Below are 71,610 nucleotides of genomic sequence, written 5' to 3' on the forward strand. Positions count from 1 at the left end.
CTATTTTTATAGATCAAGTGGTCTCATGGTCAGTGCTATCAAGAGGAGGGGACTGAAGAAGGTCACCATGCCATGAGTGACCAGAATTGCAGTGACTTGTGAGAACTGTGCAGCTGAACACAGAGAAAACAGGGGCATTGTTAAGACCATTTCTTTGTGGGACATTCCTTTGTGTTTACTTCTTCACGACACTTTTAAAGGCCATTCACAGAATGCTGGAAGGAGAATGGGAAATGCCTTGTCTTGGGCTTCCTGTTGTCAGAGGAAAGTAATCCAATATCCTTCTGCACAGGTGCTGGAGAGGGCCCAAAATTCACTTTATTCCAGCGTGGGGCCTTCAGGCACCTCATGGGGACACAGGGCTGGCACGTCACTCCCTCTGCCCATGGGCACCATGCCTGGTCCTCTAGCTCACATTTTATTTTTAATTCAGCTAGTCAGGGATGGAGAGAGGAAGAGGCGGGTGCTGCCCTGGGTTGAAGTCTAAAGAGCATTGTTTTCTCATTATGAGCATTGTGTAGCCATTGTGGATAATTATAATCTTACATCTCAATTCTTTTTTTTATTTTATTTAAAACCACACAAAGGCATTGAAGCCAGAAACTTCTTGGTGACAACCCAGGAGGTGTCTGTTCTTCTTCCTGACTGTATTTTATCTTATGGGGATGTGAGGGTATTGCTGTGGAAATGCCAGATATTCAAACCTCATTATACTTCTGTTTGCAAAACAGATCTTAATCACTCACCATCCTAAACAATTACCCTGGCAGGCAAATTCTGGAAAAATTAACAGCCAAAGAGGATGAAAAATCTTTTCTTTTGCTTTGTTGAAACAGCAAAATCTGCATGCAAATTCACTTAATCAGGCAAAACACCCTGCTAACACAGCCCTATTCCCAAGGAGGCACTTTTCCAATTTTTTAAAGTGGAGCTACTTCTGTTTCCTAAACCTCGTTCCAAACATAGTTATAATAAAAAGTTGAATGCTTTTCTGCAACCTGTGCCAGCATATGGAGCTTTGATATGAAGCAAGGAGACACAATCCATCCTTGCCCTCATGGCCCTCCTTGTGTAACCCACACAAGTGGGAAGTGCAAATCTCTACTGGTCCTGGGTGATCAGGACTCCAGACTCAGCACAAAATCATCTTGGCATTAAAGGATTAGCAAGGCAACACTGGTGATTTCTGATGCCTTCTTGTCCAAACAAAAAAAAAATCTCATGCACTTTGACTGGCGCTCCTGAGTGATTCCCACTTCCAAAACTGATAGTGTTGTTGTGGCAAGACTGACATGGATCTACTGGGGGAATAAAAGTAGGATGTTTTAGAATCATCTTGGTTTCCTGGGGACTCCAGCCATGGTATTTATGTCCTGGAATGAGACTGAATTCCCGGTGGTCTCCATTATCCCTTGGGGCTCTGCTACATCAACCACAGGTCTCTTAATTGTCATTTAAGTCTGTACATAAAAGAAAACAACTTTCAAGAGGTTCAGGGGGTATTGCTTTTGTGGCAGTCATTTGACTAAGTGACGAATATTACTTGAACAATTGCTTACTTTGGAGATTAATCTCTGTTGCTGTTTCCCTCTCTGTAGAGGGGAGTCATTCCTCGACTCTGGAGAACTGGCTCCTAAAAAGCTTCAAGTGAATGGTCTGTGTGCTGCTGCTCCAAGCCAGTGCTTGGGCATCACATAATTCCTGAGATTACAATGGAGTTCCAGTCCAGGTCACCTCAGCCGGCCTCTCTGAAAGGGCCGTCAGTGCGCACATTACTGCTTAAAGATGGTCCACAGGAGCCCCTGAGTGCAGAGCTGGGTCTGTCTGCTCACAGCCACTCCCCAAAGGTTCAGCCAGAGCCTGCTGAGCCTCCAGCAGCATCCCCTTTCTGGAGTGCGCCTGACAGCTCCCTGGGGAGCCCCCTCTGCTCTCCCGCAGCGCTCACCCCCTGGGAAGTGTGTGGGGGTGCCCAGTGCCCCGCGGCCACCCGAGGGGAGGGCACCACGGTGCTCTCACCACCCCGAGCCCCACCCAGGCAGCGGGACTCTGCAATAAATCAGGTATATCTAATAAAGCTTCTGCTATATCTGAAAACGAGGAGTACAGAACCCTCGTAGGTCCATGAGATACAATGTGAGTAAATTAGTTGGGTTAGTTTTGGTTTCGTGCCATTTTAAGATTGATGGTGGGATGACACAGAGGGGCAGTGATGTCACTCGCCTTGCCTTGCCAAGCCAAGAGTTCAGCACGGCACTGTCTTCAAGGAATTAGGAATTTTCTAAGAGATTGCTGCTCTCCTTTAAGGGCTGTAATTTTCTAAAAATGCCAAAAGATAAATATGCATTACCAATGGCGTAATTCCATGTTTCATGCCTCAGCTCCCGGTGGCCAAAAGATGTTTATTTATTTAGTGAAAGTTTAGAACTGAATGGGAAGCAGAGGGCAGGTGTGAGCGCTCCAAGCATAGAGCCAGCACCTCTGCAGCTGCTGAAGGCTTCGGGAGGAGGCCGGCACAGGGAGCTGGGCACAGGGAGCTGGGGGTAGGGAGGTAGGTACGGAGAGCTGGGCATAGGGAGCTGGGCACAGGGAAAGGGCACAGGATGCTGGGCATAGGGAGGTGGGCACAGGGATCTGGGCATAGGGAGCTGGGCACAGGGAGCTGGGCGCAGGTACCTCCTCGCCCTGCTCTGAGCCCCGGGTGGTGCTCAGGGCAGCGATTTAATGCTAATTTGAGCTAATGGCCGTGATTCCCAAAGTATTCAGTGTTATTGTGTACACCTTTTCAATCGTCTCCTTCCTTAAATACACAGGCTGCGGTTTACGTTGGCTCCCGGCTAATCCCGCCGCCCCTGGAGGGGCAGGATGGTGTTGGGAGGAGGCTGGGCAAGGACCAGGAGCCAGACCCGGACCGGCTCAGCCCTCACATCCCTCCACTCTCCCCTGCACCCTGATCTCCTCCCCGCTTCGGTCGAGATTCTGTTCCCTTTAACAGGTTGTAAAGTGAGGGTTTATGTGAAAGAGCAACATTAAGGTCCGCAAAAATGATTTCTTCCCAGAAAGCAATTAATTCTCTGGTTATCCAGGAACATCTGCTTTAGAAGCCTTTGCAATGCCGTTAGTCATTCAGGATTGTAGTTTGATTTGCTTATTTCATTAGAAAGACGTAATTGTAAAACTGCACTATGAAAAAAACCCCAAACACAAAATAAACCCAATTTAGGATCATGAGGTGCTCCATTTGGATTTGGAATCTTGCTCTAGATACATTACACAGGACCAGAAGGACCAAGGTATCGAGGCCTTAAAGGCAAATACACAGGTGAGGAGATGCCTGTTGAGATCTTTCCCACTTGCCTAAAGGCAAATGAATCTTATCTGAGGTAACCAAGCGTCCCCGTGCTCAGGCTCTCCCAGTGCCGCTGGCTGGGGAATCCAGCAGCATTCCCGGGACAGACCCAGCTCTGCGCTGCCCACCACGGCCTGCCATGGATGGACCTCTTCGACACTGATCTAAAGGGATATTCTGGGCTGCTCTGCCCTTACGGAATTGGCTTTCATCAAAACTTCACAATAACCCTGATACGTTTAACCTGCTCTTAATCGATGCAGGGCAACTGCAGCGGGGTGCGATGCTGGACAGTGTCTGCATTGCCCGCTCCCACAAAGCCCCCGGCAAGTGAGCAGCAGCCACCCCGAGACACTGTGCTCCCCCAGCCCGGGACTCTTCTCTTCCCCTTCATTCAGCAGGTCTGGGAGGGGAACAGCTCCCTCCTTCCCTCCAAAGCTGTGCCAGTGCTGAGCTGCCAACCACCAGCCTTGTCCTGGCCCCACAGCCTCAATCCCCAGACCCTCTCAGCTGAACCCCTGCCCGAAAGGCTTCAGCTGCCACAAGTTTTCCAAGGTTAGAAAAATGATGAAGGAAAGAGGAATCTCCTCAGAGCTGCTGAATGTATCTTAAATCTGCAAAGGCCGCTTTGATGTTAGACAGAGCGAGCTCTGTAAGGGCAATCTCTGCTCCCATTCTGGAGAAAAGGAAGTTTCATTGTTTTGGCCACAGGCGATGCCAGCACCGACACAAACATTTAGTGCGCACAATGACAAATACTCTGTATCTGAGCACATTCATACTTCAAGAGTCACCAAGAGGGATTTAAGCACATCTGAGTGCTCAGAAGGAATGAGAAGGACGGAAAATTGTGCTTAAAACTTTGCAGTCTTGCCTTAACAATAATCGTTGACAATTAAAAGCATCAACCTCCAAGGAGTCCCTGCCAGGTATTGTATGCGAGTCCCCTTGCTGCAGGATTGTAGTAAAAAAAAATGTCCCTTTATGTCTAGTGAATGGTGCCAGTGAGAGCAGAAGAATGGGGCACCGCACTGTGCAGTCACGGGGACATCAATCTCAGGAGCAAGTAAACCATGGTCCATCTTGGAGTAAGCTAAAAATAATGCACATTGGGACAGCCAGAGCTAAAGCTGTAAATAAAGGCTTGAAGTCCGAAGGGAACTCTGGGGCTGAAAATGGGACTTATGTGAGCCCTGAGGGGGAAGGCGCCGGGGGGAGGCAGCTGCTGGCTGTGGGAGATGTCTGCTTAACAGCCCGCATTCCTGCGCTCTGCCAGCTTCCCCTTATCTCCCGATCTTAATGGTAACCACAGCCACCTATTTGCCCCTGAACTGGGCTGGCAGAGGACGAGAAAAGGCCTTTCAGGTGCACAGGCTCCTGCGGCGCTGCCAATTCTTAATTACTATATGAGGCATTTCGCAATATTTTGTGTGCTCGGTTCCTTTTTGTTTGTTTGTTTGTTTGTTTGTTTGTTTAAAAAAGCTCCCCACGCTAGCATCTTGTCAATATGTGAGAATTTCAGCCCAGATTTTCCACAATTCATTTTTTCTAACCCAAAGCTTTGCTCTTTCAGAGAAGGAGAAGATGATTTGTGAAGCTTCGTGCTTTTAAGAGGCAGTCCCGGACAAAAGTGCTCTCCATCACGGCCTGAGCTGGGAATTAGCTCTAGAAACACGAAGAGCAACTTCCCTAAAACCTGGGAAGTGAAGGGCATACATAGCAGTACAATATTTAGCGAGAAGAGGAAAATAGACACTTTGGTCCCCATGCAGGAGGGCTGGGATGGAGAGGCTGAGCCAGGGAACGACAGGGAGACAGCCCGGTGTGTTCCAGGTGGTCCAGGGGCTCCTGGGCTGGGCGGAACAAAATGAGTCCCTCTCGAAAGGGCAGCAGCTGAAAGTCCGTTTATTTAGTCATGTTCAGAGTGAGTGTGATGGTAAGAAGTGGAATCTTCCTTACAGCAACATCGCAACACCCAGAGAAAGGTATTTGGAAGAATTTCACTATTTTGACACTATCCCATAAAAAGTGGCGCTGCCAGCACATCTTGCCGTGTGAGGACCCGGAGTCAGAGAGCCGACGAACTGAGTAGTTCTAACGAAGACAGAAGTGGACGCAGCAGTTTGAAATAAGGTGTAAAATAAACGTGGGCCGGAACCCGTGCTAAAGGTCTGCTCACAATTGCAAGCGCCAGGTAATAAGCGACTCTGCTGTTTTGCCGTGATTGGTGCCATGAGGGACCTTTCTCGCTGTCTCACAGGGCACAAACACTAACGATGTTAATCAAGTGCTAACGTGCAGCCCATCTTTTCTGTGTCCCTCACAAAAGCCATTGACTTCTCCTCATTAACAGCTAGTAAGAGGGGCTGGATGGCCCTGCAAGTGACCTGGAGCAGTGATTGATACTTCAGGATTTCTCTTTACAGTATTTCTCTAATCCTTACACAATTCGTTACCTCCGAAAAGGCTTTTCTTTCATGGGAACAAACACTCTTCAACTGGTTTCCCACGTTAGACTTACGTTAGTGTTTAATCTTTGCGGGTAAATGGAATTCACCCTCTTAAAGCAGCAGATACAATTTAAACTGAGAGTTTTTACTAAAGGAAAATATTCCCTGTGAAAATTTGTAGATCCATTTTTTCACTGGGGTGATGGTGTAGCAACTCCCGCAGCACTGGGCAACATTTATTTGTTGAAATTTCTAAATATATTTAGGGCCAATCTTAAAATAATGAATCCGCCCTGGGAGGTAAGTAGGTGGAAGCCTGCAGGGAAGCCTGGCCACCCTTCTCCGATCCGGAGGTGGGCGTTGAGCTAAATTAAGGAGGAAATGTGGCTTAGCCTGAAGTTACAAGAAATCATTTCGAAGCCACCAGAGTAACACTCTTTTCACAGGCAGCGTTTGGCTCAGGGGACACGCGCTCCCTGCAAACATTCCTTGAGACTGGGGACAGCAGGGGACAGCAGTGACGGACAGGAGACAGCAGGGGACAGCAGGGTCAACAGCGACAGGCAGCGGACAGCAGCGACGGACAGGGGAGAGTAGCGACCGGCAGGAGCTGGTATCAGCGAGCAGGGGGCAGCAGGAACAGCAGGGGACAGCTGGGACAGTCAGGGAACTTCAGCAACGGGGAGGGGCCAGCAGCAGCCAGCAGTGACGGACAGGAGACAGCAGGGGACAGCAGAGGGCAGGGGACAGCAGAGGGCAGGGGACAGCAGTGACGGACAGGGGACAGCAGAGGGCAGGGGACAGCAGGGGACAGCAGAGGGCAGGGGACAGCAGGGAACAGTGGCGGTGGGCAGGGGACAGCAGTGACCAGCAGGGGACAGCAGGGAACAACGGCGGGCAGCAGGGGACAGCAGAGGGCAGCAGGGGACAGCAGAGGGTAGCCAGTCATTCGGCTTGCCAGGTTTCTTTCCACGGATTTCGTGTGCAACAGTTGGAATTCACGCCATTTCCTTCCCTCATTTCCCACTAAGTGCTCCAGGGCCCACGGAGAGCTCAGCTCTCCTGGGTTGCCCATCCAGAAACCTGCCTCTGAACTCTGAAAAACAATCGGCAATTTAGAAACTGATCGTTTATTGCCGGTTCCCCGGTGCGCTCAGGGGCCCGGTCTGAGCCAGCAGCACATCGCGATTCTGTCGCGACCCGCGTCAGGGGGGCTCAGGAGATGCCACACAGCCCGCAGCCCAGTGGGTGCCCTGGTGAACACCAGCAAAGTGTAACAACGATTTACACGGGCCGCGTCTGCTTTGCCTTCACAACAGCCGCCCTTAGAGCAGAAGGTGTCTGGATCCACACGTTCATCAAAGCCAGGGATACCGGGTGGGCTACAAGACTCATCTTCAACAAGCTCCATGTCCCGAGCATCCAGGTGTGCCAGGTGTGCTTCTGGAACATGGAGTGGCAACGGCGGGCACAGAGCGCAAGGAGCCTGTGCCTGTCACCCAGCCCCAGGGGCTGGCACCAGAGCGTTCACTGTGTTTGTTATATAGGTCAAGTAATCTTTGAACATCTCACATCAGACCTTCCCATGCAGGAGACTTTATTTATAGGTATAGACACAGATACAGAGATACAGACTGGTTTCCACGGGGGAGTGGTTGTTTCTCATTAGACCCTTGGACCCAATTTCCTTTGGGATGTGTCATCTTAAAGTGTCGCCCAGAGACTGATGGATTATATCCAAATAGAAGGTGACAAGCACTATACAAGCAAGTTTAAAAAATGAACCAAGTAAGTTCATGTTTCAAAGAAAAAATTCTCCTCCCAGAGCTCATAATTTATTAAATCCTGAAATCATGAGCTGAATATTTATAGTTTACTTTTGTTCCTCTTTCTGGAGCTCTCTAGACAGACATTTTGTTCAGCTGGCCTAAAAAATTAGATCTGCATTCAAAACAAAGAAATCTGAAGTGCACTCCCAGATTTCTTTCCTCCTAGAAGATATTAAGAGTTTACTCATAGTTTTTCTCAGCTAATGAGCCTTCTGGCCTTTAGTGAGTTTGGGCATGGTTTTTGACAACATTGTCTAAAGCACAGCTCAAACTGTCATGCTGGAGCCATGGGTGGTTTAAATTGCAGTGATAGAAAGAACAACTATTTATAAATTATCATCTAAACTGGCATTTGTCTAAGAAACAGGCTTATTTGTTTAAAAATCTCTTTCAGGAGTTTTTTCCCACATCACATAGATTTTTTCCCAAATCACGTTACAGAAACAGATCACCTACAATCATAAGCATATCTGGGCTTATTATTAGAGGCTGCTTATTCAAATTCTGCTTAAAAAATGAACTGAAATGAAATTATGGTAAGATATCTACAGCAATCCTCTTGTCTTTGTGCTATCTTAAAGTTCAAATGCTGGCAAATCCTCTCCAAAGTCAGCTTGTGTCCAGAGCTGGGCAGCAGCTTTATTCCTTCCATCTCAGTGAAATCCCCACTGAAGAATGAAACAGATAATATTGAATCCATGGGCTTTATATTTACATTCAAAATGAATGGGTATATACCTCCACATGAAACTAGATGAACCACATGCTAATTCTGAAAATGTTTTTAAGCCCTGAGTTGAGGGTTTCTCCTGTGGCCCTGGAGCACATGGGGTGAGACACCCACAGCCTCAGCTCTGCAAGGGTAACAGTTTTAATAAAACTGATTTGTTATGGGGGAAAAGGCCAAATCAGTAGGAAATAATCTTCTCAGCATGGGCTAGTCTGTGGACCAGGTCCTACAGATGTTCTTTAACAGTAAGTACTTTTGTGCATTTAGTTGCATGTTGAAGCCTCCTGGTGGAAGCTGTAAAGTTAAAAACAGAAGCACTTTGCATAAAGGCATCTGCGCAGGAGGAAAAACAGTGGCAAAAGTGCAGTTTGGGAATTCTAGTGCAAACATAAAAAAAAGTTGTTTTATTCACACAGACAGAAGGTCAGAGCCCTGGCTGGAGCTGTGTGGTGTATCTCAGGGGACACAACATCAGAGAGGGCATCATCCCTGAAGGCAGAGTGAGAGACAAGCAATGCAGGATCCTGGCTCTTGAGTGATATCCAGTGGCCAGTTTCCTCATTGCCTTCATGTTTGTTTGGAAGGGCTTACTGCTATGTGGTAGATGAGAGCCATCCACAGCTCAGTCTTCCAGCTGGATGTGTGAGAAGTATAGAAGTACAGAGGCCCAACAATATACATGTAAGAATTGCATTCCTTCTCTGGAACAATGATACCTCCAGTGGCAGGGTGGAGACACACTTATTGTGTGTCTTCTTTTATTTTCTCTCCCCTGTTGAGATGGAAGTTACTGACTTTGAAAGGCTTTTCTCTGCTTAAATATTATTTTCAAGTTAGAAGAGAGCTCTATCCACTTAGCATAGAGCGGCAAACTTCTACCCCCAACTTTTATACAAGGGAATGGGAATTGCCCAGAAACATGGAGGATCCACACTTATGCTTCAGGGTAACTGGATTTTCCTTCCAGCTCTGAAAGGATCATTTGGCCACGGGTTATTCAGCAGGGAGGCAGCAAGTGGCTTGCCATGGGCTTCCTGGAGCATATGCAATTATACAATAGGGCAGCACTGTGCAATTACACAGCCCCTGCCATTCAAAAGCACTCATTAAATCACTTGCACAACATCCTTGCTGATAAAGTACACATGCTAATCATGTCTGAGCATCACAGGCTGAGACACAGAAGATCCAGGGACTTGCTCAGGGTCACACTTGGAGGATCAATAGGAATCACTGTTGTCTTCCCTCTCATTACCCAACGCCAGTTCTTACATGCAACATCCTCCAGATTTTAAATACAGATGACTGATGCCATCTTTCTATTTTGGAAGGAATCCATGTGTCAAATCTGAGTGTAAAAATACCATATTTTGATAAAAATATGTGCCATAAAAGGTAATCATGCTAGTAGAGCTCGCAAATTCATAGCCCTTTAAGTCCTGAAGCATCTCAAAGAGCTCTTCTCTGAGTATTCATGTGATTTTCACTTTACCACCTCTCAAGTGGAGCATAACATTCCCTTAATAGCACAGAGCAATACATGGCATAGAAAGTGAGGAACCATATCCAAGGATGGGGATGAGGATGAAAAGGGATTGAAACCCAGAAATAGGGTAGTGTTTCAACAAAGAGCTGATCGAGAATTCCAGTTTATTTTCTCAGCTTATCTGAGACATTATTATGAAAATCTGCCTGATTTTCTGCCTATCACAGAGCAGAGAATTTCGGCCACAATTTTTTACACCAGGGGAGTAAAAAGCTTTGGTTTTAATTTTAAAGAAGCAGATCAGCATTTTTACTGGAAATGCATGGAGCCATTAATGCAAATAGATGGAGCTGTGGACTCAGGAAGTCCATAAGCTACTGTCTTAGGACTGTGCACCAGGGAAGAGCAGCTCTCCACTTGCCTCACTGCCGGAGGTGCCATCAGCCTCCTTGGCCCTATTCTTGCAGGCTCAGAAGCGTCCAGATGCTGGTAATGAATCCATTAGTTTCTTTAATCCCTTTATTTTTGTTTCTCCTGTATTCACAATGAGATTCTTCACCATTTCAGTCTCCTTTGAATGCTGAGGTGCATTTTTTCTCAGGTGCAAGCCTTCCCTGCCCAAAGGGCTACAGTGGCTCCACAGTGGGTGGCAGCCCCGTGGCAGTGCCACAGGGACAGATGGATGGATGGATGGATGGATGGATGGATGGATGGATGGATGGATGGATGGATGGATGGAGTGGATGCTCCTGATCTGCTTGTACCATGTTCACTGTCAGCACTGCCTTGTGTGGTGTGTATGGGTGAAGGACATGAACACTGATAGAATGGGGGATAAGGCGAGGTGAGAGAGAACATCTGGAGGGAACACCTAAAGGTCCAGCTGCTCTGCAGCTGCCAGCCTTATTGAGTTCAGGCTATTGTTACCAAAGCTATTTGAGACAGATAATGTGAGTTCAAAGCTGGTTCAAAAGCAGTGCAGAGCCAACTCCTGCTGTCAGTGGCTACACACTAAGGAGCCATTTACTGTAAGCTATGTGACCTACACCATGGAAAGCAAAGACACTGCATTTCAAAGAGTCTGTCCCTGCCTGAGAACTCGTGGGGAACACTAACAGAATCTCTGCCATCCATTCGCTTCTCCCCTTTGCTGTCCTTTCCCAACACTGTCTTCCTGACCTTTCTGATCAGCAACCTCTTGAACAGACAGGCTTTAAGGGTGGAGAGGAGCTGCCTACAGAGACAGAGACCTTTGCCCTTGTACCTGCTCCTTCCATGGCTGTTCCTGCCACCCAAAGGTCTGATTCAGATAACTGCTTGGTGTGTTCCCTGCTCCAGGAGCACAGCAGAGGAGGAGGCATTGCTGTTCCCATCTCCTTCCCACACAGGCTTTGTGCAAATGGGGAGTTTCTTTTCTATTTTTTATTTCAGTGTCCTCCTGTGAATGCCACTGGGAGTAGAAATTCAGGAAGCCAAGTTATAAATGTTTGGATGTTCAGATCCTGTTAATCAAGGCTGGAGTTTCTTAATGAAGGAAATTAAGAGCAGCACTTTCATTTCGTTTTCAATTTTTGTGCAGAGAAGAGGGCTCCAGAAATTAGGTGATAATTTTATTAAATTATTATCCATTGAAATACACCCAGATTAGTGTGATAACTCAGCTAATGGCATCTGTAATTATTTGATTACACATGCTGAACTATGTATCTATGAATATTAAAAATATTAGACATTAGTATAAAGCCAAGGAATAATCTGTCATGAATTCAAATAAAACAGCTATAAAAACATATATGTGCAGTATTAATCCCTCAAAAATGAAAACCAGCAGCACATCCCTTCCCAACTCTAACTAAATGTGATGCTTCTAGGCTATTTAGAGAAACATATTGCTATTTAGAACAGATTAATTAGCTTTTTTCCCCCAAAATATTTTGACATCTGTATACTGACACATACATTCTCCTCCATCCTCAGTTCCAGCATCCCTAGAGCTGCCATGACACAACATGAGCCAAGACACTGAGCCTGCTCCAGACAAGACATTTCTTATCACCTTTGTATTTTTACAACCTGTTTCCACTGATTCACAAGTGAGGACTCGACACAGTGATCTTTAGATGACAGAAATAAATACAAACACAGTTTTTGAAAGGGATACATGATGATAATTCTCCCCAAAATAAAGTATTTTACAGAAAACGTGATGTGCCATGTGAACTAAAACAATTCAGTTTTGAAAAAAATAACCAAACCAAAACAACAAAACAACAAACAAGGTGGCAGCAGGAAAGCACAGATTCAGAGAAAGAATAATAAGAATTCAGGAGAAGCAGGGAAATGTATCAAATAGCTGATCACATTGCTGTGCTTTGTGACAACTGTAGGGGTATAGGAAAACCCCAAATCTAAAATACATAACAAGACCCAACTGCTGCCCCTGAAAACACATCACAGGTACCTTCTACTCAGCCAGAACTGACTGTACTCACTGCAAACAGAAATGTACCAAACTTGTCCTGCTATGAGTGGGCAAATGTAGTTCTTCAAACTTCTGACAGAGCTCAGCCAGCAAAAGAAACCCAACCTTGCAAATTATGATATAGCCCAGAAATTCCCAGAGTGAGCAGCTTCTCCAGATTCTCCAGGCTTTTGGGCATCCAGTGTCCAGCACCCACCTTCTGGTTTGCCCAGGGGTCCTTTAATACAGATAAATAACTGCCTGGATGGCAGCAGTGCCCATCCATGGGCTGGCAGAGCACACACTGACACAGCCTGCTAAAGCCACCGTGCACCTAGTGGGGGCACAGGGAATTAAGAATTATTTTGAGCTGAGTTTTAGCATGCCTTGGTTCTACAAGTACAACTGGGCTTATTCATGATTTTGCCACATTGTCTGAGCAGATATTTTCTCCTTGGAGAAAGCCAATGCCTAAAAAATGCTCCTTCCCTTCCCTTATTCCCTCCTCTTTCCTCCCAAGAAGACAATCAAAGGATTTTGACAGCTAATATTTCACCTGCACAAGAGAAGAATGACTTAAATGACAATATTTAGCTGCTGTTGCTCAATGACTTTATATTGATTCATATTTGCTTTGTCATCATTACGTGTCTCAGCATCTCAGGGAAAAATCTGCCTGAGGAGGAACTTTTGGTCTAAATCCTCATTTGGCTGACACTGCCCTCAGATTCCTGCAATTAAATGGAGTGAGCTGGAACAGCAAAAGTAGGCAGAGACAACTCAAAATGCTTCAAGCTGCAAGGCCAAAACCAGAACTTCAGATCTGGAGTAAATGGCAAAATAAATAGAGGAAAAAAGTTTAGGATTTTTGAAAGCTTATCCCATTTCCATTTTATTGGATTTTAGGGTCTGTTTCTGGCTGTTCCCAAGAGTAAAATACAGGAAGAGTTACAGAACATTTGTTGACAACAACTGACTATAGCAATGGGGGGAGAAAAATATGCTTTGGAGTGAGAGCTCCAGCATCCTCATAAATCTGCACTGGAATAGACTCTGGCCATTGTATTTCTGAGGCCGTTACAACAGAGCACAGCATGGTGGTTGCTCTCACCATGGCAACCCAGAAAACTGCCCCATCAGAGAACACTTCCACTCTGCAACACCCATCTCTCCCTGTCCTTGCTTCTTGAAGGAAATTGGTCTATTCAGCACTTGAAGTAGCACTCGAAGCCCAAGCCCTGATTCCAGTGCCACTTGAAGTCTCCTGTGCTCCATTGAACAGCAGCACGTGGAACATGAGTAACAGCTCTCTTGTGCTGCAGAGAGCTACTGAAAAGTGGGGTCAAACCTGGGAGAGAGTGTTTTCAATTTCCTCAATACACATCAACTTTTTGGAGCCCAGTACTCCCTCTGTATGGTGAGTATTGCAGAGGTTAATGACCTGAGATGAAGTTCTGGTTGTGTTCTTCACAACATTGCCCTCCACCACTGTACCACTACTCTCAGCCTTGAAGGAGGGGGTCAGATCATGGCCTGAGCCCTGTGGAAGTGATTTTAGACTGGGCTGCACTGGGGGAGCTGGTACTGGGGCTCACACTGCCCTGCCCCCTCTGCTGCCCTGGCTGAGGCTTCTGGCACACACCAGATGAGCAAGCAGAGGTGGGAATGTCTGATGGCATCTGCTAATCCAGAACTTGTATTCTTTAGTATTTTCATCATGTTTTACTTTAAACATTTTATTAACACTTCATGGCAAAAAACCTGTTCTTATGTGATCTGCCTGTTGAGAGAAGTTATTTCAGTAAGCACTTATGGGGTCAATAGGACATCACCTTTATTGTCCCTGAGCTAGAAAACCAGTCAGTGCAGAAGGGAAACCACAATACATCATCCACTGAGACTGAATGACTCTATTGCCAACTCTACATGTGCTGTTTGTTCAGGACAAATTGTTAAGAAGATTTTAAAGAACTGACACTACCAGGATCCCTGAAGAGCAGGTATTAATTCCACACTTCTTATTGAATAGAAGTGTGTTGTCTCCTTTATACAGGTGGAGAACTGAGCAGAGAACCTAAAGGACCCACTTTGGAAAGTACTGTGCATCATACTCCTACACAAACTAAATGAAGGCTTCTCTGGCCAGGATCCCAAGAGATTACTGGTATTAAAACTGCTCTTGAATCCTCCAGTAGCTGACCTGCAGAACTGCAAACATTTTATTTGGTACCTGAAATACTTTTAACTCGAGCAGTTAATCATTACATGCATTAAAACATGGCAGTAGGTGGTTTGATTTTCTTTTCTCCTCAACTGATTAGAAGGGTGTGGAGAAGGGATGCATTTTGGAAATAAATAATTTGGTCAAGAACTGAAAGGATACTGAAGCTGGTGTCTGAGATCCATTGTTTATCCTCTGTTCACATTGTGTATGGCCAAACTTCGCGAACGAAGATTTGGGAAGGACTCTCCCCAGGTGGGGGTGTGCCCTTCGAGCCTGCGCAGTGGATTTTAGGTGAGGCACAGCATGCGCAGAACTGGCCCCACCGTTTAAGTCCCGAGGTCCATCTGCCACGGCCGAGCGAGCTTGGACAGTGACAGTGAAGTCCTCAGGACTGTCACAGCACCCGGTACTAACCGGGGTTGACCCTGCTGAGCATCCGAGATCTGACGGGATCAGATGGGCAGGGAGGCATTGAACTGCCTGGTACGGTCTCCACTGAGACTCAAACTCACGACCTTGTGATCAGAGTCCGGAGTGCTCACCATTACACCACGGGATTACTGCCTACCTTTATGCACAATATGCTCACTTGCTCTTCTAAAAAAAGTTCAAATTCAGTTGTCCTTGAGCAAGTAACATATCCAGTCACTTCAGTGGGGATTCTTCTGAGTCTCAAAGGTTGGATCAGGGAGCTGGACTTCATGGCTCACTCAGACACCTAATCCTGCAAAATTTTTTTCCTACAGAGCTCTGGGGACACAGCTGAATGAGACCCTCCTGCACTCTTATTTGTTTGTATTTAGTCCAGGGTAAGTACTGTCAGGGAGTAGCAGATGAAGGGAGGACACCTGTTCTCATTTGCAACAGTATCAGGTCCAAAAGGATGATGCCCTCCAAAGCTAACTCCAGCAGCATAAATGGAGTGTTCTCACTGTACCCACCAAGGCAAGTAGTAAACTAGTGCTCTACTCACAGCCCTGTTTCTTGATTTGAGAAGCAGTGGGTTATGTGACATTACTGTATGGAGATAATGCTGACAGCCCAGACGTGGAGCCATTGGAACAAGTCTTTCTGCCTAGAAACAAACCAACCAACCCATCTCAGCACAGGGTTAAGTGAAGAAACACTCTAGGAGCACATATTGGACAAGAAATCCTTTAATCCTATTTCCTTACTTTTCTACTTCCCATGACTCCAAACCAGGAGAATGTGACCACAGTGAACCCTCAGAAGTTGATGATCAGCCTTTGTCAATCACTTTCTGTCTCAGTCTGATCAAGTGTTTCCAGTGAGGGTGCTCTACCTTCATACTTCTCAGTGGGGCACAGCAGTAACAATCCAACAGACATAAAAGCGTATCTGAGAGCATCACTAACAGGTTAAACTGTCTTGATTATTGATATAAAACAGTCAGTGTGCAGCTTTTCTTTGTGAAACACAATTCTCAGAGATAACCTGCTGCTTGCTTGCTCAGCCATATTATTTCAGACTTACTTGGGAAGAAAAATATTGTCTGAGAAGCATTACAATTTGCAGCTGAGTAATCTCCTTCCCTGCTGACCTGTGTTTCGGAGGACGGCATACCGAGAGTCTGAGCCCAAAGGACAAAATGCTAAAGAGAAATGAAAATATTGTCACTCAGACCTGGTTTTTTCCTTTTGGTGAAATGAATACCTGCTCCCTTCAGTTCCTCCTCTTGAAATACGACAAAAGTTCTCTTACACAAGTATTGATGTTCAGCCACAGCAAAGGGAAAACATTCCCATGTCTACATTCAGCCATCTACACAAGCAAATAATTTAAAATGTTAGTGTTTACCATGAATGGATTGTATTATCAACAAACTTGTCTCTCTCCCCATTTCAGATTTTCATATTTAAAAATGTTTTCCTTTATTTATCATTAAATTCAACTCCCAGTAAGAGTCTGCATTAGGGAATAAAACAAGTCTTCAGAGCCTTCTACAATTAGCATATTCTCATCATGCTCCAGTAATTATCTCCCCTGAGACTTCAGTTGGGATGCCACACTGCTCTCATCACTACAGTGTTCTCATGGGGGAAATTAAGAGGCAAAACACCACGATTGCTCAGATGCCACATTCACCAGGAGCATGCCATTGACCTCCCAGTCTTATTGCTCTTGACTTTAGCCTACAAATCACTTATCAGCAACCAAAACCTGCACAATTGTGTTTGTACCAGACCATCAATAGCAGGTCAGAAAGCATGAAACTTGTTCTTTGTTCATAAGGAGGAAAAATTCTTCAGTGAATCAGTGTTGCTCAGAGGGTGCAGGCACTCAGCTCCTCAGGAGGCATCAGGGAGAAGAGTGTTTGGGTGTGTTGAGGGGTTTTGTGCACGGTGCTTTTGTTCTTTTTTCTTCTCTCCTTTGTTGCCTCCTTCAAAATGTACCTCAAAAAATCAATCAATATTGTCTTTATTCTCCATTTAATTCTACTTCTCTAACTGCAGGACTCACTTGGTAATTATTATCCTAGTCCCAGAAAATGTTTGCTCCTTTCCTGGGTCCCTAACATCCTCTTTATTTTCAGGTGGCATAAAGTCTGTGGACCAAGTTAAAGTTCTTTAACCTTTTCTACCAAAAAATTATGTAAGACTTCTAATTTGAAAATTCAGTATCCCCATGTTAAGCCTCCCTCCATTATTATGCCAGAAAATGCCAACGGCCACTTCAGAAAACTGTAAAAACAACAGATACAACACCTCCACTCTTACTCATCCTGCACAGTGTGTAGAAAGGAAAACAGCCCTCAAAATCTCACCAGATTTTATGAGCAGTCAGTACTCCTGAGAACTGTGTATAGCCAGGTTTATCTACATTAAATCTGGGAATTCGGGACCTGAGCTTTTCCCCAGGATTGCCCAGCGATGTGTTACAACTCCCTGCTTGATTTGCACCAACTGGGCATCAGTCACAGCCAAACTTCAGGACTGTGTGTCTGATAAATCATGACTAACACTACGTTGTGTTGCAGTAACAAAGTGTTTATTTTACAGTTGCCAATGTTATGCAACTCTTTAGAAATACTCAGAGAAACAGATGTGTGGCACACAAAATCCAGGATAGCCACGTCTCCTGTTCCATCAAGCTCCATGCATTAACTTCTGATCTGAGATCTTACACGGAGAATCTGCAAAGCCCATGGAATCTGACAGGAATTTCTGCTAACTTTTTTTATGTGGGGGTTGAGTTTAAGTACCTGATTTATTGGAAAAATACAATCCCATCACACATTCCCATTTGATGCCTTTCAGTATTTGAACAACTTAAGAATATAAGGAACAAATATTTCCAAGCTGTAGGTAGTTTATTAGAAATCCTATTCAATAGAGAAGATTTCTTTCTCTGTTCCTTGCTTTTCTTAAAACAGTTGCACAGGAGAGAAAAAAAAAATCTTTGTTGCACAACAGGTACTTACTGGCCTGCTTATCAATTGATGATTTACAAAACCAATTTTACTGAGATTCACAATTCTAAATTAGGATTAGACAGAGCCTTACCTAGAAAGGAAGAGAATATCTATGCCTCTGTGTATGTGCATTAGTGTTATGTATGTGAGATACACATATTAAAAGCCAGCACAACTTCAGTTTAAGAAGGTGTGTATGGAACTATGGATACTCTTATCCCTTCTGCTCAGAATTCTCTGGCATAACCCACAAGCAGGAGGTCGCTAGGAAGTCTCAGTGGTTTAGGAAATACAACAGCTGCAGCTTTAGCTTCAGTTCCCTCAGAGACAAAAAGAAAATCCGGTGGTTCTAATTATTTCCTCACACCATCTCTTCCCTCACTACATATGATTTAGGCTTGAATTCCTGTAGGTTTTAGGAAGTTGTGTGAAGATTCAAGTTTAAAATGGGAAACAGCATGAACTGGATGAAACAGTCAGTCAGAGGAGGAGGCAGCCCATGCACAGTCTGTGTTTGCAGCGCCGGGTGGAGCGGGCACACCAGGCTGGAACCAGTGTAATGACGTGAGGTGACGTGTCTGGGCTGCCCAGTGGCAGCGGTGGCACCGCAGCCTGTGGGCAGTGAATGCACAGCCAGGTGTGGATGCAGCGAGCCCAGCCCTGGCACCAGGGCAAACCCACGGGATGAGTCCCTGAGGAGGACGGAGAGGGGGATCCAGAGCGTGCTGCTGGTCTGTGTTTCCTCACCAACCCACGGCTCGACTCACGAGCTGGTTCGGGAGGGGTGGGGGATTCCCTTTGATCGGCAGTGTCTGGAGCAGTTGTGACGTGCATTTCCACGGCAGCATTTGGAAGCGCTCACGAGGTAACTGAGCGCTTTTTAAAGGTGCGCAAGGCAGCCGTGACTCCCGTTTGCTTGTTTGCACCTGGCGCAGTGCAAACACAACAAACGGTACATATGTGTGAAGCAGACAGAAAAGTGACGGTGTAAAACAGAGAAGTGACGGCGTGGGTGCGAGCCCCTCAGAGCCGCCTCTGCTGGGCGCTGGCGCCGGGCCCGGCTGTGCCACAGGGCTCGGCCGCGCTGCCGCCATCTTCCCGCGGGGCCGGGCGGGGAACCGCCTCCCGGGCGGGCTCTGCCCCTCGGCAGTACCGCGGCGGCCGCTGCCACCTCCCGGTGCCGCTGCAGGCGGTGGTTCCCGGGGCAGGGACTGTGGGGACAGCCCCGGGCGAGAACACCTCACCCTGCCCGGCCCCGGCCCGGCTGAGCCGGGGGGGGCGGGCGGGGCCGCCTCACGCCAGGGGCGGGGCGGGGCGGGGCGGGGCCGGGACCGAGCGAGACAGCGCACTGCGCATGCGCACCGCGCCGACGCCCCCGGCACGGGGCTGTGACGGTCTAACCAAACCCACGTTAGCCCCGCCCACCGCGGGGTCCCACCTGACAGACATGTGGATGAACCAATGAGCGCCGGCATTGCCGTTCGAACTGGCGGTGCCGGGGCGACGACAGCCAATCGGGCGCTGTGGGCGGGGCGTGGCGGCAGCGCGTTCCCAGGCGCCCCGGCCGCGGCTTCAGTGCGCTCGGGGCGGTGCCGGCGCTCGGAGTGTTTGGGGCCGGCGGAGCCGCGGATGGGCCCGGCATGGGGGTGAGGTAGGGCTGGCCCGGCGCACGGAGCGAACGCGGCCGGCGGTTGGGACGGCGTGTGCGCGGCGCGGGGACGCGGAGCCGGGCGGATGATGGAGGACAAGAAGGAGGAAGGCGAGGCTGAGATCCAGGAGCACGGGCCCGAGCACTGGTTCAGCAAGTGGGAGCGGCAGTGCCTGGCCGAGGCCGAGCAGGAGGAGGCGCTGGCACCGGAGCTGCAGGACGAGGCGGCGGCGCAGCCCGAGCACAAGCAGCAGAAGCTCTGGCACCTCTTCCAGAATTCGGCCACCGCCGTGGCGCAGCTCTACAAAGGTGAGCGCCGCGGAGGGCCCGGGGCGGGGGCAGCGCAGCCGGGCCGGCGGGTCGTGCAGCCCGAGCGCGGTGGGCTCGGGGCCGGGCCTGGGCAGTGGTTGGGGCGGGGGTCGCGGAGCCGCCGGGTTGGGGCCGGGCCCACGGCCGTACAAAGGGTCCGGGGCGGCGGTCGGAGCGGCTGCCGGGCCGAGGCCGCCCCGAGAGGCGGCCGGGAAAACAAAATGGCGAGAGGGAGGGGGAGCCGCGACCCGGACAGCGCCCGGCTCGGCCTCCGGGGCGGCTCCTGCGGCCGCCCGGCCCAGCAGCGGGGCCGGGGGGGGCCATGCCCGAGTGCGGCCGCGGGGTGTCCGGGAGGGTCCGGGCGGCGGGGGCGAGCCGTGAGCGCCGGGGAGGGTGGGGAAGGGTGTAGGAGGCCGGGAAGCCCGGCCCTGCCGGCGGCTCCCGACGCCCAGCCCCGGGAAGAGGCTCCGACAAAATGGCGAAGAGCGGGGCCGGGTGCTTTGTGCGGCGGGGCCGGGGCGGGGGCGGCCGGGCGGGCCCCGCCGCTCTGTGGACACCGCGGGCGCTGCCCCGGCCGGGCCGCTGCCCGCCCGGCCCTCTCGGCCCCGATTCCCCGGGCTGCCTCCGGAAGGTGGAACAAAATGGCGAAACCTAACATGGCCGTTCGGAGCTGGTGACTCCAAAATAAACAGCGTGTGTCCTTCCCTCCCTGCAGACCGGGTGTGCCAGCAGCCGGGGCTCTCCCTCTGGGTCCCCTTCCAGAACGCCGCCACTGCGGTCACCAACCTCTACAAAGGTAAGGGGCTGCCCCCCCGCTGCCCCGGCAGCCCTCCCCGCCGAGCCTCCTGCCCCGGCTTACTCATAAGCAGGGCCTGTTAATGTCTCTTATTCACCCTGATAAAATCTAACCCGGGACTGCTTCCTGAATCTTGCAAGTTTTCGCAGGGCCACTTTAGCTGACGGTAGCTGAATCTTTTCTGTTGCCTCATGTCAGTGATTAATAAACTTAAGAGCTGTTCTACTTTGAGACCCTTGAAAAAGGGTGTTTTTAATGTGTGTCTGTCTCTCATGAATTCAAGAGAAGCTTGCAATGCCTTATTAAACAGTATTTATATTCCCAGCATTTTGTGTATTTCATGGTACATTAGATGTTGGTATGTCAGCCGGTGCTTTCATGGTGAAGCAGAAGTTGGGTTTAGTGTGTTTAAAATTCTGCATAGATACTGTGTGACGGAAACTTTTATCTTCTCGTGGCAGTGAGGCTTCTTGAGTAAGCCTCCCAGTTTATTTTAAGCACTGGAACGTCATTATGGCTGCCCAGGGTGGCTCTAAGAAAGCAGTGTTAGCCAGAACTTTGATAGAGTGTGCTCTGCTTTAGTGCTGTTTTGCTGTGTGTTTCTGAACTCTGCAGATCTTTGGGTTGTCACAGGAGTACTTTTCTGCAGAGGGATCATTCAGTGGTTTTTAGTTTGTTTAGAAGGTTGTACCAAAGTAATAGATATCAGTGAGTGCTTAAATTGGCACAGTGTGATTTCTTTCGTTACTGCCTTCTATTTCAAGGGAGGAAATGTTAAAGTTCCAAATGGTTGATTTTCTGGCTTGTAGTTTGAGGGGTTTTTTTTTTTGTTTGTTTTTTTTTTTAGTCTGTACAGCATTATCTGTACTTCTACCTACATGTTCCTTCATTTGCTTTCAGTTTTCCCATTTTGGATTTGCTTTAAGCAGTAGAACATAACACGTTTGTGATGGGCGATCAGGTTTCTGACAGATGTGGAACAGAACAAGGAGGAAATGTAGGTGCATGACCCTCCTTGCCACCGAATTGACTCCTGCAGAAAGTGGGTTTGAATGTTGATTGTGTGTCAGCTCCTGTAGAGGGGCAGCACCTCACAGAGCAGGGGAGGTGCTGCCCGAGGGAGTGGGTCACTGGATCACGGTCAGGGCCACCAGCCATTTGAGAATGGTGCTGGAGTAGCAGCAGGGAGTGTTAATAAATTGGAATAATTACAGTCTGTCTTTACAAATGGCATTGCTCTCTCTTACAGCATCTTTACTATGAAGATTTGGGCTGTTCATTTTTGGTTAAAACCTTTGATTACTTGTGCTTTAGGAAAAATGAACCCTGGGATTTTTGTAGTGATGGGATTAACTAAAGGGTGTGTATGTGGTGATCAGGGAAACTATAAGTAGGAAATGGTCTTTAGTCAGGTGTAGTGTAATGCTTCAAAAAGCAGGACCTGAAACAAATCCTAAAGTGCTGAAGTACCTCAGCTACTCAGAACTGCCATATTTCAATTTTCAGTTGACTTGTAAGTGTGTAGAAATTTGGTGAGAGCGTGGGTCAAACCAACTGAAGACTGGCATACCAGGCAAGTCTCTTAATGTGAATTTGCCTTCCCTAGTGATGAATGCAGCTTTTAAAACCATCTGCTGTTTTTCACATAATATTTGTAATATTTGTGTTTTGCAGGACTCTTGTCAAACACTGGGGAAGTATTTGGTGTGGTGAACTGAACACCACAAAGTGCCTCTTGCCTTGTCAGGTGGTTTCTGAACTGATAAATGTTCAGATTTTTGAGGCATCATCTTATTAAAAAGAGCAACCCAAGGAATAGTGCATGATGAGAATGCCATGATGTCTTGGATGTCAGCATTTTTTTCTGGAAATAGATTAGAAATTTAATATCACACCACACTGATGTTCTTAGTTCACAAATTTCTGATTGGTGCTGGTGATAGAGGCCACATTAAAGACTCTTAATTATCTTCCAGATTGCACTATAGAAGTGAAGGCACGGCATGTAACAGATTTTAAAACTTAAGGCTACAGTGAAATGTTTTAGGTGTATATTGAAATAAAATTCTGAGCCTACAGTTTATTTTAAAAACTGTTTTCTAATGTTAGTTTTGACTTAGTGATATCAGAATGTATGGAACTTGACTACTTATGCTTTGCCAGTGTAGCTTTGTAAACAAAGTAGTTGTAGCTTGTGCCATAAAAGTCTAATCTTTCCCAAGGTAATGATGCTTGAAACTTCTCTGGGCTGCATCGGCAGTCAGTGTGTGACCTCACACCTGGTTCACAGCACTTTGTAATGCATTCTCCTACACAAAGAAAGCAGGTTATTGATGTAAAGTCGGGCTCCTGGCCTCAGAAGGACTCTCCTGGTATTTCAGGAAGTGATTAAAAGAATATTACCAGCTTCCAAATTGGCTCCAAAGTGTTGGGGTAGCTTTTACCCCATTGTATTGGAGTCTAAGCTGCTGTGGAGTACAAAATGGCAGAAGGGACAGCCTGTCATGTTGCCATTGCTGCCTTTCACAGGAACTGGCATTTGTGAATGTAGCCTTTAGAGTACAAAGCAGTATAGGCAAAATGTTCTCAGACTGCATAAAAATAACATATTAAGTGTCCTTTATGTGTACCTGTACAGCTTATGTTCCAAAAGCCCCAAGATTTAACTCTGCTCAGTTTGAAGTGTTTCTTTTTGGTAAGGTTGTGTTGGGTTTGCTGCTCTTTCACAGTGTAGGTTTCAGTGCTGTCTTTTATGGAACCATACAGTGGCCTTAGAGTACAAGTCTAGGAGTAGCATTTAACAGTGGTTCTTTTTGGGGTTTTGAGTGTGAGAAAGCTGGATTATTATGAGTATGTCCCTGTTTGCCTGTAAACTGGGTTCTTGAGACAGCTGTTCTTAAGGAAACACCTTAAAGTTCTGGGCAAACAACTCTTGTGCTGGACTTGATTAGTAAAGAAAAAATATGAAAAACTATTTTAATCAGCTCTTTCATGTTTATAAAAGTTCTATGGAAATCAGGTAAACAAAGTTGGAGTTGTTGATGCCTTCTAATGGAGCAAGAGCACCATAATAGTAATTTTCATTAAACTGAAATAGCTGTTGTCAAAGCTCTGATAACGAACCTATGACAAACAAGATGAAAATACTTGTGTAGCAAACGGTTTGTCCCACCTGTTATTGTGATCTGAAACTTACTCAAACTAGTAGCCAGAAATACACCTACCACAGTTTGAAAGCAATGTAATATGTGGCATTTATGTCTTTTAGAGGCACAGTTATAACTGATGTGCACAGGGGACTTGTTAAATTGACAGAGATTCAAATTGTATTTTTGAGTTATTGTAAATAGTGTATTGAAAGCTTTTCCTGTATCAAAATTGCAATGGGTTCTTAAATGGGGAAGGAAACTTTCTTAGCCTTCCTTTGTAAATGGTTTGTTGCCTAATTGAAAGACATTGGAGACATTTGTGTTCTAACTGGTTTCAAAGCTATGGGCTATGAATTGCCTCTGCAATTGAAGCTCAGCTGAACCTGGAACTTGAAGTCTGATTTTTCTGACAATTCCTCAGCTATCAGAATGAAGAAAAGCAGTTACTCCTTTTTTTTACATATAAGTGGTGCTGGAATTGTTGTTGACTTTGTGACTCGTAATATTCTCTTTAGGTTTAATGTGACTCTTCTGCAAATTGATTTACTGACTTGGTACTGCCTTGTGGGAACCTGTGGAACATGTATATGCGCCTCCTTTCCCAGGGCTGACAGGAAGCCACGTCAGTGACATGCCGTGCTATACATTGCTCTGTCTGTACCACACTAAAGAGAATTTTTTCTGTCTTCTTACAGAAAGTGTGGATGCCCACCAGCGAAGCTTTGATTTAGGAATTCAAATTGGCTATCAGCGGCGGAATAAGGATGTGTTGGCTTGGGTTAAAAAACGCAGAAGAACTATTCGAAGAGAAGACTTGATCAGCTTCCTATGTGGAAAAGTTCCTCCTCCAAGAAATTCTAGAGCTCCCCCAAGACTGACTGTAGTATCCCCTAACCGAGCTACTTCAACAGAGACTAGCTCATCTGTAGAGACTGATTTGCAACCCTTCCGTGAAGCCATAGCTCTGCATGGTAACAGTCATTTTTTCAATACTATTTGGTTAACATTGGGTGGGGATTCTTAAAGTGTGTCTGGCTTTTGGCATATCATAACGTGTCACGTACCTGATGTTCCAGCTGGAGGTATCTCCTTCATTCTGTGAGGGAGTTTTTAGATGTATAAGGCATGTTAGATGCTAAAAAGGTGTGCAGTCAAATATTTGGAATGAGGAAAAAGTACTGAATAAAATGAAGTTTGGATCTGTAATATTCCACAGCTGTGAACTCACCAGTTAAGTATCAACTGTTGGTAGTGTTTGAAGCATGGGGAGACTTGGCATTCATACCAATGCTAAAGTAAACAGAATTCTTGGAAAATGGTAATAGTATGGTAGTAACTAGTTACATATTAAGATTTGACTACTAGCAAATTTTTGGGGGCTTAGGAAGGGAATTTCATGTCTGAGGCTTCTGTCTCTAGCTCACTGTAGTACCTTTGTTATGCACTGGATAATGAGGTTTATCGTTCTGCTTAAAGTACCCTGGAGAGGGTATTTCACTTGCACATTGTTGCAATAACTGAGTCCTGTTCAGAACTTTGTTCTTGTTCACTTTCAGATTTAAGTGTCTTCCAGTGTCACTGAATTTCCTTTCTTGCCATCACCAAAAAGGTTGGTGGTGTATCTCTTCTCTTTTTCAGATAGGAATATTCTGTAGCTTATTCTGTGTTGGACTATTACTTATCAAGTGATAGAGAAATGTGTTTTAATTGCTCTTGAGGTGAAATGAGGCAGTTCACCTGTGAGTTTTATGCCTTCTAAAATTTGAAAGAGTGGCAGGTATCTTGAGGTACAAAGAATAGACCATTCTAAAAGTAAATACCAAGCTATCTAGAAGTGCAACCTAAATTAAATTTTTAGTGTCTCTCTCTATTCTCAGTAGGGGGTAGAATGAATGAGTTAATTAGAGTGGATTCCTGAAATGCAGCCTTTGGTTCTGCTATGCTGTGGTAGTTTTTCAACATCCATAAGCCAGCCACAGTTACTGTCTAGGTGGCAGCCTAATTCTGCTATTGTTGCCATTTATATCAAGAATGCTTCCTCCCAGTCGTGCCAGTGTTGGTGGTTTTCCTTTCTGTGGAAGCTGGCTGGAGAATTCTGTGCACCACTGTCGCTTATTCAGTAGGTAGAGTTGATTTCATGAGAACAACTGTAGAAGCTGGCTCTCTGTCATAAGCAACCTCTTAAAAAATGTTTTCTGAAACTAGTTGAGTCTGTTTGCAGTTGGATCTAACTACAAAAGCTCACTCTTAGGTGAGAGTGAGCTCAGCTAGACTGACTTCAGCACAGTGAGGTTTCAAGCAGAGTAAACTCAGAGGCATTTTTAATGGTAATAGGGCTCTTCTTGTGTCCAACTATTGTTCCAAGTGTCTGCTTTGTACAGAGGTGGTTCTCTGTGTCACGTGGGAGTCTGAACCAAGATGTATGAAGTTTTCCATATTTCATAGCCTGATACAGGCCATGAGGAAGTTCTGTGCTCTGTTCTGAACTGCAGGGGCTAGAAATGCCCTTCCCCTTCATCAGCTGGTTGACAAGATGACATGTCGGTCACTGTCTGGATTAGGTTCTCCTGATACCAGTTTCAATCTGGTTCTTGACACAAATGCTTTTGTGCTAATCCTTTGGTGACTGGGCTTGTATTTGGCCTCGTAACTGTTTTTAGGTTATTGCCTAAAATATCTGCATTCCTCCAGCTTCTCCCCCTCTTTCTTTAACATTAAGGAAGTTGTGATTACGCCATGTCCCAAACTCATTTCCTATTTATTGTAGGGCTTCTCATAATTATGTTTTGTTTTTAAAAGCTGTGAAGGATTTTCAGGTGTGTGTGTGTTAATGTCCTCTGTAGGGCTGCGTTTATCTTCTGTTTGTCAGGCTGTTAAAAATGCTTTGCTGCTTCGAGATGTTGTGAGGGAACATGAGAACCTGAAGAGGGTGAGTAGCAGTCCTGGCAAGTCCAGACTAAGGTTTTGAGGGGAATTTTCAACTGGCATGTAAAAGAGTCAGTGTTTGTTTTGTGCTGGTAGGCTTCCTGATAGGAATGGAGTATTTTTTCACTGGTAATGTGAATGGATTAAATTAGATTTGGGGAATAATGCTAAAATTTTGCTGCTTTCAGCAAGACCTCTTTTAGTGAAGTGGGAATGGGTATGAATGATCTATGACACCAAGCAAAGCTGTGTGGAAGCAGAGTTGGTGAACTGACTCCTCAGAAATAGGTACTAATGTATGTGTAAAGACCATGGCATTATAACTTACTGATCATCCTCTTTGATGGGGGAAAATACCTGTATTTTGATTGTCACCCCCAAATGCATCATAAGCACATCTGAAAACTCTGACAGAAGCTGTGGTAACAAAGTAGCTCATAATTAAATATTTCCTGGAATCCCAAACAATTCTGGGCATGTGCCCTAGACTAAAACATTAAAGAGTATCCTTTAGGTATCAGTGTAATCTTCAAACTGTATGCTGCATCTGAAAAGAAATATGTTAAAATTGAGTTGTTAGCCATGCCTCTTCGGTCTCCAACCCTGTTGGCTCTTACCCATTGTACAGTTCTGCAAGGTAGTTGACAGTTCTCTTGACAAAAGCTTGAGATTTTGAACTCAGAATTTAATCTTGTGGTAATGGTTATCAGTACTACAAGGAAACTTGTTCTTCTCTACTGCTCTGCTTTCAGGAGTTGTTATCGTAGCTGAAAGCAAACATTCTTGTGTTTAGTTTTTTGTCATGATAATTTTAAGGTGTATGTGATCTCCCTTTTCTTTGAACTCCATGGCACACTCTGCACAGTTACTGAAATCTTCATTGTAACTTCAGGGTACTCGAGAATGAGTTTTTGGAACTGAGTACTCTCCTGAGAGAGTAAACTGGTAAACAGAATCTTTGCCCTTAATATCAGCTTCCATGATTAGTGTAACCTTTGAAATAAAACGTGGCTGGAAACTTGAACTGTGAATACTTGAAAATAAGTTAAAGCCTCTAAGAAAAGCTTGAGTAGTTAGCTCAGGATGGTACGTGCTGTTTTACTCTGGAGTGCCAGTGGATTTTTCTGTAACTTCAAGAACTGTCCATGTGATGTTTGCTGTTTTAATTTCCAGCAGTCCTGAAATGTCATTGCAGTTAGCAAAGGTATAGATGTATCTTCACCTCCTCTCTAGATGTGCACTGACATACCCACTTCTGTAAGAGATGGGTTTCAAATGTCAGTTATATCAGTCTGAGCTAATAGTCCGAAGATTCCCAAAAGCTGCCATGTGCCAGGCCCCTTTGTGCCTGGCTGGAGCAAACCAAGGGTGGTATTGGTAGCTGTGCACAGCCCCTGTTTGAAATGGTACTTTGGTACTTCACTCCCTGTCCCAGCCCATTCTGCCACCATAATGTGAGAAAATGCTGCGATTTGAGGAGGGGGAAAGCAGCAAGCTTGGAAAGGCAGTGCTGAAATGTGCTAGACTTGAGCATTCTTAGCTAAAAATTGAGTAAATTACTGAAAAAAACCAGGGCAACAGTACAGTGAGGGAATGTTTGTTCTTTTTCTCCTTAGCTTTAATGTTCATGTATATAATTCACGTTATTCAGTCTCTTTGCGACAGGGGGAACACTTGCATGTAGAAGTGTGTGGCTTGGCCTCTTAAAAGCTTGAATTTCCTCTAGGCCTTCATAGTTGCTTCTCAAAATACTAAACTGCAGTTTAAAACTTGAGACTTGGCAGAGTATGGAAGCAGCATTTGGTAGAAGAGGGGATGGGAGAGCAGAGTTCAGACTGGTTTGCCATAGTTTAATTTAAATGTTGCATGTGTATATATAGCTGTGATGGAATTGTGCATTGGTATGTGTTGCTAAAACTTGCTCTTCAAGCAGTACTATGAAAGGGTGAATATGACATAGAGGGGTGACAAGGATCTCTCTGAATGCTATTTTGTATTTATCTGGGGTTATTAACTAATTCCTGCTTTAGTCACACTTATCTAAGCGTCAATGTTCCTTTTGATACTTCCTGATTAAAACTACTGGAAAACAATAGTTAATACTATTACTATCCTGAACAGTGGTTACCCAGAATATTATGCTGTGGTGGTGACCTGAATAACTCGTACTCATTATGGACATGGTTATAGTGCAGATGAAACAGCACTTACAGTTTGTAAGGCCAGTGTTGATACACTTGCTAATTTTGAGTTGACAGTTTTAAAAGTTCATGTTCCATGAATGGTACTTGAGCCAAGCATGCTAATCACTTGATAGCTTTGGAGAGTAGTTAGTTATAAATTAACAAGTACTGGTCACAATTCTTCCTATACTGCAGCTGTTTCTAATAGTAGTATAATAATTGTCTTTGGCATATATCTTCAGATAAGAGTTTTTTGTAAAATTACTGGCTATGAAGTGCCATATTGTTGATGACTGAAAGTTATGACAGGAATGAGAATGCAATAAGTACTGCAAAATATTTCAGATATGCCCTCCACTTTAATCCTTTCCAATTTAAAAAGGGGGGTAAGAGCCATGTGTGCTTTCTTAAAGGCCTCTAGTAATAAGGGAGAAGTCACTGGTAGAAAGGAGTGAGAACCTTCAGAGGTGGTCATGAGACAGGGAGAGAAGTAAAGACACCTTAGCAGCTGTTTGGGTCTCCATCCTCTAGACAAAATAGACATGCCTGTGGTTGGGTTATGTTAATCACAATACAGAAATTTGAGGTTATGACACACTGTGTGCTGACAGTCATGTCATCTTACTACTTCCCAGTGTCAGTTACTGTTTGCTTTACTGCTTTAAATGGTTAAATGCTTTGGGAAGAGCTCTGAGTCTACCCAAGGCTTAAACTCAGAGTAATTCACAGTAAAGAGGTTTTCTGAGATTTCCTGTGCACTGCAATAACTTTCCAAGAAAAAAATTGACTCTGGAAGGATGTTTGTCAACATGAAGTAGATCTTCTGTGCCTTTCAGATTGTCTTCAGAGATGCTGCTTCCATAAAATGGCATCTTGATATTTGGGTGCATGCCTTGAATATGCTTTGATTCCTCCACACTGGCTTGATGACTCAATCCTAAACTGTGGTCTAAATGTTTCACTTGGCAGTCCTGCTCTCCTGGGCTGGTGGGTAATGCTGTGTAACATGGTTAACTGCCAGTAACTGATACCAGATTGTCACTCAGTCTGTTACATACTCAGTAATTACTCTTACTAGTACTAAATACCTGTAGGAGATGCAAAATTAAACTGCAACTTGAAGTCCATACTGTGAAGCAATACCCTTGTATTCCTATCTCTGTAGAAATTAATTCAAAACTACTCTCCTGCCTTTGACACTAAGTTTGAGTGAAAATTTTAACTTCTAATTATCTCCTGAAGCCTGTTTGTGTATTTAAATGTAAAGTGATTCATTATTACTTAAATATTGGCAAGTCAATGACTGCTTTGGGCATTTCTTGTGAACCTTGGCAGTCTGATTTTGAATATGCTGCAGCATATTATAGGTGAATCTTTTAACTGACTTTTGTATCTACTGTTTTAAAGAATACCATTTTAAAGAATGTTTGTTACTTGAATAAGTTCCACTTAAAAACATAGTTCTTGAGTGATGCCAAAAACTGTCTTTTCAAGTCACAGATCAGTTTTGGGGTTTATTTGGAGTAGTTTTTCTCTTGGGCATTAGGCATAATGAAAAGATGTCATGATAAAACTGAACTAGTATGTTGGCCATTTGGTTTGTTTAATATAAATTACTGAAAGTGATGTAAATTGTTCACTCAAGTGGTTAAAGTAACAACTGAACTTTCATGTTCAAAGCAATTTTGTTTGGATAGTGATGGGGGAACCTCTGCAATCAGTTTGGATTTGAAATAATGTCATCTTCTGTGCACTGTCAGATTTTTTTTTTCCCAGTTTGAATGTACAGGATGAATAAATGTTTTTTTTCTAAATGTTTGTTACGTCAGTTGAAATTAAACTGCTGGTTGTCTTTGAATTGTGAAGTGATTTTTTTTACCTGCCCAGACTACACACATTGGTAGTTTATCCTGGTTATGGTATCTGAAGTGGCTTTTTGTTTGTACACCCATGTCATCAAATAGCTGCTTTACTTCTGCTGTTTAAGCACTTTATGCCATTGTGAATGAGAGATAATTTTGATATTAATAAAACCTACAGGGTGCATGTCAGAGTTCAGGCCACATTTCTGGGTTGTGTTTGAACACCAGTCACTCTAAGCAGAAGCTCTAAGAAAGTATCAGTGATTAGTGGCTGTTTCTGCTGGTTGTTTCATAATGCCTAATCTGTGTAAAAGTATTTCCTGTGCTGTTACAAGTTCTAAGCTTTACATTTAAGTCCATTTAATAGTAACGTTCAATAGAGTGAAATTGCTTGGCCTGTTCTGTTCTGACTTGTGTATTAATTCCTGCAAATTGCTCTAGAATTTAGCTTTTAATTGAGGTTTCTGGTGACTGATGTAGTAGCTCTATCAGTCTTGTCTTCACTGAGCCTCTGAAGTTGCCCGTTTGGTTTGTCAAGAGCCAATGGATTGGGTTTTGTTAGGTTTGACTTGTCAGGGTGTTACTTCTGACTGTTACTTGACCACACACAAAGATGTAAATTAAATGACATAAGGTATAAAGTATTTGAGACTGAAGAAAACAATAGAGCAAAACATTTGAGATTTTGAAGGTTACTGGGACAGGAATCTGTCTGGACAGTTTTAACATTTGCATGTTCCTATTCCTAGAAAAATATGCAGATACAAATCTGCTGTTCTTTATCTTTCTGCCTGACTCTTACTTTGGTACTTATATTTCTAGGGCACATAGATGCTTTTGTACTTTCCTAATAGTACTCAGATTTGAAGGAGTTATGATAGTAAAGATGTTTGTCTTATCTCTGAGCTCCAGTTTATCTACAAATACAGCCTGAATTCCAAATTGAGAAGAGTAGTTGGGCTTTTGTGTGCTAACCCTTAGTAAACTTACATTTTGGAGTGTCCTACTTACCCATGACAGTGTTTTGGATTAGATCTGTCAGTAGCAAATCTTGGGTGATTGTCATGTGGTTTTCCTTGCTTATTTGTTATTTAGCTGCTTTTCTGAATTCTGATAATACCAATGTGTTGGCTATTAGTGTCAGCCAAGAAATAAAGCTTTTATTTAAAAACTAGCTTTGGTGTACACCTGTGTGGGGTATTCTGTCATACTGCACTGGCTGATAGAGTGAAAGGGAGCAGGGTGGTGGTGTGAAACAAAACCAAGTAGATTCAGTCTAGAAAGTCCTTGGTAAGACTCCAACTGTTGGTCTAGTGTGAAGCCTTTTTATTGAAATAGTCTGCTCTGGAGTATGTACACGTATCAAACAGCTTATGTCATGCTTATTGAGTGTTTGCCAGAGTGTGCTGCTACAACCTGGTGCGCAAGCTCACTTTTAATGACATAAAAAGCAGTTTTGCTAATTGCTAGATTGTTAACTGGACTAAAAGCTGAGAAGGTGTTGTCTGCACTCGGAGTGTGGTACAAACAATTGGATGAAGTGCCTTTAAGATCTCCGTAGAAGTTGGCTAAGTGACATCCTTTCTGCCACAAGTGGGAATGAACTTTCTTTGCTGTTTGACTTTAATGCTGTTTCTCTCTTTCCCCAGGTCTTAGTGGTGCAATGGCTAGTATAAGTGTTCGCTCAAGTACCCCAGGCTCGCCTACTCACGTGAGCAGTGGCTCCAATGCTAGTCGAAGGAGAAATGGACTCCATGATGTTGATTTGAACACTTTCATATCAGAAGAAATGGCACTCCACTTGGACAATGGTGGAACTAGAAAGCGTACCTCAGCCCAGTGTGGCGATGTCATTACAGACTCACCAACTCATAAACGCAACAGAATGATCTAAACTGCAAAAATTTCAAACCCACCATGCTGCTTGAAAGCCACTTGATCCTCAGAGTACTATTGAAAAGGAAACATGAGGCCATCTTTCCATAGTCACTGTTTAAGACAAATGAATTCAGTAAATGCCATAAAGGAAATTTTAGATATTACATTAGATGCCTCTTGTAACTGCGGCTTTCTTAAACTATATTCTTAGCAGAGGACATCAGATATTGTGTAGTAGTTAGCAAGATCATCATAGGCAAACATGTATCTGTTCCAAGGCTAAAAGTGACCTTACTTGTATTATTAAAGGGAAAGGAAATTTCAGATGTTTATTTGGCTATAGAATGCTTTTTTTTGTCCTTTATTTCCTGCTTTGAGTATTTGCTTAAACAGTATTGCCAGTTTGACTGAAATTGTCTACAACATGACTTGGCATCTTTGTCAAAACTGCAGGCTTCCATTTTTGCAGCACTGTACCATGCACCTAGTTTCTGTATAGTAACAGTGTGCAAGTTATAAATATTGGACTGTACCCTTTTTAGTTTTAAAAGCAGTTGATAATTCTGGTGATTGTGTGATAATGTAAAGAGGTGCTATGATGGTCATGCAATTAATACTTAATATTGAATCAATACAAAGATCTTTATTGGATTCACTTTGTGTGTTCTAGTGCTCTGAAGTAGCAATATTAAACTTTTCCCCAATTAACTTAATAGGCTTTTAAATCAGTTTGAGAAAATATATGTACTTATTGGTATTATCCTTGTGGTAATCATACACAGTGCAGATTGCACCAGTGCTGACCTAAATTTAGAGAAAAATGTCCTGTAATTGGAAAATAGGCTTTTCTGTTCAGTATTAGTGAAGGGTAGGTTTTGTGTACACCCATATCCTATTTTACATTTCTTGTGAAGTAATTGCCCATTGCTGGGGGGGTGGTGGGAGGAGAGGGAATGTGGGGAATAGTTGGAAAAGGGGTGTGTTCTAACAAGTAAGACTTCTGGTCACATGTGGAAACTTGGACTAACTTAGACAAGATTCTGTGCTATGCCATCCCCTTCAGGAGGGAGTGACATGCAGGTTCTGTGAAGTGCTAAGAAAATAATTTAAAACTGGAAGTTGATTATAAACCTCTGGATAAACATGCCGTAAGGGTGAATTGCAAAGGATAAATGGCTTTTTTTTTTGTTTAGCTTACATTCATAGGATTGAACTCTGGCTGCCATGACTTAAGCATAATCTAAACCTGAACTAGAGATCAAGACTGATCCTGCTGCAAATTCATTTCTGAGTGGGGAAGGATATGTCGGTCTCAGAGTGTCCTGACTGTTTTTATATGTAGATGCAGCAAGTCTGGTGGAGAGCTCTGGCCTTTAGGGCCTCAGTTTCTGCCAAGGAAAGGATAACACAGGAAGAATAAGAGAATGAGTTCCAAACCTGCACGTTGGGAAGGGGTATTTAGTGAGGTGGTATGCATGCTTTAACTGGAAGCATAGGCTGATTCTTTGATTAAATGTAGCTGTGCTAGATTCACAATACTACAAATTGCGGTTTCTAGCGAAGTTAGGACACCTTGGGCTCCATGTTAATACACAGCTCTTCAAGACTTTTGCTTATGTGCTTGTAGAGTCAGATCTGTTTTGAGTTATCTTCCCTGTTTGAAGCAGACTTCACTGTAGGTTTGCCCCTTTTTACCCTGGTGTACTCTCATCAGTGTCTGTAGTCAAGGCAAGACAGCAGTGCTGTGTGAGAGAGTCTGAATTCAAGGTGCTCTACTAAGAGCATGATTTCCTTGCCTTGTGGTGCTTCCATCACATTTCTTTACATCAGAGTGTCCTTAAAGACGTCAACAGTTGCACAATATTGTAGTGAGAGGCTCTGTAGTTCATGGACAACTGTAAGAACTGTCCAAAGCAAAATGGTAAGAACTGCTCAAACCCCCACCTGTGTTACATAGCTGAACTTGCACATCACTTGAAATCTCAGTATACATTAATTTCAGTTACTACTATAACTACATAAGATTTAGTTTATGTAAGATATTAATACTGCATAAAGCTAGTTTTCATTTGGAGACTGCATTTTCAAAAAAGATTTTGAAGATGGTATCTAAATATATCTGTTAGTATTTATTAGACTGTTGGCAGAGGAGTTTTTTTTCTGTTCTGAAAGAAAAGTCTGAAGTCCTGAACAGAAAGGATACCTGTGAGAGCTGTTCTTCAGCTCTTCTGTTTAACTGGCTTGTACAAGTAAGATGCTTATGCTCTGCAACTTCTAACACACTCTACTATTACATGTGGTAAAGGTGATGTCCTGTTGGTATCAGTTCTGCTTATGTGGACTGAACTGTTGCAGTGCTGCTGGTCTAGCCCAAATACACAGAGCCTGTTCTAATTACTTCTCTTTGTTGTGAAACCAATCCTGTTAATGCATTGAAGCATTAATTCAGTCTAGTACCATCTAAAACTGAATTTGGCTTTCTATTAAACTTGTGCAGTTTTTCTTTGAAAGAAAACAGGCTTAGATACTAAACTGGTTGCATTAATGTTTTTGCTTGTACCTTAAATATTTGGCGACTTTTTGAGTGTTTTTCATTTAGCCCCAACTAAATGTTGTTTGTTCTTTGACCTCTGCCAGATTCATTGAAAGTGCATGTATTCACCTGGTAAACACAAGAAAAACAGGTTGTCTCTAAAAAAAAAATAAAAAAAGTCCATTACCTGTTGCTTTGAAGACTATTTCTTGTGCCAGTGTAGAAAATTGATGTTCTGGAAATAGCTTTTAGCTATTATCCAAGCTGGAGCTCCTGGAGCCAGAAGCAAGTTGATTTTCAGTAAGAAACACTGACTTGAGAACTGTTTAAGTTTGGTAAAAATGGTGCTTACTTTTGCTTTCTCCTATGAATGGTATAGTTGACCGGTCTCTTCTCCATGTACATCCAATCTAACATGAATGTGCGGCAGTTACATAAAGTACATCCTGCACTGAAGCTACTGAGCTTGGCTTGCTTAATAATGAAGTAAGTTTTAAATGTTAAATTTAAATCTATATTACAATAAAGTAATGCAAAAATGATTTTGGCTGAAATTGAAGTCCTGCAGTTAAACTTACTTTCAAATGTGGTTTACCCAGCTGGAGTAATAGAAACTCTAAGTCATAATAAACCTAATAAAAAAAATACAACTAATCAGGCTGCTTTGTAGTTCTTTAAGTTTCTGAATATTACAGTCCATCAGTAACCCCAAACAACATGTGGTCAGTGTGATCTGACAGGCTTCCTTGGTTCTGCAGAGCAGGACTTTCCTTGAGGAATGCAGTTTGGCAGTAACTGTTCAGCTGAGCTTACAAGTTTTTATCTGTCTGTTACAGTCTCATGAAGATACAAAGAATTGGGGTGTACTGCTACACTTGTAGATGATGTTCTGCAGTTTGACATCACTTAAACTTATAAAAAGCACCTTAAGGAGATTTAAGCTGCATAGTTTTAGGAAGTTAAGTGGTACTGACTTCAATAGTAGAGCTTTCCAGTCTCTTGTGAAAGACTTTGGACTTAAGTGAAATCAGGTGCTGTAATTAGCAGCATTTTCTGTTTTATGTGGGTATCCCTAAACCTGCAAACTGTTTTTCACTTGCTGTATCAGCAGGTTTTACAACTTCATTATGAAGGTAAGCTTTATTTCACAAGAGCTTTTAAGTTAAAAAAATAGCTTTTTAATTAACATTTTTTCACTTACTTAGCCAGTGAAATGTTCCAACAGGGATTTTGAAAAGATGCTTAAGTGGCTTCTAGAAAATGGCATCTTTCAATATGATCCTAGACCTGAGCAATATTTTGGCAGAAATGAGAAGTGCACGCCTGACTTGTTCTGTGGAGTTCCCTGCACCAGGTGGGGCTGATGTGGTTGTCTGGGGGGAGCCCTGTGGGCTGCTCATTCCAGAGCCTTCTGCTTATGCAAGGTTAGGAGGCAGGCCCTGGCAATTGGCAGTAGTTGTGCCTGTCTCCAAGGCTTTCCTTGCCTGTGCAGGAAACTCTTGGGGATGGTTTGAGGCTGGAGAGCTCTCAGAGCCCAGAATGGAACAGCTCTGTGGTCAACACTGGTGCTTTCTGCTGCCTTTCTCTGACTGTGCCCCATCTCAAAAGGACACTTGAGGAGTGAATAAACCAACCAAATTCCCTTCTGTGTAGTATGGAAGTATCATCTAGCCCTGGGGTTTTTTTGTAACAGAGGTGGAAGCCAAGTATTTCTCAGTGACTAATGAGATTCCAGCATTTCCCACATGGCTCTGGCCAGTGATGCTGCTGGTACAGCAGCTACTGGGGCTTTGGAACACTGGACCTGTGTGAAAGGGCTGTCTCTTCATTTACTGTGGTGGGATGTGGTGGGAGAGTGCACAAGCAGCATGACCTTATTGCTATCTGATGTGAGCCCATTGGACACACTGGTTTGTTGAAAAACTTGGATCTTCAGTTTTGAATGTAACGATAAATTTGTTCAAATACTATCTAAGACCAGTGTCATGATTTGTAATATTTCCCCATTATTATATATGATGTATTTCAAGGTGAGGCTGGTTCTGGATGCTACAGAACAGCGATCCATCCATGAAAGGAAATCCTTGGATCCTGTTTGTCTTCAGGGGGTAACATTGTCACGTCTTTGTCAGAAAACCTCACAATGCTTTTCCAGCTCTGAAACTCAAACCTCAAGAATTTTTTCAGGTATTTTGACCTAGTATCCTTTTTACAAAGCACCAAAGCAGAGGATACAAAATGTTTGCACTTACACTAGGTGTGCTAAGAGCCTTGTTGTTTCTCCTGGAGTTCTCATGGGGGCACTTCCAGCTCTTGCCCATGCAGTCCTGTGTGCCCCTTCCTGCTGAACAGGCCAATGCTGACAAATCTAAAGGTTAGTTTGTTACTTTCCTATGTATTTTCATTTTTATATTGCTGTGGGAACCTGCCTTTCTTGTTTTGAAGTGAATTCCTTGAGTCTCATCTATAATGCAGTATGCAAGACCAAGAGAAAGATGGTGAGAAAAAAGTTTGTTCTGCTGAAGCTAAGTAAGTACTTGATCTTGTACAGTTAATATCTCTAGTAGTTTATAATGCTGCCTCTCCACAAAGTGATGATCTTTAGATCACTTTCAACCACAAAAATCTCTGCATCTTTGGAATGCTTTGGGCCAGTCTTGTGGCTACTTTTAAAAAAATACCTACTGTGTTTTTTCTGAACATAATTCAAATTTCAAAGCTCTGGGGAGAGAGCTTTGCCACAAGTTGGCAACAGTGATATTGCCTTATCTGTTTCATAAAGCACAGCTGAAGATCACTCTTGTTGAAGATAGCATTAGTTTTCTAAAGCCTGTTTTCCTATTCTCTCTGAAAGCCTCAACAAAACAACACATCATTTGTGCTTAGAGGTGAGTGATCTCAGGTAAGGGGGACCATCTTCTGGAGACTTGTGTTGAATGCCTTGCCAATAATCCAGCTGTTTATTCTACTGAGGGAACTGCAGTTTATATTTTTTCTTTCATCTCTTAAGATTTCTGCTGGAAAAACTCACACAGTTAAATTTGCTTTTTTGTGGCTACATTTGAAAGAGTGTCTGTGATCTCCCATGGCAGGCAGGTCTTTTTCTGTTCCTTGGAGAAACTGTTGTCATTAATATGAGTCACTGAAGATGCATTTCTCTCTGCTAAAAGGGATTTTAAAGTCTTTGAGTTAAGGGATTGCTATTTTCAGAGTAGGAATGTGCTGAAGGTGCTCTGAATTTTGTGGCTGCAGAGTCCTGTGTGCTGCAGATGACAGTGCAGGGGTGCAACTCGTTTGCAGTCTTAGCTTATTCATTAAAACCTAATTTGTCTCCATCTGCTTGCTCTGTAACATCTTCAGATGTAGTCTTGCCAAAACTCTAGATGCATTTTCCAAAATATAGACAAGTTATCTGTCCCCTGTAGAAATTTTCCAGGGAAATTGGTTCAACATATTTAAATCACAACAATTGGGTCTTTGCTAGTTTCAACAAAAGAAGGCATGAGTTCCCTGAGTCAGTTTTCAGATTGACTTGATTTTTCCTGAAGCACAGCCCACAAGCCATGTCTACATCTGATTCTCTTCCTGTGTGTGACTGTGGCCCATTCCAACCATTTGCCCAAGAAGGTTCTCTCTGTGCTGAATGCAGCATGTCTGCAGGTCCAGGTGTTTCTGGTAAGTGCTTGTACCTGATGTGTGATGTTTCTTTTGAATTAATCTAATCTCAGAGTCCCCACAGGTTGTGGGGCTGGAGGTAACTACAGAGTCAGATGGACACAGTTCAGAGCATCCTGTTCTTGGAGCTGCTCTGAGAAGAAACTGGACCAGGTAACCTCCCAGGCTCCCCTTGCATCTGAATTTATCTAGGATTTGCTGTACACTGTCCTTGTCAGTGCAGTTTTATCTGTGCAGGGGTAAAAGGGACTGGTTGTTGCTGCTAAGTAACACTTACTGCTCAAGGAGCAACTGACCACTGATGAGAGCTTAAGAGTGGATGAATTTTCCTTTCTTATGAGGCACATACTCCTCTGGAAACTTAAAAGTTGTTTATAAAAATTGCTTCTTCATAACCTCCTAAGAACAAGCAGCCCTGCAAAGCATGAACCAATCCATCCCAAAAACTCTTTGAATTTCTTGCCTTCATCTCACACAATTCAAGCAACAAGTGCTGTACTGGGAGCCAGGAAGATTACAGCTTTAAAATGTGGTGATATGCCGTTGCTGAACTATCTCATTGCTTTGAGGAAAAAAACCCCATAGTGCTCTGACAACAGAAACTGGAGAATGTGCAGCTCTGTGTCGGCTGTCCATGGCCTGTGGTGCAGGGCAAGGTGGCAGCAGTGCTCCTGCCAGCTGGCTGGAGAAAATGCAAAGCACCAGGAGCTTTCATCTACTGTCTTTCCAACCTGCCTGGCAAGCACTGGGGTAGGTGTGAATAAGGTTCTCTTGGAGGATTACAAAAAGAGCCACCAGAGGCCATCACCTTGAACTTGCCCTTTGAAGTGTTATCTATAAATACAGCTCCCCAGAGCAATCCATCTGGCACCCTCTAGTCAAGCTCATCATGATCTCAGATAAAACTGCTGTCAAGTAGAGCCAGATCTTCAGCTGCTTTATGGAGCTGTGCCCATTTCCACTGCTTGGGATTGAGCTGGAGAAGCTCCTTCCCATGCCACAGCCTTACAGGAGGGTGAATGTCCCAGCAGTGGCAGGGCTGCAGTTCACTGATCTTTACAGGGTGCAGCTGGAGAGGAGGAGGAGGGAATCCAGTGCAGAGATCATTGTGCCCTGTAAGTCCCATGTGGTGGTGGAGCCTCTGTTCTTTTGGGAGCCTCATCCCAGTGCATACCCATAATGTGGCAGTGATCCAGCTACCACCTAAATATTTTTTAAAAGTAGCATGAGTGTCCATATTATCAGGCAGAGAACAGGGAAGGTGGTATGGGCATCCTGAGGTGTGGGGAAGGAGGCCTGGCTCTCCCAGTCTCTGGAATCTCACTTCTTGTGTTTTAGCCCAAGTTTTCTTTCAGAATGTGGCACCCAGCAGCTTGTGCCAAGGCTATACTGCCTTGTGTGATGGCAGGTTTGCATCTCTCCCCAGTGGGTTTGCTTCCTACCAGTGCCTTTGCCTGCTCATGTGACTGATGAGGAATCAGTGCTTTTTTTAGCTGATGAACTCCTAAGATCAGATGAAGAGAACTATGCAACAAAAAATCTTGAATTTATGAGCTGTATTTGTATCCTTAGAAGAGCAATGTGCTGTCATCTTTCCTTTGTGAAGATCAAAATCTATCTTGACAGCCTCCCTGCCTACTTTCTCAGTGGCTGAAGGCAATTTTGCAGGCCCTTGGAGCTGAAACTGTCACTTTTTGTTAATCCTGTGTGTTTCTTGCATTTAAACTTTCAAATGTATCACTAGAACTGGTGTAATCTCCATAACTTTATTACAAGAGTAACTCATGCTTATCTAGCCCAACATTAACTCTTCTCAGACAGCAGTGAAATGGGACAAGATGGCTAAGATGCTTTTCAGGTGATTGGGTACAACCTGTGGCCCTGCCCTGCCCAGCTGGGTGAGACTCAGACTGATGCATTGGTCCCCACAGGTTGATGTATGAGGCAGCAGATGGAGTGACACCGTGTGCTTTCTCACTTTTGCCATTGTATCTCATTCTGTTTTTCATTTGTAGATGTATTGTGTCCATTATCTGCCAGAGTGACACTTAATCCATGCAGTAAAATCCAGGCTTAGCATTTCACATAATGAAACTGGTAATACATTGCAAATTAAACATTATTTGCTCTCTCTTCTTTTCTCTCAAGCATATTTTCATACAGGATGTGCTCAAGAAATGCAAGATGGAAAAAGAAACTCAATAGTAATTGATGGTAAATATTAATGTTCCTTCAGAGTAGGGGGTGGAATAGAGTGCTTGCTTTTCTTCTGCAGATCCTGGGAAATTCCCTCCCAGGAGTTCCCTGCAGCTGTGACTGCAATGCTGCAGGGTCTGCAAGTGAAGCTGGAGAGCAGAGGGTGGTGCCAGCATGGGCAGGGAGAGAAGAGTCTGGTATGAGTGGCCTTCCCTGGACTTTTTGAAGTTTTCTGACAAACCTCACACAACCAAGGGAGTGCTGTGCAGTGCCTGTCCTGCATGTCACCCTGGAAATGGCACCCACCACGTGGGCTCTGGAAAAATCCTGGCAGGGTGTTGCATACACTTCTTTTGGGTGGATGTGCCCCATGCAGTCGTCTCCTCCTGTGTACCCTGTGCCAATGCCTGCTCTGTGCTCCTTGGCTGCAACTGTCCTGTTGCCTGAGGATCAAGAAACAATTAGGGGAGCTGGAGAAGAGGTGTACCAGTACTGAAACTTGTTTTTAGGTGTGGGCACGACTTAGAAAGGATTATGCAGGGAAATGGGACAGGGATTTCCCCTGTGTTGACAGTGTCACCCCCACCGAGCGGTTCAGCCCTCCCAGTTACCCCTTCACAGCAGGTTTATTACTGTTACTGTGCCAGAAAATCGTGGTGGCTACACCAAGGAGCAGACTGTCCCCGTGCTCTCTGCAGGCTGCCTGGCAGAGCTGGCTCTGTCCTTGCTGCCTGGCATGAGGGGAGCACGACACCTCTGCTCCCAGCCTCCAGAAGTGCTTGGTGATCACACTGCGCCTTTTGTTCAGACTTCCAGAACGGTTTCTTTTTAGGTGGAGGCCTTCAAATGGGATTAATGTGAAACCCCATCAGGCATGTGCAGGTAAGGATTTCCCAACCCATTCCTTGGGTGCTACTGCCATCTAGGGTGCCAAGCCAGCAGAGCCTTAGTGCTGGCCACGGACAGCCACGGCCTTATCACACCACCCACGGCCTTATCATGCCACCCACAGCCTTATCACACCATCCACAGCTGTCTCCACAGGGTTTGCTCCTGAAGGGCTTGCAGACAGCCAGACCAGGGCCACCACAGCTGCCAGGACTGAGCCAAGTTTGGGAGTTAAACATGGACATGTTATCTTAACTACAGTATGTTATTCCAAGGATGGAGCTGCATAAACAACTGCAGAGGAGCATTGTTTTATGGCTGAGGTGTTAGTGTGGTATGAGGGGCACAGGGAATTGGTTCCTGGGGTTCCCATGAGCTCCCTGGTGTTGCAGGTGCTGCCATTGCCGAGTGCTGCAGGTGCAGTGACTCTGCCGAGCCCAGCATGGGGCACTCTGGGCTCACGTCTCTTGCACCTGACTGGGCAGGTTTGTGTGTGTGTTTGTTGTCTAAAGGTCCCTGTGCAGACCATCAGGATCTGTGGAAGGGGTCGGAGGTGGCTGCACTGGCTCCAAGAGCTGCAGTCTCTCCGGAGCAAACCTTGCCCATGGTGTGTGTTCTGCCTGGGCAGAGCCTGTGCACTGTACTGTGTTCTCTGGGTTTGAGTTAAAAAGGACCTTTTCTGCAGATCCAGTAAGTTTTGACACACACTTAGAAAGTGATCCAAAACCAGCCTGTGGGTTGGCTCCTGCCCGGGCTGTGGGGCACAGGGAGGGAACGGATATGTTCAGTTCAAACCCACATCATTCCTGTGCTTGAAATTCACACTAATGGCTCTGGACCTGCATCAGGAACTTCAAAGCAAAAGGAATTTTTTTAGTAATTCCAGGTCAAGTGTAACTGAAATCCCATTTTGCAGACTGTTTCCACAGATTCCATGTTTGTGAGGCCTGAGAAATGGGACTCTCAGTTTCTGGCATTAAACTAGGCCTTGGCTGAGTGCACTGACACTGTGCAGGTTTGCCCAGAGTTTACTTTGGTGTATGACTTAAAGGCCTCACCAAATCCAGCTGGTGTTTTACAGTGATCTCGAATTCCTGGTTAAATAAATTTACACACAGTCTGAAATCCCTCCTGGCTGGCTGTCTTGGAGCTGCCAGGGCTGTTTGCTTTCCATTGGTATGGATAAGCCTGGCACTGAGTAGTCCAGATCAGTAGCACAGCTGTATTATCCTGGCCTTCCTGATTGAAGGAATGGCAGCAGATGTGACTGCCACAAACAAGCAAGTATATTTTTTAACTATGTTTTAATTTTTACCATTTATATCAGTAAACCCAAGGTCGTACAAGTTGCTGTGAATCTGCATCTTATTCCTGCAAATCCTTTCCCCCTTATGCCCCTCTGTGGTACCTCCCTAGTCTGTCCTTATTCAGAAATACCTCACATTTTCTGTCATCCTTCCCTTTTCTGACATCCTCTAATTTTTGTATTGTTTTAAATAAGTCTGTGTTGAAATGATCTGTACAGTCCATACTGCTGTATGTGTGCAGTGGTCAGAGTACACCAAAGGGTCAGCTGGAATTAGGTGTTTTCATCTGGGTGGAAGTTTTACTTGGTTCCAGGTAATCCTGTTGATCCTGAATGAATTTGAGCAACTTGGAGCACAGATTCTGACATGATTTTCATGTGCTATGCCTGTGAAATGAACTGTGAATCAGATTTTAAAAGCTATATAGTTTGAAATAGTTTGACATATTCTTCTGGAAAGCCTTATAATGTTACTAATCCAGGCAGGCAACTTTGCCTCCATTTCCTACAAACCAATTCTGTACACAGATACTACAGTCTTTTGCTCTTTTGGTGTAAGTGTAGGGTAGAGCAGACCTCAGTGTGTGCTCAGGAGTGGAGGCATCACTTAAAACCTGCCAGATAATATTGGAGTGAATACATGTGTTGCTTGTAGTGCTGTTTGTAGTGGGGCTGATTTACAGCTATGTGGTTTTACATCAAGACTTTGGGACTCACTATTTACTCACCATCAATAAAAATTAGCAAATAAAAATATTTACTAAATTGACTTCCTACAGTGATTTTTTTTAATCTTTTAAAATTATATGTCCAAAGATCCTTAAAAATGGAAAAAACCCTCAGTGTGGCAACAATGAGTAATTTCTGCCATGTACTTCCAAAAATAAGGGAATAACTGGGGCTGCCCAAATGAAAATTTAGGGAACTACATACTGAAGGGCTGTTTGGTGTACAGACTCTTCTACTTGTTGTCAAAGGGAAGTATATTTTCTTTCAACCTCATATAAATACATTCCTACCAACATCATAAGTAATATTTTAGTATGAAATTTTGTCTGGTCATGTAAATTTTACTTGGAGAACAACACAGGGAAAATATAAGAAATAACACATTATGTCAGGTTGCCCATCAGTGGTCACAGAGGCTCTGCTCTTGTCATCCATTGCTGGTTGTTGCTGGTGAGAATATCTGAAACTGCAAGAGGGGCCCAAGAGTCAATTTACAAGGTGACCTGCCACCTCACCTGAGTCCTGAGTTTCAATTAGTCAAACTGGTATTGCTTCAACTGGAGCAATTTAGGTTTCAGGAGGCTCAGCAACCCCAGGAGCAGAGCTTGACTTTGTCAGGGGGTACTGTTCACCCCCGGGGTCCCTGTGGGGCAATTTCCCTTGGTGCTGGTGGCAGTGGTGCCACCAAAGCCCTGCTCTGCCCAGCAGGGTCTCAAGGAGCAACTTCTTCCTGCACAAGAGTGCTTGTAAGCTTCTTGAAGCTGAAAAGTGCTAAACATGTTCCTACCATGCTTCACTTGGGTGTTTTTTGCTCTCTGTGTTTTCAGCTGATTTGGGTTGTTCCTGTCAGACTGGCTAATGTGCTCTGAGCTGAGACAGTCTCTGCAGTGTTGTACATCATCTCTCTCCTTCCTCAGCTGTTGAGGGGCCCTGGCCACTGGAGAGATGAGACTGCATGATCACTGTGGCACTGAGGGGAGGCAGGAGAAATGGTAATTGCTGAGGGTACAAGGACAGGTCAGGAACTAGAAAATCCTATTTGATTGGAGGATCTTCACTGCTCAATTTACAGGATGTTTACTCAGCTGAGTTTGTTTTGGAGAGCTTTGGGTTCTTTTTGTCTTAGTTGAAAGCCATTAAGTGTCAGGTTCTCATGTGTCATTAAGTGTGAGTTCTCTCAAATATGAGAGTTGGAGACCTTCACTGTAATAGCCTGGTAGGTGGAATTCCCACATTACTGCATGACTCCAGGCAGTGGTGATTAAGAAGGAAAGTAAGTTCCATTTGTTGACACATCAGTAAAAATTCTGGGTTTTTTATCACTTTGGTCTGATGTTTTACCCACCCTAAGGCATCTGAGGATCTGTGTTCATGGGAATATTTCCACCTTTCAACAGTGAAGGTTTGCTATTCATTCTTTCTATTCTTTCAGCTGTTTTAGGATGATCGATAATATCAGACAAGAAAACAACTTAATCAGGGCTCCCCTTCAGAAATCCTTGTGTTAACTGCAAGAAGAGCTGTCAGGAAACACTTTGTAGCATCACTACTGTTTTTGATTCTGTGGTAAGATGAAGCTGAGTCTGTGCTGTTGTAATTATTATGACAGTGTAAAAAGTCTGGAAAACTGTCCCAATATAATGGGGGGATAAACCCTCATGTCAGACCCCTAATGACTCCCCTTTGGCTTTGGTTGCCACCTCTGTGACTCTCTAAATATACTTGGCAGTGTCTGGAGTTTGAGTGTAAAACTGAATGTCATTGAAGACCTGCTCTAGAAAGAAGACCCAAACCTGCTGTACAAAAAGACATGAAATAGTTTGAGGATTATTTCTTCCTAAATGACCCGATGAAAGTGTAACTCTTTTAGATTGCAGTGAAGAGAATGCAGTGTCCAAGTAAGTTCTGCAGCATTTTCACATTTCCCTTAACCTTATAAATACCACTTTTTATTGGTTGGCAGCAGGATGTCAGGCTCTGAGGGTGTGCAGAAAGGCTGTGGAACGGGCAGGGAAGCTGACGCACACTGAACAGGAGAGGGCACTGGCACTCCAGCAGCTGTGCTGGGCTCAGCTCTCCACCGGTGCCAAAGGAAGGATTTTTACTGCATCTCAGCGTTCACTCTCATCGTTTATACTCTTAATGTGAGAAAGGAGTTTATGAAAAGAGTGGTTGAACTGCATTTATTGTCTGTGTCTCTCTGAAGACTTGCACCAGGTGCCCCTTTCCACTGAATATGGGGAAATTCATCTGCTGGTGTCTGGTGCAGCACTTGAGAGTGTCTTATTGAAAAAACTCTGCTTTAGTGGCCTTCTTTTGCACCTCCATTAGGTATTCAGTACACAAACTAGGGTGACGTTCATGCTGTTGGAGGGAAGCTCAGGTTATGCAGGCTGTCCTGCAGCTGTGGAAGTGTACAGCCCTTTGGCCTGAAAGCCTGTATGTGTTCTCTCAGCTGTCAGAATCTCTGAAATGCTGAATTTCCCTCCTGCTTCACAGCATTAACAACAACAAGCAAGTGGCCCTAACCAGTTGGTGAGGAGCGCTGAGTTAGGGTCCATGCACCTGGCCACCATCCTACCATCTACGATGGTGATGCTGATGAAGGCTCCCTGTCCCGAGCTGAAATGTCAGACACACACCTCTTTTTCTTTTTCTCCTTGATTTCCATACTTTTTTCTTTTTATCTTTTTGCTTTGCACATATAAAGGGTCTACTGTGTTGGAAAGAACCAAGTTCTGTTTGTTTTCAACTTTAATAAGTCTTAATTAGACCCAAAGTAAAGCTTTCGTGAAGCTGTCAGCATAATTACAGGCTGGGAGAGCCTCCCTGCTGAATCTAAATCCAGCCCCCAGTTTCCTGGTCCTGACAGAGTATGGCAGGAGGAAGAGGGAACAAGGCAGGGATGGCAGCAGCCTCTTCGATTCTCTCCCAAATCCTTCGCAATTTGTTTCTGCTCTGTGTGAAGGTTTGTGAAAGGCAAAGCAGAAAGGGCCTGACAGCAACGGAAGGAAATATATTTAGAAACATGAAAAATAGGAAGAGAAAATGTTTTATTTGCATTATTCACCAGGTTCTATTATTTATTGCATTGCTGTGCCAGTGTATCGTTTTATAACTCCCAAGGAAATGGTGGTGCTTCTGGAGGGCAGCTTTGTGCTGCTGCAGCCTGTTTAAGTATGGACTCCTGATAGGAGACATTCTTTGGCAACCATTGCTGTGAGGGTCATCACACACTGGCACAGGTTGCCCAGAGAAGCTGTACCTGACCCATCCCTGAAGTGTTCAAGGCCAGGTTGGACAGGGCTTGGAGCAACTTGGTCTAGTGGAAGGTGCCCCTGCCCCTGGCGGGAGGTGGAACAAGAACAAGATGAGTTTTAAGGTCCTTTCCAAGTCAAACCATTCTCTGACTCTCTTTCAGTGCTGCTTAGTTTAAACAGGAGTTTGTCAAGCTGGGTTTTGGCACAGGCCCAGGAGAAAGGTGATTACATTTATGCTGCTTGCTGACTCCTCTGCTCTACCTTCAGCTGAATCTTTCCAGAGGTTGTCATGTGAGCTTGGCAAGGGTAGGAAGCAAAATGCAGTGGGCTGATTTCCATGCTGGATTTAACAAAGGTAATGGGACACAGCAGTTGCTTTCCTGTCCCAAGCAGGTCAGTGGGGATTACATCCTCCTTGAGACCTTCACAGCATCACCTTGTCCTCAGGCTCATCTAAACCAGAAAGACTATCCTAGGCCACAAAGGTGCATTTGAGTCTTGCACATTTCTTACACAAGCACATTTAGGAGGTCACTGCATTTCAGTGTTGTTCTTGAAGGGCTATGGAGCTGCTGGTGTTTCCGCAGGGTGACTGGCATCTTCAGTGATCTGCCCTCACTCACAGCTGGGTGTAGGAGAAATGTAACAAGTTAGGAGAGACTTTCCTGCACTTTCATACTACTTTTCACAGAAAGAAGGGTGCTCAGTCTATAAGTACGTGGCTGATTTCTTGACACAGGAGAACACAAATTTGGTTTTTGTATTTTTTGATTCCTTACCACTGCTCAGCAGGTTTGTGGGAGAACTGTCCCTTGGAGCAGGCCCCTTCTGCTGTAGCAACTGCTGCCCACCACATCTCTATAGTTATCCTGGATTAATTTTTTTCCCCTTATGAGTTAAGCAGCTCATGGAGTCTATGCCCTCCAACACCTTCCCACAGACAAATATTTGCACATATGTAAAAAATTCATTAATTTATGTGCGACACCTGGTTCAGATCCACATATGTCCTTTAATGAGACTCTGCTTGGAAACTCAGCATCAAAATTGTTCTGATTCAGTGGCCATCTGAACCAGGTGAACCCTTAAGCAGCCAGGAAAAAATAAGGAGCTAAAATGTTTCTCCATGAGAATGTATAAATATTCAAATGCTAAACTAAAAGGGCTCTCGTCTCAGCCCACAAGCCATTTGAGAGCATTGCTCATTCAGCCATGGGAGGATTTTAGTACTTTAAAAAAATGCCACAAAACATCTGCAGTCTGCAAAGAGCTGTTCTGCAAAGCATCTTGTAGGCATTCTGTGATGCATCCCTGAAGGATTTATTACCTCCAGCTGGCTGAGTCGCAGCACATCCTCCTTCCTTCGCCTAGATGGCACTCTGCAGTCTGGAAAAGCCTTGTGCAAATGAGCACGGAGGGCGAAGTTTCAGCAGTCCCAGCCAGGAGCCTGAAACTTTAGTTGTAATTTTGTCAAACTCTGGTTACATGAATGGGCAAAACAGGAAAGGGAGGAGAGCGAGGGAAAAAAAAACCAGTGATGGAATTTTTTAGGCTTTATGAGCTCTGGAACCTTAGGATAGTGTTTTCTCCTGCAGCAGGTACTGGTCCCTTAATGTTCATTTTATAAATTTGTGCTGTGTGTTCTCCTTAAGCAGTTCCACCACTCACCCACCTATTTCTTGTCCTTGTAGGTACTTCTGAGTCTTTCTGGTACTGGATATTGGGCCCATCTGTGCTTGTTCACTCTTTCTGTCCCCAGGGCATGCAGCCCAGCCTTCAGAGGCTTGCAAGTAAAGCAAAGAGGTTACAAAATAATGTTTATTAGTTAGGTAATAACATATTGCAGAACTGTATCAGTACCTTCTTGCTTTTAAAGGCAAATTTACTGCCTTCTACAAGTTTATTTTTCTGGCTCTTCTCAGGCAGGAAGAGAAATGTCTGAGGGCACCAAATACAAAGCAGGATCCAATAAAGGCAGGTTGGGGAGGATGATGAAGGGATATGTGCTGAAATGACCAGGGGGAAATACAATGAGGTAGAAGCACAAAGGGTGATGGAGGAACAGCAACATGCATTTTCAAACTGTGTTAAAGGGCCAGCATCTCCAATAGAAGCAAAATGCCTCTGGTGCCATCTTTCTGGCAGTCTGAGCTCATGGCATGGATTTCAGACTGTGAGAAAATCAAGTTCCTTAATCTTTGCAGATGCCTGGGGTACATATGCAATGTGTTAATGCAATCCCCTATATAGCTTAGTGTAAAATTGTGGAATTTATTGGCTTAAATGGGATGAAAGGTGATGGATACGTGGTACAACTCCCTTGTGGTCTCCTTTCCTTAACATGTGCTGGTGAAGGGAGATTTTTGGGTATATATGTGGCCCTTGCCTGCATGGGGAAATATGTGGCAGAGTATTGAAATCAGCATTTCAATCAGCAAATGCTAAATTTGGAGCAACTGTCTTTACTCTGAGTGAGAATACTTTTAATTGAAGGCATTAGGGCTGGGAACTTGAGATATTTTTCTGTATGTCTTGTGAACGTGCCCTCATTGAGCCCTCCCTGCCCATGGGAGGCTCAGCTTTCACATGGGGTCTGGAGAGTCCCCCAAGGTGCCATGGCAACCCTCCTTTTCCCATGCTGAGGCACTTGGCCATGGCCTCATCCCTGTACAAATCTTCAGCACACATTGCTGAGGTGTTTTCCATGAGCAGCTTTTTGCTGGGCAGCAGTTATGAGAGCAGTGGTGGGTTTGTCAGCCCATGCCCATTATCACCAGTCTGTGGCTCTGCCCTGGAAGCCCACTTGTGCTGCCTGGAGTGGTGGTGTGGGCACAGCTCACCTGCTCCTCTGCCAGCTCCCACTGCTTCCTGTCCTTTGCTGTTACTCATCTCTGGCAATTACCTGCGTGTCTGGATGCATTTCCTAAAGTTCTCCTTCCCTTTAATCTCTGTCCCTCTAGCGTGGGCAGCTCTGGGACAGCTAATTCTTGCCAATGTGCACAGCTCCAGCTTGCCAAACCAGTGTGCCTCGTTTGTTGCTTAGTGTTCAGATAGTTGTTGCCTGTTTGGGGATAATGAGCTCTGGGAAATGGTTTTGCAAAGCTGCTGCCCTGTCCTTCAAATCCCTCCCCTCAAGGTTTGCTACTGGTGAGACAAGGTGGAAGAGGGTAATTGTGTGCAGATTGGGAGGTTTAAATAAATAATATTACTTAATGGTCTACAAACATTTTGTCTTCTGGTGTCTATCAACCAAAGATGTGTCAAAAGAAAATCTATCTACCTGCATGAACCTACCCTCTCTCTTCATTCCCTGGCCAGTGGTCCCTACCACAAAGCATTGTCTTTTGCATAACAGTTCGACTTGCAGCTCAAACCCTTAGCTGCATCACTCAATGCTCCTAAAATTAATAGATACTCTGAAAAGCACAGTTCCTCATGGGTTCATGGGAATCTACTCTTTCTTCAGATCTGCTTGACCCTGGTTTGAACAGCTTTAAGTTCTGTTGTCTTTTGGTGCTACACCCCACCTTGTCCTGGGCCTGCCTCTTCCCCAGGGATGGAGGCAGGAGAGTGATGGATATGGTGCTGGTGGGTTGTCACTTGTCGTATGAGCCAGGAGGTGTGACTGGATGGATCACAGAGGTGCTCATGCAGGATGTGAGTCACTTGAAGGAACTGTGCTGTCCTGACATGGAGCAAACAGGGACAATGAGTAAGAGGTGCCCTGGGCATGCAGTGGTGGAGCACCAGAAATAGCCTCAGGCTCTGCAGAGAAGCTGCTGACATGGGGAGAACAGGAAATTCAAGATTCTGATGATGTGTAAAGGGGTGGCAGAGCTCCAGATGGGGTTCCCCATGTTATGAGCTGGAGCAAACTTTGAACCCGTTTTGCTCTCAGAGCTGAAATAGATTTTCATGTCTGTCTGCTGTCCCAGCAACACTCTCCCTGTGCCAAGGGAGCATCTGACTGCAATCTGCTGGGGCCCAGGAGCAAGATTAATGCTTCTGGGAATTTCCTGGTGAGACTCTTTGTGCTATTTACCAGAAGTCCCTTGAAGGCAGAAATGATTGCATTAAAAGATTAAGGCATCATTAATCATGGGGTTTTTTTCTCCTCTTTTCTTCTGGCAGGCTGGCTCCGTATTACTGGTAAGATTTTTTTTTTCCATTTTCTTCCATTCAGAGGAATAAGTTTAATCAAGTCAAGACTGTGCCATCCTCAGGTAAGGAGCCTCAAGAAAATTTCAGGCAACTGAGTGGAATTGCTCATTACTGTGAACACAGACATTTTGACCTCTCAATTTCCAGGTTTCATTTGAGTTCATGATTTGCAAAATGAATGGGTATAATTTCAAAAACTTGGTATTTATATGATATTGTTATCATCCAAAGATCCTACTTGGGTGGGAGGGGTCAATATGACATAGAGGGTGGTTGCAGATGTACTGGTTTCCTCTGGCATGGTGGCACTTGCTGTTGGCATGGAGAGGTTGACTTTGTGGAGCTTCAGGGTGGTTCCCAGCTATGGTCTGGCCCCAGGAAGACTGTGGTTGAAACAGTTTAGATGCCCATTTTGGAAATATTTGGAAAATAAGGCTTAACTTTTCAAGTAGAAAACTAGAATTGTAATCAAGGAAGAAACAGCTGCTATGGTAGAAACGGGGTAAATTTATTTGCTTTGGTTATTGAGATATTCCACCACGGGCCATAGGTATGGCAAAAAGTTGTGCCTGGCTCCCTGGTGCTTCATTCATTTCCATCCCCACAGCCTTCCTTTTGTGCTGTGTCAAGGGGGGGCCCAGCTGTGCCTTGTACTACTGCGTGCAAAGCATTTCTTAATTTATGTGCTAATTAACCTGACAGAGCGACTTGATTGTTGGGAGCTCGGGCTCCCGGCAAGCCTGTCTTTGCAGGCAGGGATCCTTCCCTTTTATTTTAACTAGAGCAAGGAGTGCGAGGCTGGAGCAGGGGGAGGCAGCGGCTCCTCCGGGGTGGGGGGGTCGGGATGTGATAAGTGCGAGCGCTGCGGAGGATGCGGCAGCTTCAGAAATATCTGCTTTCAGCCTCCCCTTTTAATGGAAGTTTTATTTTAGAAAGTTTTAGTTAACGTCATTCTAAAGTTTATTTCCATTTTATCTTTTAAATAAAGAGGCTGTAAAGCTTCTGGCTGGGTTTTCATTTTTTGCTGGCTGCGAAAAAGAGAGGTGAATGGGCTGCTTGTCTCCCGCGGGGATGCTTTAGGGGCTGCTCAGCGGGTTCCTGCCGGCAGCGCCTCGCAGCCTGACCTACCTACGGCCGTGACTCATCCTCCGCCTCCTTGGGGCAGGTGAGGATATGGGATGCACATCTGCAGCCTCCGGAGCTGTATCCATCCCGTGTGACACTGTACGCAAAGCCCTGTCAGTTGTGCCAGTGTGCCCTGGGGCCGCTTGGGTTTGCTTTGCTTCCTGTGCTGCTGTCCCAGCCTGGGCACCGAGTCTGGCCAAAGCTGCTGGTAACTGAGGAGAGATGAACCTGCGCATTGCTGGCAGGGCCAGGGCAGCTGTGGCAGCCTTGGGCTCAGTGCCACAGTCCTTGTCCTGGCCTCTGGTGTGGGGAGGGGGAAACAGCAGGGAGGGTGTGCTGGCCCAGTGATCACCCAGTGGAGGAGCTGCTGCAGCCCAGCTGCTTTGCTCTCCCATTACCCCACTTACTGCAAAAATAAATCTGAACTGCATGGAAGTGAATGGCTGGTCTTTCTGTGTTTTCCCTTAATTGCTTGTTGCCTACATGCTTAGCACAAGGTAATGTTAAATAAATTAATATAAAATGAAAGTCTTGCACTGACACTTTTCCTGAAGAAGCCACTTTTGTGTTAAGGGGGAACATAGTAATGCCCAGTTCCAAAGTAGAACTCAGAGCTGCTTCAGAGTTAATTCCGTGCACTGCCCCCTGTTCCTTTCCTTCACCCAGGCAAGTCACTGGAACCACTATGGGCTTTTAATGGAAGTCTGTGATGACAGAATCCAAATCCATCAGAAACAGGAATTACCTGTGTTCCCATACATGCTTCAGTTGCTTGTCTGTAAAATGGGTGAAAGTGCAGCATTTGCCTCACAGATGTGATGGACACAAGAACGACAATGGCATTTCTTGTATCCTGTGATGGTGTTTGCACAGTCTTCTCTTTCCCCTAAATCTCTTTCCTCTTGGCTGGACCAGTCACTCCCACACCCAAGAAAGGTGAGTATGTACAGGTAATGTCTGAGTTTGCTTTGTTATTAAGGAGCTTTATCAGCCTAGCACCAGTGTTTGGACTAATCTGTCACATGGGCTGAAGGCAGACTATACTCAGTTTGTTCTTTGATTTCTTCATCTGGGATGGGGGAATTTTGAGCATATGGATAAAGCTAAATCAAAATGATAAAGTATTTCATTTCAGACTGAGAGCATCCACACAAGAATAACTCTTCCAGAATAGCTTATCACATAGACAAACTAAAAAAAAAAATCTATTTTAACCAGAGGAATGAAGGAGGTATAGATCTCTGGGTGACAAGCACAGCTTCCAAAAACACATAAATGACAGACCACAATAGGCTCTTTTAGACCTATAGAAGCGTTGTTTTGGTAATGGAACATCATGATCCCATCTATACGTGCATGTACTATATTTATACACTACACATATATGTATTCCAATTATATATATAAAATCCACTTTACAGGGTGTGGGCTTTAATTAAGAACTCTGACATGTACTTTTTACTAAAATAATATGATAGAAAGGAATGCAATTTATCAAAGGAACACTGCTGAATCTATAAGGAGAACAGGGAGATAATGGGATTTCTGAGACCACATGGATGCTCTTCACAGTGATTTGAGAGGGCAGGATAGGGGGAACTTAACTGAAAATGAGTTCTTTCTTTTCTGAGATTGTTTGAAACCTAATGTATTTGCAACTCCTATTTTACGGATGAACTCGGTTCTTATATGAATACTGATTTTTTAGATCATTTATTGTAACAAGTAGTTTTTGCCTGGGAAAGATCTGGTGCTGCAGGCTCCATTACAATATATTCTGCCATAGTGCCAGGCTCTATTTCTTTTTAGTGAAAGCATTCTATCAAATTCCAAACTTGAACTAAAGCTGCTGTTCTGACATGTGAAACATTGCCTCATTGCTCTGGAGGCTTGTCGTGTTTTTATTACCTGCTTTTAATTAGATGATGTGCAGATTCCCCCCCAGGTAATGCAGGCACAGGTTTGGGTGGCAGTGCTTGCAGTGGCCTGGAAAACACAACAGCCAGATGAAGGCAGAGCTTGCTTCATTTATGTATAGCTGGGCATAAAACCTTGATGAGCATTCCTGTGCTCTTCTTGTGCGCAATAACCTGACCTTGATGCACTTTCTAATGAGCAGAAATGAGTATTTCTGCCTTCAGCCCAGGCTGGCATTAGGATTTGTGGCTCTGCATGTGCATGGTGAAGTGGACAGCAGGGAGGGGGCTGTCCTGCTCCTCCCTGCCAGTGACTTTGCGGAGGCTTTGTGGGATTGAGTGTTGGGCAAACCATGTGGTTCTGGGGAGAGGCTGTGATGCTGCTGGGCATCTCTGGTGAGGCAGCTGGAATAGTGTCCTGTGCATGGTCTGTCATTTTTTTAATCCATTGCATCCTGTGATGGGTCTCAGTGGGAAGGTAGAGACACACAACCCAAAACCCTTCTCAAGCTGTTCATGTGTCTCTTTGGAGGAATAAACCCCAAAGACCTCAGTTGTCCTGTGTTGCAAATGGCCCTAGAAGGCAGTCTGAGCTGTTTGCTCCCCATGTACTCTCCATGAAGCATCCTTTTCTCTTATTTGTTTGGAGTTTTTGCCACTGCCATTAACCTCATTTTTGGTACTGCTGAGGGACATGTCACACAAGGGTCAGAGATGGGCCAGCTGGTGAGAGCATTTAAGCACAACTGGAAGGGGTTCCTCACCTGCAGGACCCACATTCTTGCCTTGCTTGGGTGTCCAAGCCAGGCAGTGCTGCTTTGCACATCCAAACTTCACCTGCACCTCCTGCTCTGGGCTGCTGACTTCAGACCCAGCCCTGAGGTTTTGTCCACATGTCACCCATGGTTCTCACTAAGTGGAGTGGAGTCCATTGTAGCCCAGGGATCTGCTTCCAGGGACTGCCTGCCCTCTGCTTTAAAATGTTTGCTGCACTTACAGCCTCTGCAATATGTCAGTTTTGGCTGGGCCACGAGCCCCACACTTATCGGAATTCCTTCCTCTCAGAGGTAATTGCAGACTGGGGCTGAATTATTCCTACTACCTTTTGGGAAAACTGCATAGCCTGAGCCACAAAAGCCTCTTAGTATCAGGCAACTTTTCCAGAGCCAATATAACTTCAGAGTTTTGTCTGAGTCCTTCATATATTTCAGGACTATCCTTGAAATATGGTCACCAGAGCTGCTCACAGCATTTAGCAATGGTATCTTGGATACTGGATGCTGAAATAACAGCCTTTCCCTTCACTTGCTTGTTAATCTCCTATTTATGTAGCCCTGGATTGCTTTCAACGGCATCACATGAGGAATTCACGTTCAACTGGTTCTGTACAAACCTCCTCATTTCCTTTTCTTAATTGCTGTTGTCCATATGATTAGCATGACCCATGTACTTGGTCCTTAGGCAGGCACTGTGCCATTTTCAGCTATTCAGAGCACTTTGCTCAAATCAACGGATATTACCCAGCTTTTCAGATCTGTTCCCATCGTTAATGCTGTTCCTGGCACCCAATACTGCTGTGCACTCACTGTATCAGCAGTGCCTTTGTGCATTTCCCAGCTAATTGAGTAATGTACTGAATAGGTTTGGATCAAGGACAGAAACTATTTGGCTATGTGTCTGTTTATCATGTAGTACCTATGGGTTAACTAATTTTAAAATAATTTGAGTGCCTTTATTTCATATAAAATAGTTTTAGATTGAAAATCTACTGCACATAGAAGTGTGCTTCAGGCTTAGGTCTTTTCAAAGTACTGATGAAATCAAAATACCTGGTGTACTTGACATTTTATTTTCCATGGTTGATGATATGCAGATTACCTGATCTTTAGTTCCCAAATACCCCATTTATTTATCAGTATTGGGTTATACTGAGCTTTATCCACAGTCCTGAGATGGAGCTTCCTCTATTTTTTGAATGTGTTAATAGTTGGCTTGAACTGCTCAGGGGTCTCCTTGGGCAACTTGTCTTCACATGCTTGCTGAGAAGTAATACAAACCTGCTTGTTTAGGAGTTTGTTTAATGAGAGTTTTTATCAGAGAAGGGGTTCTGGCCAGAGGTGCAGGTCCCAGCAGTGCTGTGGAATACACTGAGAGTTAAAATATAGCAATCCTGTTGGTGACAACTAGCAGCTTTAGCTGGCCTAGACTCAGAGGGTGCTTCTGGATGGGTTTAATTTGTCTGGCTTTGTTGGCTTGTGCCTGTCTTGGCTGGCTCCGTCCCCAGGCTGTCTAACAAACAGGAGGGCAGTGCATGGGCAGACCCTGCTCAGTTGCCCATCCTAGGCCTGGGCTGGCACTATGAGGGGCATTAATGGGCTCAGGCTATGTTGGTGCTGCAGGTTCCCAGCTCAGCCCCTCCCTGACTCAGCCTACTGCTTCTTGGGGTCTCTGATGGGCATGACGGAAATGCCAACTGAAAATTCTGCTGCAAATCACCAAACTCTGATAATTGCTCACAATTATCCTGGAATGGATCCAGGTCTGAAATGAGGTTATTTCGCAAGTGGTCTGTTCTGTATTCCTTAAGCACCTACAGAGAATTATCGCTTCTACAAACAGGAGTGGCCTGATTTTGGGTATCTATATCAATACTAATGAGCTTCTCTCTGCAGCTCCCTCAGCAGAGCACAAAAAATAGTGGTTTTCCCTATCCCCTGGGTGTGCTTCTCCTAGTTGCAGTGGTGCAGTGAAACTCCATGGGAGCCTAGTGAACAGCTCACCGGCTTCTGGGACACTGTATTCAAGAAGCCTGTGTCTAAAAAATAAAGATCCACCTTGTCCGTAGGTGCAAAAGCACTGCTACCCCCAGCCAAGCCTGCAGCTGTGCCCAGGTAGAGGCAAAGCCATGGCCAGGTCAGCAGCACTGGTATGTTGGTGCCGCACACTCGCAGCCTGGGCTGCTCAGCACTCGCGGTAGCACACAGGTAAAACTGCTCATCCTTTGGGCAGGGGCCAAACCCAGGCAGTATGTGGCTTTACTTCTGCAGCATGTGCTGCTGCTGTCATTTCTGTAGCTGGTTGCTCAAAAAAAAAAGGGCACATCATAGCTTGTGGGGCTGCACACAGCAGTAGCCTGGTCCTTCAGGAGGAATTTGGCTCAAGCTGTCCCTGTTAGGGAACTTCCTCATGAAGATTGTTCAGTACTGCCCTTAAACAGTACCCGCCAGTGCTCTCCCTTGGGATTTCTTACTGCCAAATTCCCCAACAGAAGAGACTTATTCACATGAGTAGAAAAACAAAATGGGAAGAATTAAACCAGAAAATGCAGGTGGGAAAGGTGGTTTTTCGAGCCCTGCGGCTGTTGTGGAGCGCTCTGCTGACGTGCCAGTCCCCTGCGATGCACAGCATATGTCAAGGCAGCTCCCTTGAAGGGGAGAACATCAAGCCACCTGAAAGACTCTCTCCTTTTGTGTTCTCATTTCATCCCAGAGTATTACAGGATTTTTTTCAGGTTTTTCAGTGGCCTCCTGGGTAATGCTTTATTACAGTGATGGTGTGGAGTTCTAGTTTGTAATAATGGGATCTGTATAAATAATACTGATTCTGCTGCCTCCTGTAATGCTTCCTGCCTGGGAACACTTGAAAGCATTTGCAAATGTTAATTTCCTGTCATTTGGGATAGAGAAATACCTGCAGGTACTGCAGAGATCATGGCAGCAATGTGTTGTGCTGGTCAGTTCCCTGTAATAGCTATACCTCTGAACCATGGGCTTCAAACAATTGAGGGTCTTTTTTGCACCTAGAGTGAGTAATTAATATAATTGGTTTTTTAGATGTTTGTGCTTTTCCTCCTTTGTCATTTGTAGGCATTAAAACAGATGCCAGATGGGATGAGACCAAGTTCCAAGAGCTGAAGGTGCTGTGAGGGGAGACTCAGCTTTGGAGAAGAGTCAGATGAAGGCTGGGAGAAAAGGATGGTTATGACATTTCACGGATTATAACCGGATGCTCAAAGAGATGAAGGATGCTGTGACCCAGTAGACTGCAGTGCTGTGTTGAGGACAGGCACTCTAGCTCAGAGCAGCATCCTTGGTGCCATAATACAACTTTCCATATGGTGCTGCCCTAAGCTGAGTGAATCAAGTCAGACACCCAGGCATAGGGTAAGGGCCCCAGGTACTTGGGCTCAACTGTGTTGCCCTTAAGAGCTTGTGCTTGATCAGGACAAGGAGGGTGAGCTGAGTCCCCAGGACTCCATTTTGCTTCTCCCTGGGGAGCTGGGGTGTGCTGTTACTGGTGGGGTCTGGTGGGAAGGGGTGATGCTGTGCTGAGCAGGGAGCAGAGCCAGCAGCAGAGCCTGAATGGCATGTGTGGCACAGGAAAGAAAACATGAATATGGGGCTGACCTGGGTAAAGGCTTAATAGATTTCCTTGAACCATGCTCTGTAAGGGCCTGGTTGACAGGGTTTGCCCTGTACTGACACGGGTTTTCAAAGAAATGAGGGCTGGGTGGTACAGCAGTGCTGTTGCTTTCCTTGGCTGACCTGCCATGCTCCCTCCTTTCAGGGTAACATTAAAATGAATACTGTACAGCAGAGAGTGCAGCATAATTGGCTGCAGACAATGCACGTGCTGTGCCGTTCTGTGCAATATCGATTGCTCCTTGTCCAAATATGTGTATCTAAAATCAGTCCATTAAGCACCAGCTTGTTGGGCCGATGCCAACCTTTTCAGGCTGCAGTGGCTCTCGCTCCATCCTGGCTGTGCTACGAACCCTGCACACAATCTGTTGGCACAGCCCAGCCTAGCACACTGGGGCACGTGGCTACAGGGCATCACTGCCCATCCTGGTCCCCCAGATGCTGCCTTGGTGGGTGAATCTTTCTTGTTCTGATGGAGATGCCCCTCCTTGTGCTGGTGTGGTCAAATTCCTAGTGATGCATGCCACTAGTGCCATGTGCTCTTCAGAGCTTGTGTGAGGCTGTGCTAAATCCTTGAGGAAAACTCTGCTCTTTTTGTTAGGCAGATGAATTAAGCGAAGCCTGGCAGTGCTTGGGAGAGCCCAGCCAGCAGAGGTGAATCCTGGAGGTCAGTGACATGAGCAGGAGTGATGCAGATGCTGTTGGGGTATGTTTATGTCCCAGCACACTGCACAGCCACCTTGGCAGTTTGAGATGGTAAAACCATTTTTGAAGCTGCTGGACAGGGTTCTAAAAGGCTCCTAAGTATACTAAGAAGAGCAGAGAAGAGCTTTTCCACCAGAGCAGAGGGATGCAAAAGAAGAAAGGTCTGTGCTGCTTCTCTTCATCCTTCATCTCCTGTCTAACTCAACACTACGTGCTGCAGCTGTTTGGAACAGAAGCCTATATGTTCCTACACCTTATTCTATATATATGTACACATGTATCAATGGGAATTATTCCTCTGTTAAATCTAAGTAGACAATTCTTTTCCTCCTGCAAGCATTTAGCCTCCCAGCAGATCCTGTAATAAATTAATCTTCTTTATCACCCCGTTAATCAGTTCCACCAAGCCAGTGAGCAGTGAAATCCTCTGACCTATTGATTGATGTATAATGTTGTATTAGTAGAAAGCAAATTACAAGAACCACCATGTGCTTTGGTGCTGCTGCTGAATTTGTGGCACAAGGAGCTTGTTTGGGTAAGTGTCTTAGGCTGTGTGTTGCATGTAAAGGTAGTGTCCAAAGGTCTGGGGGAGAAGGATTTTTTCATGGTGTTAAAGCTCAAACAGGGAAGAAAAAGGAATGTCTGCTGTTTTCCTTGCCCCACACTATCTGTTTAGAGAGAGAAGAGCAATGTGCTGTGAGGTGACAGACTGCTAGAATCAACAGCTGAATTTTTAAATAATACAGAATGATGAGGAGCCTTCATGTTTGATTTTTGAGGAGCTGTTGGTGACAATAGTGGCTGTTAGGATAGGGCTTTGGGTTCATCTTTCCTGAGGTTTGGCATTTATTCCATGGGATGGAACAGCATTCCCTGTGGGCTCATTCTGCAGGAAGCAGAGGCTGAGCTGCACATCTGGATTGTTATTCAGCCCACCTCAGTTGTTCCTCCCTCTGTAGTTTAAAGCTGTGGGCTGTGGGCATTTAACACTTCAAACTGATGTTTGATATTTAGGTGGGATGCACATATTCCTAGGTATGCAATCAATTCTTCAGCTCCCTGCTGTGATCGGCTGACATGAAAGGCTTAGTTATAAACTGTTTGTTGTGGCTACAAATAATGCTTTGGGGCTTCCCAAAATTGTATTGTTTTAATCCAGCAGTTGGCAACAGCTGAAACTCCTCTACCTATTTTTTTCCCAAGACAGTGTGGGGAAGGAGAAAAGCAGAAAAAAAACCAGAATAAAATATCCTCATGGTATTTTTTCTATTACAAATCTGCCAAAAGTTGCAGTGGTATGTTGAGACAAGGGGCTGATCCCTCAGTGTTGTCCAAGGGAAGCAGCACAGAAAACTCTATTAAATTCTCTGTATTGCATTGACCTTTAGTTTGCTCCCATCTTTTTCCTAGTTTCTGTGATGTCACACACATCAGCTGTGGGGAAGGGTGGGCAGTGCATGTCCTGGCTCTTGATTTCAGCTCAGAGTTTTGAGAGACACAAGTGACACATGGAGCAAAACCATCAAATGGAAATGTACATTCCTTTGGCTAGCATGAGCTTTTTTAGGACTGGTTTTGGCTGAAGGTGCCAATTCACCTCATTGCCTTGCACATGGGATCCTTGTGCACTGGAGTCATTTGTGGAGAAAAGCATTTCTTCCCATTTCTACCCAATAACTCTCACAACAAAACAAGGCCTGGTTTTTAAGGGCTTAAAATAGAGAACACCAAATAGCCATTCAAATAATAAATGTTATGTCATCTAATAAGAATTTAGAGAAACTAGAGCTGGACTCTCTTCAGAGCTGCACAGTGAAGGGCAGGGGCTTGACTGGCTTGCAGTAAGTGAAATCTGGTTAGATAGGGAAAATCCTCTCTCTGTGAGGGTGGTTAGACATTGTCACCAGGGTCCAGAGAGGTTTGGTGCAACCTCTGTTCTTGGAGACACTTGTAGCTTAACTGGCCACAGCCCTGAGTAACCTGACCTGATGTTGAGATTGGTCCCAGTGTGAGCAGGGGCTGGAGTGGGGACTCCTGCCAACCTCAACTGTTCACTGGTTCTGTGATTTACAGGGGCATACTCTCTGTTATTGTTAAGCTATCATTTTGTAGATCTATTTTTATCATGAAAATACACTGCTTCATGAGTAGTGGTGTCTCTGAACATTCATTATTCAGAAAAAGTTTGTCTTCCAATTACACAAGATCATAAGAAGAAAAGTGACTAGTTTGTCAGAATTGCAGAGCTAAAATAAGCTGCAGCAAGCACATTTCCTTGGCAAGGAGCTGGTGTCTCTAATTAGAAAAGCTCTGGAGAGTTAATCTACTTGGGTATGAGACCTATTGCTTCCTCCAGCAGCATGTGATGGCTGGAGCTGAGCAGCTCTGAAAAAAGCCTGGAGGCTGGGCTTCAGATAATGAATGTATCTTGCTCAGGAACTTATATATATATATATATATATGAATTTCCCAAACATTAAGTTTGGTATGCTTCTGTCAAATGGCTGAACTGCAGTCGAGCTGAGAATTGACTGGGAATTGAAGATGTAAATTCTTTTAGTTAAAAAAATTGTGCTCAGAGTCCTAATCTCTGGCAAGCAGCTGCTGCAGAGAGTGGAGTAAGTTACTGTACCATCCACCTGGGTGGGAGCAGTGTCCTAAGCAGGCTTGAAGAGTAGTGACTGCTTGGAAGTGCCTAAGACTGGGCTGGTTTCTTATTTGGGGAGGTCGTGGCTCACCCTCACAGAGGTATTGGCAGTAGAAGGGGAAGAGTTTGCAATAATGGTCTGGAACAAGCCTTTTCTGGGCCAATAACCTCACCCATACTGCCAGAGAGATAACCTTGATATTCCAGTGAATATTGAAACTGTCTTCCACTCTCATGCTAATGCTCTCCAGAGCAGGGGAGCAAGTAATCAGCAGTGCAACAATCAGTCAGGTTTGCCTTGGCACATGATGAGTTTAATTATTTTGCAGTTCACTCCATGTTCTAACTGTAGTGATGTTTATTCTGGGAAGCTTCTCTGCCTGAGGTGGTATAAGGGTTTTAATTTCAGACAAGAGCTTACCAAGTTGGGCGTCTGGCCTGGGCTCCCAAATTCCAGAGTTTCTGTGAGGTCCTGGTTGACTTTATCAGACTTTATCGGCCCATTTCCTCTCCTGAGACATTGACCACGTGTGGCAGTTTTGACATGGATACTGATGTACTAGAATAGACTGATGAATGCCATCAGACAAAAATAGCTTGTGTGTATACTCAATTTGAACTAAATTGCTTGGTTTAAAGGAAAAAGCCTTATCTGTCCTGGCCAGTGCACTGCACTTTGTCTCCTCCCCAGCAAAGCTTCTGCCACTCCCTCCAGCTGAGCAGTTCAGGAGCTGGAGGTACAAAGAACTCATTTCTGAGGCAGTCGGCTGGGGCAGGAGGGACTGGGTACTCTGGTGCTGCAGAGACTCTCATTTGGGCTCCAGGAAAGCGTGGGATTTGTGGGATTTTATACCTCCAATGGAATAACTGTGCAGCTCCCTGGGACTTCAAAACACTTCCCTGGTGTGGTGGGCAGCTCTCTTTCAAATACTCAGCAACCACTGAGAAGGTTAGCCTTGGCTTAGACCTCACACTTCCTGAGTTATTAGTTAGTAAAAAGACAGGCATCACTTTCTCAGGCTTCAGGCAGCTGAGAGTTTGCTCTGCAATAGCCACTCTCCTGCCCAGTTGCATCTGAATAGAGACAAAGTTAATTTCTTTCATTTTAGTATTTACATATATCCTTTTCTTAATAGCAAATTCTCATCTTTGAATTGCCCAAAATTTGCACCTTACCCTTCTAAAGCTGTGAAAGCAATATAAAAAGTGATGCTGTGGGATTTTTTCTATACTGTGAATCTACTGTGCAAGCACAACACCTTGGAAAGCTGTGAGAAATATGTTGATTATTGGAGGCAAACTCCCTGGGAATGTGCAATTGATTATTCAAACCTCATGGTGCTGCTGCAGAGATTTGTGTGGCTGTGGCTGACTTTGATTCCCTGATAACCTGTCTCATGCTCCTGTCCCCTAATGCAGCTGATAGCATTAAGTAATGCAGTTAATCAAGTGAAAGAAATTGTTTCTCCTTATTCAAAGACCTGATGGCTTTATCCGACAGGGAGGGTCTCTAACAGAATGAGACAAGAAGTAGATGAGATAAGAAACATCCACAGGATCCAATATTCAGTGGAGTAGGAGTGCTTTTAAGAGCTTCAAATCTGGAATAGAAAAACATTCTGCATGATCTATGGACAAAGCCAGCCCTCTGGCTGGTACTTAATTATTGCATTTTTCTGTATTAAGGAGCCAAAGATCAAGAATAAATTAAGACCAGGTAATGATACACAAAATTGTTAATTTAGATGTGGAAGGGAGCTCAGCTCATCATCAGACTGCTCAGGCATGGAGACAGCATGAAACAGAGGAGCTCCTTAGAGGAGGGAGCTGGCAAAGATGGGTGCAGGGTCCCAGATTATCTACATGTGCTTGGCTTTCCTCGCAGTATTTCCATCACTGATAATGAGGAATTAAAACATAATTCACTAATGCGTGAAAAGAAAGGTCTTCATGGGGCTGAGTAACCCCCAGGTAATGGTTATCCTACTGAAATTAACTTAAATACAGGAGGCTCAGGAGGAAGCATAATTCTTCCTCCTTTTCATGCTACCAATTGTAATAATGATCTGTGCAAAACCAATTTGACTATTACATCATTCCTACTAAAATAACTCAAAGCCATTTACAAGTGTCCTCGTCGAATTTGCTGCATGTGGATGCCAGAACACTGCAGGGCTTCCACTGCTGTTCCGTTTAATTTGCACCTTCCACATTCCCCCCAGTGGAGCCCTTTTCTCTGAGAAATGGTATTCCTGCAGTACTGGAGGGAGCACACTCCCTCCCAGGGGCAATGACAGTGTGCTCTTATTCTTAAAGAGATGGTCCCCTAAGAAGCCTTACATGGATGACATGTAAAACTGCCCTACAAGACAGACCCCAGTCTGAGCTCTGCTCTGCTCTCATGAATTTATAACATCTCTGCTACACTGAAATTGTTCCAAGGATTTGCTAGTGAGCATGCTATTGAAATCTCTCCCATGGACAGCAGAAGAGCTGCAGAGGAGTTTGCCCCCTGTACCAGGGCAGTTTGAAGTTGGGCTGTCTTGCAAATGTCTGTTGCTTTTATTCTCAGAGTTACAGGCAAATAAGAAGGGTAAGGAATGAGGTATTTTCATCAGGTGATGGAGTTCTCTGGATCAGTGACTCCCCCAGGAAAGCAGAGAAACAGAAACCACATTGCTTTTGTACGTGCTGCACCATGGAAGGGATAAAAAGCTACATGTGTTTTCCATGCCCAGGTTCTTTTGCTTTAGACTCTGGTGAGCAATAATGTCAGTACTAAAAGTGAATGAAATGTTAGTAGTAAAAGTGAATGAAGATTGTGTGGACTAAGGGGCAGGCTAAACATGGACTAAATTATTGATAAATGATAGCATTTTTTCTGGTAGATGCTTATACATCTTCCTCTCCATTTAGAGCAGATCTTCCTTGCAATTAGCTAGTAAAGCTTTATACATCAGTCTAGAGTCTAGCAGAGCAATTGTAAAAGAAGCCACCATTTTTAGGGATTGTCTACTTATTTTTAAGTGATTACATAACTCCCTCATGTCAAAGAAAGAATTTTTTTCACTTTTTGTAAAGAATATATACTGCTTAACTAAAGAGTGCAGAAAAATAGTCAATTGTTGGTGAGTCACTAGTGAAATTATTAGATTTGAATATCTGGAGCCTTGAACTGCAAGTTGTAGATTCAGGTGCTGAAGAGGAGGACCAAGAGCCATGACTGCTTCCAGCAGCACAGTATCATATCTATGAGCTTCAGATCCCCAGTTTTGTCACCTGTGTGTGCATCTCTGATAACAAAGCTGGTAAAGGTCAATGAGCAATCCCAAAATCTAGAGTAAGGAGGGCTTCTAAGTCACATCCTCATCTTAGCCTTGGCTAGGATGGTTTAGAGCATCTCAGCAGGTTGCTGCTTGGTTGTCAAATGCTCCTTAAAGCCAAAAAAATTGAGTCTGAACTTGTCATAGTGCATGACTTTGACAGAGTTAGAGCTGCTCAGTGCTGTGGTGTCATGCAGGATGTTATGCCAGCATCCTGGAATTTATTGCCCACATTTTGTCACATGTTGGAAGGCAACTGAAGGTGAGCTGGCACCATGGGAAATGGCTTGTTGGCCAGGTAATCAGTTTAGCATGTACTTATGATGCTGTGGGATTGATCATGCTGGGTCTGGGCTGAGCACTTTACTCTGAGTTTAACTGTCCAGGGCATCATTTAGCAAGAGATCAGGTACCTGTATGCCAATGTGTCATGACCTCAAAGGACTACCAGGGCTCTCATCTACAGTACTCACCAGCCTGCATTGTACTCTCTGTTCCATGTGGTTTCTAATAGATTTCTTTTGTTTTGTTCAAGATAAGCCCACACTACAGAGAATTGGTATGGAGCTCTCTAAACTCTACTTGCATCAATTGGTATTTCAGCCTTGTCTCTCTTTTGCTGTAATTAGTACAGAAAGAAGGATGTGATAATGGTTAACATCCATCAGAATTAATAAAGAAAAATGAAGAAAATACAAAAGGCTATTGCATATTGCAGCAGGCTTTGAGTGGAAATGTGATAGGTACTTATAAACAATTTCCTTGTGAGTTTGTAAATGCTGTTTTTGTTATTCCTTCTTGCAGTTTCTCACTCCATGTTCACAGTGGCTTTCCATCCCTTGGTGATAAGCCAAGGCAGAGAAAATCCAGACAGCCAGTGTCCCCAGGATGGGCCCTCCCCAGATCATTCCTCCCAGGCAGACATTGTTGGGATTGTTACTCTTTTCCTGGTGGTTGAGGTGTTCTATACCTTTTCATTGCCAGGTCTGCTCAACTGTTCAATGGTAAGATCCAAACAATTGTACTCTTACTTTTTTTTTTTTGGACTTCTCTCTTGCTCCTGGCCTGTTCCTCGTTTATTTCTTTGGACTGTATTCAAAGCTCAAGGTGAGTGCTGTCTTTGCCCTGAATGCAGAGGTGTTCTGTGGGTTCTGCTCATTCCTCCCTGCTTGAGTGATCAAAGGCTTCTCTCTCCTGGTACAAGTCCAGCACTGTCAACCACAAACGCTCTGACCCAGGAGAACATAGAATTGACTGTAGGAGTAGCTGGCTCCTATGTTGTGTCTGTGATCCACCTTGTCATCCCTCTTTTGCTGGTTTACTTCACCTAAAGAGGCAGCTGGGAGAAGTTTGGTGTTTACCTGAGTCACACCCAGCCTCTGGGTAATGCTGGTCATCAGCTTTGAGTATTTGCCATAATCACTGTCACAGGATTGTATATAAAACATCTTACTTAGTAAGTGGATGGTCACATTACAGAACTGATGCATAAAGAAAGTAGCCATTGCCAATTTCCGGGTAAAAACATAATCTATTGCTAAAAATAGAAGTGTGACACCTCCTGACTTGCTAACTGGGTCTTGGTCAGGGAATATTACATTGATTTCCAATGTGGTGCACGTTATTTTTAGGTCATAACCTATTTTTGGCATTAGAAGAGTTTTGCAAACAGAAGGAGACATTGCATCATATGCATATTTATCATATTTATCATATGCATATTTACTGAATAGTAAATATTTTAGTAATAACATGAAATATGTTGTAAGCAATTGGTTAGGAATTTCCTTGAGAGCACACAACCTGCTTGTCAGCTTGTTAAGGATTATCCCTCCAGTTTGTGGGAATTTAGGGATAGTTTGAGGAAATTTTCAAAAACACTTTTTTTGGCATATAGTTAATTGAATTTTAGTATTAAGTTAATCTGATGTTTTAAGAGTAAATATAGTATTATGACAAGTTATCCTATATGAAACCACAAATACATTTACTGGCCATTTGGTGAGTAAGGTCTTTCTTTGAGTCCTCCATGCAATACCTTTGTGCTCTGTCTATGTCCTCATGTGTGGTTCTGTATTCCCTCTCTCCCCTGTGCCCATCCATGTCTGTGCAATGAGGTAAGTGGGTCTCACACCTTGTTGCTGCTGCCTGTCAAAGTGGGGGCATTTGTTTTGAGTCCTTCCTGGCCAGAGCTTGGTCACAAAATAAGTCTGACACCAGCATCTCTGAGACCACTACATCTTCATTAATTCAAGTTGAAATTGGCCAGCAGGCTCCAAACTTCTCTGGGAGGACAAACAGGCAGGCAGCCCGAGCACATTGACTTTGCAGTCTTGGGAAATGAGGCTAAAATAATAGTGTATTTATTTCTGGAAGGATTAAATTGGATTTGATCTACCAATCTCTTCAGCTAAAAGGGGTAATGGAAATGAGATTACACTGGTTGATTTATTACTTCTGGTGGTTATTAATTATTGGGTTTTTCTTTTGAGTAATTAAAAAAGAATTTTTTCTGCTTTAAGCGAGTGCATAGATCTCATTAATCTGAAGTCTTAAGAACACATTCTTAACCTGAGTGCCTAAGAAAATGTTAGTTTCCTTATAACTCCTCGTTTGCAATGTAAGACCATGAAGCTACTATTACAAAAGCTTCTTTGAATCCTTCCATGTTTCTGTGAGCATGTCACAGGCTTTGTGCTGTTTATTGCCATCTTGGTTCTGCCCTTCTCTGTTTCTACCCTGTACAGACCTGGAGTTCCTCTGCAGAATCAGTCATGGCTAAATTTAAGCACACAGACATAAAATGAAAAATGGAATTTTTTTTTATTTTTAACTACAAACTTCATTTTCCCCAAGACTGACCTTAAAACAGGGGAGTAGGTTGTTGTGGTGATTTTATGTGGTTAGTAGCCCAGCTTCTTGCTCAAGGGGCATATTGTGGAGGCAGCTTTGTGCCACGGAAGAGCCAGCTGAGCCAGGGAGCTGCTGTGGGTTACTGCTGACACCAGTGTGGTCCGACAGCACCACCATGATGGCTTTTAAAAATAGGACATCTTGCCATTCTGTATTCTTGTCAGTGTATCACAAATATCATGAGGTCGGTTTTGTTTTCCTACCTTTTTTCTCTCCTGGTTATGTCCCTAATCAAAAGAATAAAATCATTTTGTTGGTGTGGGCTCTTGTCCTTGCCGTGGCAGGACAGGAAGGACTGGAGCCGCTCGGCTGCTGCGCGGTGGCCGTGTCTCCCCAGGACACAGATTTGCATTCACACCGTGGCGTGGGCAGTGAGTTACAGGCTCAGCCTGGGCTCTGCGGAGCTTCTAATGCTCCTGTTATGAGGCATTTGACCTTTCCAAGGATAGAAGCATCAGCTGCCCGCAGCACTGCAGGAGTGGAGGCAGGACTGCCCACCCTTTGCCTTACGGAGCTAAAGGATTCCTGTTCATGGGTGTCAGCACAGCCGCAAAGGAAAGTGTTGTAGTCAACAGCTCCTAAAGATTGCTTTGACAAAATAAAAGTCAAACAAATCTTCCCATGAGACCCAGCCACATGGGGAGCGATGTGAGCACAAAACAGGGAGAAAGAGAAGAGCAGCGTTTGGCTTGGTCAAACCAGTAGCCTAAATGATTCAAGCAATTCCTGCCAGACTGTTCAGCTGCCCCAAAATCTGATCCCTGAAGTCTGCAGAGTGCATGTCAGAGGGCTCTGCCTGTCTGGAGAATGCTGCAGTGAGACCAAGCTGGCCCCACCAGTTCCAGCAAAAGCCAAGGCTGTATTTGGCATCAGGAAAGATCCTAGGTGCCAATATAGATCATACAGGGGGAAGCTGTGCTTATTGCTTGTGGTTTCCCACTCACAGTGGGCTGTGTCCTCAGCTGGCTTCATCCCTTGGGCTGGCTGCATCCCCTTGTGTCCTTTTGGCAGGGACAGTGGGCAGGATGGGTGCTGGGGACACACCTTCCCCATGCAGGTCACTGACAGCAGAGGGGTCCCCCATGTGCCCTCTCCACACCAAAGTTTATTCAGCTGCAAAACTAGAATAGTAGGAAGCTTAATCTTCAGGCTAAACTGCTATCCGAGTCCAAAGTGGACTTTTTATTGCTTGTAGTAAATAATAAACATGTTCCCAAAGCTCTGTAATTAACCTTTTTTTTTTTTTTTTGGTAAAGAGGAAACTAATTTCCGCAGTTTCCTTGCAGAACTTCTGCATAATGTTTGCATTCTGTCTTGAGTGAGTTAACAGTTATCATCCTTGAATAAATCCTGTGGGGAGCTTTTAGGGCTGGCAGCAGGAGTGTCCAGCTCTGAGCAAGCACCTGCAGGTACCATTTCCATGGCAATTTACTTTTGAACTTAAAACCAAATTCCTCAAAAGAGGAGCAGCCACCTGCTGCAGAAAAGGGAAGGGCAGTTTAGGAATATTCTCTTTGGCTTTAGGAAAGCAAGAGCTAAAAAAGGCAGTTTCCAGGAGAGCAGAAAAACTCCCAACCTGTCCTGAATTGAAGAGCTGATAGAGAAATCTGTTTCAGAGCCATCAAACCCACTGGAACCCAAACTCATCCCTCTAACCACTAACAGCACAATGTGGCTGATGTTGATTGGTACTGTTGGAGTATGTGATAGAGAATCCAGGAGATGAAGAAATGTCAGGAATTAGACCCCCCAGGAGAAAGTTTTGTGGAAAGCATATTCTCAAGTATATTTATATTTCCAGACAAATAAACATTCTTCAAAGGTACTCTAACAAGCAGGTCCATAGCAGAGAAGATGAAATGGGTAATTATTTGCTGTACATGCTTGTCAGGCTGCCAAGATTTATTGGGTTCCCCAGAGAAAATAGAAAAATCAATGCAAAAGAAGGAACAGGGTAAGTTTAACAAAGAAAAAAATGAAGGTTTTCTCATGCATACATAATTTGATACCATTTTTCACAAAGAGTTTTCAGGGCTGTCCATTGTGTCAGCATCTGAGGAGCTGGTAAGTGTGAAGGGACTCATTGCTGGTCTGGTCTTCAGAGGTGTTGGAAAGGTGTTTGCATACTGGTGTTGGTGGGGGATGAGCTAGAAAATATAAACCTGATCATGTATCCTAGGAAACTCATTGGAAGTTCAGGCTTTGGAAAATTCCTACTTTTTATGGTTTTTTTCCTTTTGTTTTCCAGAATGGGAATGTGGAAAATGTCAAGTGTGATACAAGAACACTTAATATTGATAAAACTGTTCTTTTTGGAAAGGAATCTTTTCTTTAAAACTTTGGCCAGTTCTCCATGAGATACTGAAATTATGGGACTGACTTAAGAAAAATCCACATTTAGAAATAAAAGCTTTTTTCTGGGTTTAATACCCACTTACTGCCCTGATATGGGGCATTTCCAAGGTTATCTTCACAGTCACAGGTGACAGAATACTTTTCCCAGTGCTGAGACAGGGAAGGAATACATGTACAGTCCTGGGAGCTGCCATGTGAACTTCTGGGAGCTGTGACACTGTGGGTTTGTTTATATTTACAAGTAACTTGGAGTTGTACTTGGCACTTGTTTGGATTTATGCATTGTAATCTTATGAATTATCAATATTGTCCAAACGAGTTCCTAATAATAAAACCTTACAGTCACTGTCAGATCTAAGTCCCAATATTACACTGCAAAGTAGCTGGGAGATTTGCTATTTGCTTAAGTAAAAGTCCCATTTTCCCAAACCAAGCTTAATCAGTAAGAATTGTTGATTTTCAAGACTTAAAACTGGGTCAATAAAACATGCTGTGTGTTACCTGATCTACACCTGGAGTGGCAAACCCCCCCCATTAACAGCTCTCAAATTGTATTATTGTTTTTTACAAAGCAGGGAAATGAGAATGCAACCCTGCCAATTTAGCATTTTGAAAAGAATTGCTTCTTGAATAAGAGTATTGTAAAATCAAATTGTTTCTTGAGTAAGAATATTGGAAAACCAATCAGAGAGAAAAATGCTGCTATAAGGAGAATGTTGCATAAGGTGCCTGAGATAAAGATTTTACT

General features: G+C 44.4%; 1 protein-coding gene across 2 annotated transcripts; it reads left to right on the top strand.

Annotated features, from left to right (window-relative positions):
* The first annotated feature begins 19,520 nt into the window (after window positions 1–19,520).
* Window positions 19,521–37,111, top strand: HAPSTR1 (HUWE1 associated protein modifying stress responses). 2 transcript variants are annotated; one of them, XM_071570731.1, is made up of 4 exons: window positions 19,521–19,916; window positions 20,632–20,712; window positions 24,557–24,832; window positions 32,481–37,109. In XM_071570731.1, the coding sequence occupies exons 1-4, from the start codon at window positions 19,694–19,696 to the stop codon at window positions 32,723–32,725; spliced, it is 825 nt and encodes a 274-aa protein (XP_071426832.1). In that variant the 5' UTR covers window positions 19,521–19,693; the 3' UTR covers window positions 32,726–37,109. The 2 variants fall into 2 exon arrangements, with proteins under 2 accessions (XP_071426832.1, XP_071426833.1); XM_071570732.1 differs by lacking the exon at window positions 20,632–20,712 and having other exon boundaries at window positions 32,481–37,111.
* The last annotated feature ends 34,499 nt before the right edge of the window (window positions 37,112–71,610 follow it).

Source organism: Pithys albifrons, chromosome 16, assembly GCF_047495875.1.
Source record: "Pithys albifrons albifrons isolate INPA30051 chromosome 16, PitAlb_v1, whole genome shotgun sequence".
NCBI classification, from domain to species: domain Eukaryota; kingdom Metazoa; phylum Chordata; class Aves; order Passeriformes; family Thamnophilidae; genus Pithys; species Pithys albifrons.

Excerpts from the sequence above, each read along its gene's own strand:
- HAPSTR1 (XM_071570731.1), top strand. The coding sequence starts at position 19,694 with ATGATGGAGGACAAGAAGGAGGAAGGCGAGGCTGAGATCCAGGAGCAC. Across the intron at positions 20,713-24,556 it reads GGTCACCAACCTCTACAAAG|AAAGTGTGGATGCCCACCAG; the intron begins GTAAGGGGCTGC and ends GTCTTCTTACAG. Across the intron at positions 24,833-32,480 it reads TGAAGCCATAGCTCTGCATG|GTCTTAGTGGTGCAATGGCT; the intron begins GTAACAGTCATT and ends CTCTTTCCCCAG.